Below are 51,882 nucleotides of genomic sequence, written 5' to 3'. Positions count from 1 at the left end.
TTATAAAAAATAAATAGTAAAAAAAAAATTAATCTACATAAAATTAAGAAACAAAAATCATGTCAAACCCAAGCACTTAAACCTACATGATATTTTACAATAAAACCATATGAAAATGACAAAAGCACCACCACATATAACCTTGTTTTTGTTGAAATTCAAGGGTAATTTCGTATTTGAACTGTTTCAATAAAAGAAAAGGAATGAAAGATACCCCTCAACACATGCATATTCCTCCCTTAGAGACATGGTTGTATCTTCACTGTTTTTTTTTTTTAAAAAAAGGCAAAAGAAGCCCCTAACCCAAAAGGTTAAAATTTTGTGCCATGAAGGGCAAATCAATATCTATATTGTAGCCTAAAAAACCTGAATGGATTATTTTGTCCCCAATCATTTTTTCAATGCCAAATGTATCTCATGAAAAAGACAATCTTACCCCTAACTACATGCTTAAAATATTTCTTTGGCAATGACAATTCCATCATTACATTGTTCTAATCCACAATAATATATGTTTAGATAAACAATGAAAGAGACACCGAGCTCTTTTAGTTTTTGTTATACTATAATGCTAAATAATTCATTATGGCTTGGATTTGATTTTGTTAGATCTAACTCCCAACATAATTTGGGCCATAAAACTATTATACTCTATACTAAAAAAGATGAGAATGACTCCTTTATTGTCCAAAGTGCCACCTTCCCCTCTTTTCTTCTTCTTTTTGTTTTTAATCTTTTATTCACTTTGCTTTTTATTTCTCTTTCTTTTATTTTTTTTTCTAATTTTATCATTCAATATTGCATTTGTATTTAATTTTTCTAGCAACTTGCCCTTCCCTGGCTGTTAGTCCCAATGCATCGCTCTTCGTAGGAGGACATTTTATTCAAGAACTTTCAATTTAACCCTTTAATATTTGGTTACTTTTGAATTAATATTCATAATTTACTTTATATGAAGTTATCACAATTTAAAATAAACGTTTTAATATTTGGTATGTGCTTGATTTTATAAGTATTTATTTTTGTTATTATAATTATGTAAATAATAATTTAATAAAAAAATTATTAAATCTAATAAAATCAATGACCTTAATTATGGGTTTGACTGGTCACGCCATGAACTAGGATACAATATATAATTATTTTAATATTGAAAAAAATATCTTCATGAAATTTTATTAAAATTTTTAACTATTTTTTTATTTGTTGTTTAGATTTTATTTAAACTTATCAAGTTGGCTCAATCCTGTCAAAATAATTTTATATAGTTTACTTTTAAATTTGTGCTAAATAAAAAAGATAGATAGATAGATTTCAAAGGTTGTCCCTCGCCCTAATCTAGTTTAATAAGAATACCATGTAATTTGTTATGAATTAATATTTTTTTTACGTACAAGCCGCATGTAGCCAGACAAATAGACTAGCTGTGCCACAACGTAAGTAAGTTAAGGGGCAAAACCGATATTAAACCAAATAACAAGGGGCAAATACAGTCATTTCATCTTCCACGCCGCTCGCTCAAGCAAAATCTCTTCGACGCCAACCAAAAATTGACGCAACCCAAAAGCCAACGCCACCTCCACGGGTCCACCAACACCAAACAATTTTTAAAATTTTTTTCATCTGAATATATGAAAATCTCCCTTCCAATAAAAATGAAACCACCAAATTCTTAGTTTTGGTGCCAGCTGAACTTAACTTCGAAATTTTGGGTTTTGAGTGAGGTTGTTTCTTACTTATGGTAATGGAGATTGCATTTGAGTCATCAATTCTGGGTCGACCCATATTCATTTCTGGCACCAAAACCTCTTCGTTCTTGCATTACAATCGGGTTTCGAAGATACCCTTTAAGGTTTCCCAAAAGAGTTATCAATACCCACCTCGTTTTTCGTCAAAACTTACCGATTTTAGACCTTACTGTAGTTCAATTTTGCCAAGAAATCGTTCAAAATCATCTCGCAATGTTAGCACTGATCTGGGTACTGATCAAAATGTGAACTTGGAGTTAATAAAAGTGTTGTTGAAAAGGGGTGTTGTTTTTGGAGCAATGGTTTGTGGGGTTTTGGTTTTTGGGTGCAGGAGGGTGCTTGCATCTGAGGGTGTGGTTAATGCGGGGTACGGAGTTATAGGGCAGAGTATATTGTTGTTGAGGACTGCTTGGCCTAAAGTCTCGCAGCTCCTTAGAGTTTTTAAAGAGCAAGGTTTGATATTGGCTGCGCTTTTGGGACTGTCTGCATTTTTTTCCATGGCTGAGACTTCCATAACCACGTTATGGCCATGGAAGGTATGCAACTATAGCTCAATAACTTGATTGGTTTTTTTGATGTTTAGAATTGTTATTGATGTTAACTGGATGATTTCGATGTTTAAACTGTGCGTTTGTGTTTTGTTATGAGAACAAGTCCTATCACGGTAAAGACACGGGAAATGAAATGATGGCCTTAAGAATGAATTTTACATAAACTACTTGCATGATAAATGTAACAATTGGTTTAAATAAGCATCAAGTGATTTGTTTGGCATAAGAAGAGTAGCTGCCACATCAGTTTCTCAGATTTTTTTGTGAGTAGCCTTGCTTGGAAAACATGTATGGTTTTGCTGAAGAGCTTATAAAAATTAGAAGAAATGATCAGGCTGATTCTTATGACCTCATTTCCTGAGTTAATTTATTTTGGTTTATGGAGGGCAGTTTTCGTATTGCCTCTATTGTGTGGCCAAAATAAGAAGGGATGTCACTAAGAAGTCTTAGAAAGTGATGCAGATGGCAAATATAGCCACTTTTATGATTAACTTATCATGCCTACCATCTGTTAGGACGTAGGGGTGTTTGACAACTTGTTGAAGTGAAGAGAGAATCAAGGTTTTCATAGATATAGTGGAAAATATAATATTCTGTCCATGTCTATCCTGACTCTAAATTTGAAAGTATTGTCACTTTGCATTGTTTATCGAACAATATTCTTGATGAAGATGATGATTATCAATAGATTGCAACACCCAAGATAGAGTTTACATTAATCAAATCTATCAGTAGCAATTGACATGTACTTCATATTCAAATTGTAATTCTAACCTGCACTTCTAATTCAAATCCTGTGCTACCATTTTCCATTTACTAGAGGTCTTAAATACTAATATCTTTTGTAGTTTCTTACATTAAGAAATTCTGCTGGCTTCTTATGACCAAGTACACCACCTTTCTGTCACTGTTACAGGTGTGAACAATAATTTTTTAATCTAATTTTTCCTCTGACATAAATCTATCAGGTGCGTGAGTTGGCTGAAAAAGAGCCTGATGACGGGGTCTTCAAAATGCTCCGCAGTGATGTTACTCGGTTTCTGACAACTATTCTTATCGGCACAACGTACTACCATTCTAACCATTATTATCATGGCTAGTTCCAGCTATTCTCTTCATGTTGAAAAAAAATAAATTCTTATTCAAGTCTATTTATGCTGTCAGTGTTGTTAATATTGGAGCAACTGCATTGGTAACGGAGGCAGCCACAGCTATATTTGGTGAAGCTGGTGTTAGTGCAGCCACTGGAGTAATGACTGTATGTATAAGTCCCTCCCATGACCCCCCCCCCCCCAACACACACACACTCATGTCAATTAGAGTATCTACTGGTCCACCATAATTTTACTTGGTAAGTGGAGTGATGGTGCATAAATTAAATGTACCTGCATTTGCTTGTGTATGAGGTTTCTCTGCCTTCTATGTGTAGTGTAAGGTGGTTGAGATGAATGAGGAGGAATTTGAAGGTCAATTAGTGAATAAGAAACTTTGCCATGTCTAAGGGTGCTTCTACACTGTTCTATGCTTGTTTATGCTCTCAGCACATGTTATTTAATCTTTATTATTAAAACTATAGTTTAAAAGAGTGAATGACTTGTTGAAAGGAAATTACAAGCTTTGGCCAATTTAGTGGAATGCTAATAAGATATTGAAGGTTTGATGAAGTGATTGGTATTTAGATTGTTCTTGTAGTTCAACAATATTTGAAGGCATATACACTTGTGCATTGCAAAAATTTCCATTAATCTGTTTTTTTTTCTCCTCCTCTTAATGTCCCTAGGTTGCCATATTGCTTCTTACTGAGATCACTCCAAAAAGTATAGCTGTACACAATGCCACTGAGGTTGCTAGGTTTGTGGTAAGTGAGCTTATACTATCTTGCTAGAACCTTTCCTACTCTCTTTTCAATTCCTTGCTTTGTGGAGCTATGCAACTGTTATTTTCTTCAGCTGATCTCACTGCTATTTTTTTCAAGTGTCTCTGGCTAATGTTGTTTGTAATGCCTATAGGTTAGGCCAGTGGCGTGGCTTTCTTTAGTATTATATCCTGTTGGAAGAGTTGTCACATATCTGTCAATGGGAATGCTGAAGATGCTTGGTTTAAAAGGAAGAAGGTGAAAATATAATAACCTTTTTTTTTCGTTTTTTGTAACTTCCAATTCTTGCAGGTTGCCATCATTGTATTTTTCATTGCTTTGTTTCATTTACCTTGCTTGATGCGATTTTTACAAGTTTAATGTTTTTCTTTTCAGTTTTTGACTTTTTAACATAACAACCTAAATGATGTTAACTTCCATTTTAAAGTGAACAGTATTGATAATTCTCATTGTTGGGCATTCTTCTACATTTACAATTGACATTTTATTATCATGTAGAAAGTCAACATATGTTTTTTTTTTTTTTTCATTTCATTCATTAGAATGTTTACAATTGCGATATTTTATCCCTCTTGTGATTCAAAATGTTATATAATGATATTTTCCTCTTTTTACCATGAAACAACATTCTAAGAATCTAATTGTTCCATTCATTTACCCTTTTTAGACTCTGTCACCTCCTCTTTATTTTCAGTTCAATGGTCAGTTTATAAATCCTAGACCATTACATGTTTATTTTCTCTTTCTATTTTCCTCTTATAATGTAATGGTTTTTCCTTCAGTTTTTTTTTAATGGATTTTTAGTTAGCATTTCCTCATTTCTTCTCACCTTTTTTGTTTTGTTTTCTTTTTTTAATCAGCGAACCATATGTTACTGAAGATGAGTTGAAGCTGATGTTGCGAGGGGCAGAATTGAGTGGGGCAATTGAGGAGGAGGAACAGGTAATGCAGTGGCTAACTGTGGTTTTTTTTCTATGGGTGATTTGAGGGAGCGATTACTATTTTGTTATGATGGAGATGTACATTAATAAAATTTTGAGATTTAGTGAGAAATAGTGAATCATAGATGACATTAACAGTTACAGGCTATTTGATGGTAAATTTTCATTAATAAAGCAGTACTAATTATTTTCGAATTAAATTTTAGGTATAGGACACTTTCTTTGCATGAAAGATACAATCAGACCTGAACAGAAAGATTTTTCTATTGTGTTGAAGTTCGTCAATGGATAGTACTTCCACTTCTGCCTGATAGCTGCTTGATTTTTTCCATTTTGCTGAAAACTGACTGAAATAAGAGTGTGTTATGACTATCATTTCAGAAAGTCTCCCTAGGAACCCATTAAAATGTTTGGATTCTGCAGTTAACAAGCTCATAGTTTTGTTTTAACACAGGATATGATTGAGAATGTGCTAGAGATTAAGGATACACATGTTAGAGAGGTCATGACACCTCTTGTTGATGTAGTTGCAATTGATGCCAGTGGGACTCTTGTGGATTTTCATGAGTTGTGGGTAACTCATCAATATTCAAGGTAAAAATCTGAATACTTGCAGTAAGTTATTTGTTTTTTCAGCATGCTAAAAGTGTTGTGGACATATTTTGTACTTTGTAGGGTGCCAGTTTTTGAGCAGCGCGTGGATAATATTGTGGGTATTGCCTATGCAATGGATCTGCTGGATTATGTTCAGAAGGTGATGCAATTTGCTCCCATTCCTCCCACTTTAAAAGCGTTGTCACTTTGTTTATTTATTATATCTAAAAATCTCATGGTGTTCAGAACTATAATCTGTTTGATTTTGAAGGGTGAGCTGCTAGAAAGGACAACTGTGGGAGACATGGCTCACAAACCTACATATTTTGTGCCTGGTAATTATTGAGTTGCATGTCTATTTATGGTTGATCGGTGAAATTCTTAATTATATGCTTTGTGCATGATTGCTTCTCTACTTTGCTATATTAGGATTGGGTGACGCAGCAAATAGCATGGATAAAAGCTAGGATTCTCAAGCCTTAAGGTTATAGCCCTAAATACTATAGAGGAACAGAGAAAATATTTGGTATTTTATAAAAAGTTTGAATGGTCTAAATGTTCAAAAAAATAAACTAGAGATTCCTATTTATACTATTTCTAGATCTAAAATCCTTTACAGGAAAGAATTTCTAAATAAAACTTACCTAACTAGTAGAATTCATCTAGCATTAGGATTTCTAACTAGTGAAATACTAATTAAATTAAAAGTCCTAATCTAAATAGGAAAAAAGAATCCAAATACAATAAGATAAATAAAGACAATTCTGCACAATAACTTTTAAGCCTTATTTGAAAACCTTTTTGATATCTAATCATCATGAAATTTTAACCCAATAGAAAATAGGACCTTTAAAATTTGCTGTCAAAATTTAGCTTGATCCAATAGTCGAATTTAAAAAATATGTTTTTTTACCAAACTGCATCTTGGACTCTTAACTATTAATGAAATAATGCAATAAACATTATTAGGTTTGCAATATTGAATAAATTTCCCCACGTCAATTTGAGTTATCTATCGAGTTATTTGTATACTTCTGAAAAACTCACTCGAGTTATCTATCAAGAATCGAACTCCTTCCAGAGGAACAAATATTTTGAATATAGCATTGTAGCCAACATGTTTATAAAGTAGCATGTCTTTGACTTGTGAACTTCTTAATTTAATTTATGGTGTGTACATGCTAAAGAAATTTTTTTATTTATTGTTATACTTTTCATTCCTATAAAATCCACTTGTAGTTCATTCACACGTTCTTTTTCTTCTAACTTGATCGACTTCTAATACTTCAACCTTTGAATATAAAGAAACTTCAAGATAATCTTTCATAATATCTTTAGGAGAATTGTCTTAAATTACAATGTCCTTGTTTGTAAGATCTTTATTCATGATTGAAGATCATTGTTTGCCATTGTCTTCTCCAATTTAAGGTCAAAAGTTTGAAATTGCCAGCATCCATTTTGGTCCTGTTATCTTCAACATGATTATATAACTTTGAAAGTTTGGTGATTTGAAATGTTTCTTTCACCAAACTCCTCCACATAGACAAGTGGTTGTTTAGGTGTAATTTCAGTAATAAGTTCAAGGTAAGGTTGGCCCTGAGGTATATCTCCAAGCACATTCTTCTCCTTTGGGATTTCTATTTGGGTCTTCCATTAGCCAAATTAGATCTATAATGGCTTGATCCAAGTGATCAAATCTTTGCTCCCAATGATCTAGTTTCTGCTTATAAGCCCGCACACCACCTTAGAGGGCCTCCACTCATACATTGCGGAATGAGTTGCTACCACTTCGTCCATCAAAGAGGCCAATCTATTTTGATATCAATAGATGTGGCAAATTACATGATAAAAGCTAAAGTTATCAAGCTCTAAGGTTACAACCTTAATCTCAAATATTTTATTAAAAGTTTGAATAGTCTTAATGTTATAAAAAATAAACTAGACATTCCTATTTATACTAGTTCTAGACAAAATCCTTTACAAGAAGTGATTTCTAATTAAAACTTACTTTAACTAATAGAATATATCCAACATTAAGATTCATAATTAGTAAAATACTAATTAAATTAAAAGTCCTAATCTAAATAGGAAAAACAAATTCAAATACAATAAGGTAAATAAAAACAATCTTGTATAGTAATTTTCGAGCCTTATATGAAAACCTTTCTGATTTCCTATCATTATGAAATTTTAACCCAATTGAAAATAAAGCATTCAAAATGTTCTGTCAAAACTTTAGCTTGATTCAACAGTTAAATTAAGTTATGCACGTTTTACTAAATTGCATTCTGATCACTTTTTAAACTTCTCAAAACCTTAACTATTAATGAAGTAGTGCAATTAACATTATTAGGCTAAGAATATTGAAAAAAGTTCACTGATAAATATTGAGGTTCTGACTTGCTAATTAATAAGCCCAATCACAAGTGATGTTTGGGCCTAAAAAAAAAGGACAAGTCTAGGTGATCAATTATACTTTTGCTCAATGTTTTTTTTTCCCACTCAGGTCTGGTTTTTAATTATTAATATGGCCCAACAATTCTTTTGATTTTTAAACCTAATTTATTTTTGGAATATTATTATTCTAAATTATTTGAAATACTAATGTTCCTTGTATCCTCTTATTTATTTGAGATGAAAAACCACTTTTGTGTTTGAAGTTTTCTTTCTTTATCCTATTTCATCATAATGTGTGCCCTCAAAGAATTGAAAAGATGTTCCAAGTGTACAATGATTTGAACTAATATGGTATATAAGCATACCCTCTAACATACTTTAAACTAATATGGTATATAAGCATACCCTCTAACATACTTTAAATTAATCCAATTGCGCATCCAATCCCCAAACCCTGTACCATAATCCAAATGTTCCATGTTTCTGGTAAATATGCAAATCGCTAGTTTTTTTTTTTTTTTGCTACAGGAAGACTGCCTTGATATTGCAATTTGCTGTGATGAGTCCATGATCAAGTTTTTGGTATCTTATTGCTTAGATATGCTGGCTTCTCCCATAGGTTCTTTATTTCTACATATCATATTTTTTATATTGGCTCGGACTTGCAACTTGATAGGCCTTATTAAAAGCAACTCTAGAGGTCTGGAAGTGACCTTGATGAGAAGAAAAGGATATTGAATGGCCAAGAGAAGAATGATCAATTTAACTTAAGTTGGTCACAAATTGGCTAATTTTATCCTTGATCTCTGCTGTCAATAGGTTCAACTAGTTATGAGATGATATAGCATTGGAATGTATAATTTCTTCCTAACTTTGGCGCACTCTGGTTAGTTTTATATGGCAATTTGGTTCCTTTACACTGGATAGAGACCCAAAAACCAAAAAGAAAAATGTGTTAGAAAACAGTCAAAGATGGAAATTTTTTTGCTAAGACGGTGACTTAGGCAAAGACAGTATTTGCACTTGCATCAAAAGAATCAGAAGCTGATAAATCTAAGTATTGAAGCGATATCAAATATATCCCCAGTGCATCATACAATCTGATTCTAATCAATAACTTTACTATGCATCTCTAGTTTTTATTGAAGATGTCAATATTCTTATATATTACCATCAAATTGCTCTAAATATTGCTTGGTAGGTCTAATTTCAATTCACAACCTCTATAGTTAACAGTTCTACTGATTTTGTCACCCTGTATTATCAGTATTTGCATATGACCGTTTAGCTTCTAAATCCTTGTTTTGCCTTGAAAAAAGTACTGCTGTTTTTTTTTTTTTTTTCCAGTGTATTGTTGTGATCTGAAGGATTATCAAATATTATAAAATACCACTGAAAGGTCACTCTGATGTCTTTTTTGACATATTGCTTACATCTGTTTTGTAGGTTTGACTTTTAAGCTTTACTGAATACAATTATGTTGACCTATACTGTACTTATAATTATGTTATTCATTTTGCAGATTCAATGTCAGTCTGGAATCTTCTTAGAGAGTTCCGCATCAGAAAGGTCCACATGGCTGTTGTTCTTAATGAATACGGTGGAACAGTAGGAGTATGTACAAAACCTCAAGTCTCTATTCTGTTTAATTTTACAAAGTCTCTTGCCTTTGGGTTTTTAAAAGGATTGCATGGTCACTAAATGTTTTAGAAAACACAATTTGTTCATTCAGGCTAGCTATTTATAGTAATCCTTTCTTCACATAATAAATGGCCACATGTTAGAAAACACATTTTAAAATATTCACAATTTATAATTATAATACAAATTAGAAATATATTTTTTTTCTTAGCTTGTATATGATATAAAATGGGGCATTTGTTTTGCATAAAATATTTTCTATTCATAAAATGTTCTACATGTAAAATGTTTTTCACTAACAAATTTTATGGTGTTTGGTAAGCAATGATGTGAAAAGTACGATGTGACAATAATAAAAGAGAATTTCTGAAATGTTTTCCCGAGCTCTTTCACTAAGAGAATTACAATATATATACATCAAGAATGATCAAATCTCTTAATTCTAGGGTCTAATATAGTAAATATAATCAGATCCCTTAATCCTAGGCCTATTAGAGGAAGGATTACATCAAGAACATATAGAACAATAATGAAAATGTTAGAGAGATAATCAAGGGATATACAACTATGAAAGAAACTAAATAAGGAAAGAAGAATATATTGACACCCCCCTTCAAATTGATGCCGGTAAGTCTATCAACATCAATTTGCTATTGAGAAACTTGTGTCATTGGCGTGTCAAAGCTTTCGCAAAGACATCAACTATTTGAAGATCAGTAATAAGATGAGGAAGAGTAATAACACCTCAAGTAAATGCCTCCCTAATGTAATAACAGTCAACCTCTATGTGCTTTATGCGTTCATGATATACCGGATTCACAGCTATTTGAATGACACTAGTATTATCACCATGAAGTGGAGTAGGATCAGTTGGAGGAAATCCAAGTTCAGAAATAAGACCACGTAACCACACAATTTCAGAATGAGCTGCAGACATGGCTCTATACTCGGCCTCCATTGAAGATTTAGAGACAGTCTTGCGTCTTACACTTCCAAGAAATCAAGGCATCTCCAAGAAAAATGCACCAGCCTGTGGTAGATTTCCTAGTATTTAGGCAGCCAGCCCAATCTACATCACTATATGTAGTCAAATGAAAAGTAGAATGTGTAGGAAAAAACAACCTACGAGTAGGTGATCCAATTAAGTATCTAATAATATGACAAACTGCAGCAAGATGAAGATGTCGAGGTGATTGCATAAATTTGCTAACTATATGGACAACATATGAGATATCGAGCCTTGTAATTGTTAGGTAGATAAGACTACCAACAAGTTGCCTATATAAAAAAGGATAGGCAAAAGCTCACTTTATCTCCTTAGTATTTCACGTTCACCTTCATTGGCATATCAACAACAGTAGCATCCTTTAAAACAACTAGCTCAATGAGATCTTGGATATATTTATGTTGATTTAAGAACAAACCATAATCTCTCGAGTGAACTTCCAGCCTAAAAATTATGTGAGATGCCCAAGATCTTTCATATGAAATGTACTATGCAACATAGACTAAGAGATAAGACCATAACAGTGGTTGTCTTGTAAAAGAATAGTGATGAATCATATTGACTTTGTATGAAGGAGAAGGTGAGGAGTGTTGCGAAACTTCTCAAATCAGGCTCTAGGTGCTTGCTTCAACCCATAGAAAGAGCGTCTTAGCTTGCAAACTTCATCAGAAGCCGTCGTGGGCATACCAAGTGGAAGTTTCATATAAATCTCTTCCTTAAGGTTCCCATTCAAGAAGGCATTTTTTACATCAATCTGATGTAAATGCCAAGCTTTAGAGGCTGCAATAGCAAGAATTGTTCTCATTGTGGTCATCTTAGCAACTGGTGCGAATGTTTCTTCATAGTCGAGGCCATATTCTTGTTTATTGCCAAGAGCAACCAAGCAAGCTTTGTATCTATCTAAAGAGCCATCAGACTTGAGTTTCACAGTATAGACCCACTTACTACCAATGGGCTTAATATGTGGAGGACAAGAAACAATGTCTTAAGTATGATTTGCCTCAAGTGCTTGAAGTTCCGCTTCCATTGCTTGTTGCCAACACTCATGTTCTATAGCCTATTTATAACAAGTGGGAATGGAAATAGAAGACAAAGTAGTAGACATAGCCATAGGAGTTGAAAGATGATCATGAGAAATATATGTAATGTTCATGAGAAATTACAGGTGCAATACTCCATACATCAGTATGTACGAGTTCAAAAGGTTTGGTTGTGCAGGTTTTATGCAATGGAAAAGGAATCGTTTTGCTTTTACCAAGTTTGCAAGGTGCACAATCAACAATATCATTATTAGAAGTCGAATTTTTATTTCCAAGTAAACCAGATTTAAGCAAGACTTGAAGTACATGAGAATTAGGGTGTCCTAAACATTTATGCCACACCATAGTTATTAAACCCGGACCAGCCCAGCGGGTTGACCCGGGACCTGGTGATTGGACTAGTTCGGGTTTGTTAAAAGACCGGCTGGTGCAACGACTCGACAAAACCTGGTCGACCTGGTAGGTTGACCCACAACCCGGACGAGACCTAGCGTTTTGAAGTTGGATCCGCTTGAGATGATTGCAATTTGCAAGTCGATTTGGGTTTGGAGATCTTGAGGCCTTTCCTTGCTTTGCTTCAAAACAAGGTCAAATACGTCCCTTTGTGGTGGATCAACGAGCCTGGCTAGGAGTGTGGTGGGTGTCACCTCCCTTGCGCTAGCTATGCTTTTGCCGGATGTTTATTCACCAACTCCTTCACAGAGCGATGACTAAGAGCGGGGAATCAGGTACTAAAGGCTTTCTTCTTCCTGTGGTAGTAGCCCTCCACCGTGATTCTCATCCTCTTCTTTCTTTTATCCAAATTGGAACTGGATTTGAATGTCTTTGGATCCTGAGCCAGCTCCACTTTCCGGAATCCATGTTTAACATCTAGCAGGCTTTATTAACACTGAGAGAGAGAGGCAACATGTAGCACTGTAGCAGTACCAGCACCAGCACCACAAGCTTTATTACCATCATCAAGTCTTTAACATCTCGCTCTCTCTCTCTCTCTAGCTAATGTTTTCAAGCATGTAGAAACCACACTAATGTTTGTAGGGGAGAGATGTAAAAGAGAGGGTTTGTGTGGTGTTTTTAAGCTTTAAAGCATATGGGAGTCAAGGAATACTGTAGTAGTGATTCTCATCCTCTCTAGTTAATGTTTGCAGGGGAAAGATGTAAAAGAGAGGTTTGTGTGATGTTTTTAAGCTTTAAAGCATGGGAAAGTCAAGGAGCAGAGAGGGTTCAGATGAACTTTGTGAGGAGATGGTGATGAGATTAAGAGTCCTTTCTCTACTCAAAACAATTGACAACATCATGTTCATTCCTCTCCCACACCTTGCCATATTGGGTCCCATTTCACACCTTCATTAGTACCTCCCCTTTTCATTTCTTATTTTTAACCTAACCTAACCCTAAATAATTCGGGTTTTATGAGGTTGACCCATTATACTTGGAACTTGGCCCTTTGACTAGGTCAACTTCCGGGCCGGGTTTAATAACTATGTGCCACACTTGATTATCACATTGAAAAACATTACAAGCAATATAATTTAACACAGGAGAGGGAGATAGAAGCAAAGGAAATAGACATTCCATGTTAGGTCCCTTCGCAATCATCTTCCCGGACACTTGATCCTGCACAAGATAACCAGAATTTGAAAAATGAACATCACAATTGTTGTCAACTAATTGGCCAACAGATATAAGATTAGTGGACAGCTTAGGAGACACAAAAACAGTATTCAAAAAGGCTGAAATATCACCAACAGCTATGATAGGCAAGGGATTACCATCAACAGTATGAATCTGAAGATCTCCTTTATATTTTTTAACATTATTTAAAGGTAAGGCAATGTTGGTCATGTGATTGGAAGTAGCATAATCAAAATACCAAGGCTTAGGAATAGAATTTCTGTTACCTGAAAGGCCTAAAGTAGAAAGGGCAAAAACTATCATTTGTTGGACCATTTCAGGAGTAATAGAAGACTGACCAAGACTAGGAGCATTCGAGGGACCAATCGAGACATTATAGGCAGTTTTAGATTTCTTTGGAGGTCGGATGGAACAATCTTTGATGATATGCCATGTTTTCTTACAATAATTGCAGAATTGTTTAGTACAATTAGTGGAAATGTGCCCAAATCCTTTGAAACTTTGAAACTATAGTACTGGACATTAATCATAGCTCTGCCTCCTTTAGACCTCCTTTGAGCAGCGTAGGGAACAGGAATTGGAGTAGAATTTTGAGATTTCTACTCCAAGACAGCCTGTGTAACCTTCCGTTGTTCTTCCGTGAGAAGCTCTCCTACACAAATATCCAATAAAGGAACCGGTTCTCTATACATTAGGTTGAACCTAATTGCTTCAAATTTCCCACTTAACTTCATTAAAAACTGGTCATGCTTGCTAGTTTTATGCACACTTTGTATAGCAATGGGTCCTATAGGAGGTACACTTGCATACACAATATCAGTGTACTTAGCCCAAAGATTTGCAAAGAAAGAATAAAACTCTTGTATTGACATATTTCCTTGACTGAGTTGAGCCAACTCGAGTTTTTGTGCTGTATTGCTTTGGTTGTAAATGTTCTTCATGTAATCCCACATTTCTCTAGAGGACTTATAAGGCTTGAGATTGAGAATTATGGAGGGTTCATACTTCCAAGGATCCAAAACATAATCTGAGCATCCTTCACCTCCCATTTCACATATTTCTCCTTTTTGTTGTTAGGTGCAGGATTTGTCCCGGCAATATGACCCCATAATTCCTTTCCCTTGACAAAAATTTGAAATTAGAATGCTTAGACAAGATAGTTCTTGCCATTAATTCAACAAGAAAATGTTCAGATCGTTTCAAAGACATGATTTAACCAGATTCAAGAACTAAGAGATCAGGTCCAAGAAAAATAGAATAGAAGAACATGAGAAAAAAAGGAACAAAACACTAAGATCTTGGAGCTAGACAAGGAACCAAATACAAGAAAAAATGATTTCAGAGTTTTGGCTTTGATACCATGACATAATAATAAAAGAGAATTTCTGAAATGTTTTCCTGAGCTCTTTCACCAAGAGAATTACAATATATATACATCAAGAATGATCAAATCTCTTAATTCTATGGTCTAATATAGTAAACATAATCAGATCCCCTAATCCTAGGCCTATTATAGGAAGGATTACAGCAAAAATATATAGAAAAATAATGAAAATGTTAGAGAAATAATCAAGGGATATACAACTATGAAAGAAACTAAATAATGAAAGAAGAATATATTGACACGATGGTGGTGATGATGGCGGGTTGATGGTGGTGGTGAAGGTTTTGGTGGTAGTGGCAGTAACAATGATGAATGTGGGATGGGGGTGGTAGATGATATCATTGAGTTAGATTACTATCTATAAAATATTCTTTCAAAACTTTATGAGTATTTTTTTAACAAATGAATGAAGTTATAGGTTGAACATAAAATATTTTGTGTTGACCAAATTTCTTGTAAATATTTTACGCAAAACAAACATAACAAAATTAGAAAAACTAGAAAAACATGTTCTTGTAAAAATATTTATGCAAAAGAAATGTCCCCCAAAAAATAATTTTTAATTTTTAAATTGTGTTTTTTAACATGTAATGACCACTTATTTGGCACTGAGGGAGTAATTATTAGGTTCTTTATGTGGTAATTGTTTTTTGGTAGAATACAGGGCTATAGGTCCAAAAACATTAAAGATTGCATAGATACTAGATTGTATGTGGTAATTTGAAAGTTATAATTTTGAGGGATTCTTTATGAAATACAAAAAGCTGCAATTTTGGTACAAATTCTTTTAGGAATTTGATTTTTGAGGGATATATATGTTAGGAGAAATATGCTTTCATGCTTATGGCCCCAAATAACTGAACAAGAAACAACTTGGAACTAGCAAGGTTATTCAAATAGCACATGCGCTCTCTCTCTCTCTCTCTCTCTCTCTCTCTTCTTTTTTGGGGTTGGGGTATATCCAAACTTACGACGGGCATTTGTTGACCCTTTTGAACATTGAAATACCATATCATAGTCAAATCAAAATGCACAATGCTAGAAAACCAAATGAATCTTGATCCATGAGAAGCATTGAAAGTCACTAATCTGGTTGTATTTTCAACCTGACAATTTTTTAAGACATGGTTTGTAATGTCTGTTAAACATGGCGAACTTTACACATTAGCTCTTCTTTAGTTGAACACCCAACTGAACTCTCATATCTTTTGTTTATTTCCTGTTTGTTGAAGTTTCAAATATATGTAATGCTCGATATGCTCATAATATATTCAATTTGATGTCCGTATAATACTAGTTTACTCTTTTTGTGTGAACAAAGCAGATAGTAACCCTGGAAGATGTTGTCGAAGAGATTGTAGGTGAAATCTTCGACGAAAATGATTCAAAAGTAAGCTGAATTTTTTTTAAAAAAAATGCATCTTTAATAATTTCCTATAACATGTTCATTTCTTTTTCTCAGTGGTTGTGTTCATGTTTTTTATAGATAGATTTCCTTTTGAGATCAGAAATTTATTGTAACATTATTGGAATGGCCACTGAAATTTGGTATAATTCTTTTCTGTGTAGTGTAATTTTACTTTGATGGCTGAAATAGACAAGAGTTAGTTCTGTTGATATATCTTCTGTCCTTGTTAGCTGTTTTCTGTGCTATCTATTTTAAGGCCCGGATCTCCTCTCACTGAGAGCTTCTAATAAGGCCTAAAATTAACATCTGCTAGATGTTTCCTGTCTAACTTTGTAGTTTGCTACATAGAGTTGTGCAGCAAGAGTAACATTCCCCCTTTTCAGCCTTTAATGGTTGAATTATGCCCAAAATTGTTCTTTTCCTGGGATGCTGATTAATGAATTGCACAGGGCATATAAATAAACAAGCAAGCAAATAAATAAAACGCAAGTTACCAGTGAGCAGATAAAACCAAACCATCTTTCTTTTATTTTGTGAAAATCATAATGGTCCTGGAAGAAATATTTCTTGTCTTGATTTGTTGATGATACATGGCAACCTGCATTCCTTGTAAATGAGTGCCTTCTGGATGTTTCATCAGATTCTATGCATATTCAAAACTTGAACTGCTTAGAAACGGGGAAAAGTTACCAATACAATTATGTGATGATGAAAAACTTAGGAAGTTTTGATATGAGCCCCAATGCAACAGTTTTTGTGGACTTTTTATGGATCTGTCTGTAAACTGAAGATGTCTTGTGAAGATTGTGATGTGTATTAAAGCTGTCTTTGGCTGTGATGATTTAGTTTACGTGTGCGCGCACGAAGTATCACAGTAATTCATAGGTTTAGGGCACTGTCATCACCTGCAATGTACCAGTACTAGGTTGAGCATTGCCCTGCCATGGACTGATTTATTCTGCATCCCAGGGTGTATCTACTGATAATCTGAACATCAGATTTACTGTTACCAGTTACTGAAACATAAATTTGATAATTAAAGTCAAAGGTAGATTTCTTGTATGGAAAATAAAGTATGAGACGTTATTATGATAAATAAATAAAATTCAATGCAGTTTTGATCTGAATACATCTCATTATAATGTAATTGCAGTTACCATCAATCTACTTAACTATGAGGTTGATATTATTCTCATGAACCAGCACAACAAGAAATGGTAGATAATTTTGGAAACTGAAGATACCAGTAGCACTTCTGTATGCATCTATGATTGGTGCCGGTGTGAAGGCAGATATTTGGCTCCTTATTTTACTGATGTACTTCCTCTTGTTTGGCAGGAAGAGATTGAGAAGAAAACCGGCTACATTGTGATGCGAGCAGAGGGAATATATGACGTTGATGCAAACACATCTATTGATCAACTCTCTGAGGATCTAAATGTCAAAATGCCAGAGGTACAATTTAATTGTTGGTTTGAGATTGAGCAGTACATTATTATGTTAATGTTTAAGTACCTAAATAAATGATGCCTGGTATGCTATGGAAGCACAAATACTTCATAATCTCTCCTTGATCATATGAGGCTTGTCCTTGTGCTTAAACTTACCTGCTAAAATTTGATGTGTCTGATATATATATATATAAGATTATTTTCCTTTGGTGTTTGGATAGCCAGATATACTTGGTGTGAATGCTTGGAGATATACTTAGGATATGCCCAATATATTTCAAACATTTCGCGTTGCATGTAATTTGCTTTTTTTTATCAGCTAACAGTTGGAAAGGGTAGGCATTTGTTAATTATTATTTTTGTTGATATCTATATTTTCTTTGTTGGAGATGCATATTATTTGAAGGTAATTTGAAAAGGCTTAGTAACTAGCATTGATTTTTTGCAACTATCATAGTGGTAGCAGAATGTTTTAGTTTTCTATTACCAACTTGAATTTTCCATGATAGAACTTCCAGAGAGATGAGAAGTGATATCCACATTCCACTCTAACTTCTTGCAATATAGTATATTTCCTTATCTTATTTGTGAAATATATTTTACTTGTCAATAATATTCATCTATGCATGATTTGTTATTTAGTTGTCAAATTAATGATGTTAGTGTATGCATAATTTTTTTGAACAAGAATGTATTCCCTTTGTATGATCCCATATTTAGAATTTCCATAATCATAACTGGTATGTAGATTGCTTAAGAGCTCATGTCATGAGAAAATACAGTACAGTATGAAAGCAGCATTGCTTGAATGATCTTCCAAATGGAAAATGAAATTGTTATCTGAAGGATGTATCCCATTGTATTATATATTTATATCGTATAATTTGTAGAATTAATACCGTATACAATTTCTAGGATTAATAACTGGTATACTGATCATTGCCTAATAGCTCATGTCATGGAAAGGCTAGTACTGTAAAAAATGTGTCATTGCTTGAATGATCTTTCAAATAGAAAATAAATAGTGTCTGTTTAACTCAGGAAAAAGAGCCCTAGCCTGCAACTTATACAGGGTGGAAATCTGTAGCTATTGCTGTTTTCTTGGCTTTTTACCTATGAATACCTGCTCTATATTTGTTTGGAAATGTAGTCTATTATATGAGATCTTGACTACTTATCAGACAAATACTTGGGACTCACTGTTTGAGGATGGGTTGTCTCATACTTAAATTAGGTATCGTGTTCATCAGCATACCATTAGTTGAGGAATCTATACATAATCCAATTTTGTCTACTGGTTACAATTTTTCTGCAGCATGATGCCCATGGTTTCTTCATGAGAGCTTGATATGTTTTAGGAGATCTCTTTTGCTCTATTGTTGAAATGATAATAGTACTAGATTGTATGTTCTAAACAAGCGTTCATTAATTCATAAATCTGGGTTTTCATTTATCTTCTCTTTCTTTTCTGCAGGGCCATCAGTATGAGACAGTTTCGGGTTTTATATGCGAGGCATTTGGATATATCCCAAGGACAGGTGAGACCATTAAAGTGGTGCTTGAAAAGGAAATTCAAGAAGATGTGGATGAGCATACTGAAGGCAAGTCTGACAGACAAGAACTGAAGGAAAAGCATCAAATATATAAACTTGAGGTCAGATTTGGATTCCATGCAACTTGTCTTTTCTGTGAAAGCTACAGTGCATAAACTAGTGTTTATAGATTTATTTGTTATATGCATCAAATAACGATGCAATTTCTTATTTTAATGTATAAAAAGTTGTGGGCAGCAACTACTGCTTTTGTAGCTTTTCAACTTAGGCTTATTCCACCTGATCAAGTTTGTTAGCTATCTTGCATTGTGAACCCCCACTCTAGCTTTAGCATAAAAGCTTGACATAATCTCTCTCACAACAGGCTTATCCCTTGTTGTCATTGAATATCATTTTCTGGTTTTACAAGTGTCACAGCGAGATTCAAAATTGATATCCAGAATTAAAAAAAGAAAACCTAACAATCTCTAGAGATGACATGTCCTCTTACTGCTGCAATTCGAGTTGCTTGCTATATGAAAGCTACTCGACAATGCTGGATGGGAGTTCATAATTGTTACAGAAAAATCCAACTTATTTAGATAGCAATTAAAGTGTCTGCTGATCATTTTAATGTTAACTTTTCTTGGATGAGAAATTCATGGTTTCCTTGCTGTTAGTTAAATTACTTTCTTGAATTTCACTTCAGTGTTTGGTATATCTGTTGGATTGATGAGGTACAGTTTTTGTTATAGTTGGACCAGAGATACACAAAATTTCCACAGTTGCAGCAGCCATAATTTGTTTTTCAGGAGCTACGAATGATAGCATTTGTTAATTTTATATGTTGATGCTTGTTTTCTCTAAATTTGACAACATTGATGCCAACGAAGGCTATACTTTGATTAGCTATTATATCATTTACTGAACAATACCCTTGACGTGTCCTTGTTGCAGATATTAGCTGGAAATGCCAGAAAGGTCAGTGCTGTTCGGTTTGAACGGATAAACAATGGTGAGGCACTATTGGAGGCCAACGAAGTAACTCGCTTGGTACCCAGGATCATGAAGAGAAAATGGAGCAGTGATGAAGAGTCTGATGGTAGTGATTATGATGAAGATTCATTCCAGAAGAGACCAGAGCATAGTATTTCGGATTCGAATGTAATTGCTGAACATGAAGAGGACGATGAGAGTCCCAGTGGACAGTAGTTTACATCTTCTTTTTTTTCCTCTCTGATTTTTACAGCTCCATGAAATGGTTTGAGAAACAGAACAAGGAAACAAGAGAGACTAACATTGTAAAATTTTTTCACAGATGAAGTGAGGTATCTACATCTGATTCATCAAAGTTATAAGTTAGATTCATGACACTGTCTGTGGAGCATAAATTGGCCACAATTGGAGTCGTGTTGACCAGGAGATCATTATGCTCGGTCTGCATGGTTGGCTGGAAGGAAAGAGACGCTTGGATTGGCTGCCTAGGTGGAAGGGTTAACTCAGAGTGTAACAACTTTGATGACTCATACGCCATGGCTGTCTGGACATGGTCTGCTTCGGAGAACAGCTTTAAGAGTTCCCTCTGCTGCCTCATTTCCTTTGCTCTCTCTAACTGTCTGAATCTCTCCTGCAATAGAGCAATTGAGGAATGAATGATGGCGGGATCAGAGCTTTGCCTGCCCATTGAAGGTTAACTAGTAATCTTTCGATGAGAAAGTGCTGTTGTCAGGTCGTGGGAATTTTCTAATCCTATTTATAGAGCATGTGTGTGTGTGTTTTAAGATTATGATGCATTTAACATGAGCCTATCAAAGAGATTCTTGCTGACGTAAAAGGAGTAGCAGCATCCGCAGTCGAGCTACAAAGTCCAACAAGACAGTGTTATGTGGCTAACCTAAGGAGTCTGGATTGGTAGAGTTGAAAGGTGGCAAAAGCACTTCTTGTGGAGAAAGTGCTGGGAAAAAAAATCCAAATGATGATGGATTCTAGTCTTTGGAAAGGCTTTTGTAGTGGGAATAAAAGGGCGGGTGATACGGTGTCGGCTTGCCTCGACGAGAGCTGCTATGGCTTTGGAGAAAATGCCGCCTCCTTTGGTGGGATCTTTGTAGCTTTGAAGTTTGAACATTCTGTTTTCAACTTTTTGAGGTGCAAAAGGAAAGTGAAAGCACAGAACAGTGTTTGCCACATGGAATAGCTTTTGACGTTGATGCTCTCTTGATTGAAGCCTTTTTTTGGAAGGTGCGAAAAGTAGACCCACCGAGAGCGGCATGCAAAACCTCAATTTCGAGTTTTATATATATATATATAAAAGATAATACATGTCAAAAAATAAAAAAGACTCGACCATAAAAAATAATTATTTTATATAATCAATTCTCTATAATTGGGTTTTTTTTAAAAAAAATTAGTTATCAAAACAACTTATTATAATATCTTAATTCTCGTTTTTTTATATAATTATTAATTAATGTAAAGAATCCTATTGAAATTTAAATTGATTATGATATTTAATTTGATGGCAGTTTAATTATCGTAATTATTAATTTGAATATGAAGAACCATTTTTATTAATAATTATTGAGAATCAAATGATATTAATAAATAAGATAATTTGATTTGTAGATAATAAATATTATTTAAAGTATTAAATTAAACTAAAAAATATATATATTTCAATGGGTTACAATGTTTCCAATAAAGCAACTTATTAAATTGTATTATTTATAATCTACGTGGTTGTATTGTTTTTAACCACGCAACTAATTAACCATGTTATTTCAATTAATTAATTTTTTAACTGTGTCAAAAAAATAAAAAATTAACCTGTGTTACTTTAAAAAAAATCTCCTCTGTTTCAATAATTCTCCTTATTTCTGTCTTGTCTTGCTGTTCTTGTTGGATCCTTTTGAATAATAAATCAAACCGACCCGTATTTCCAGTTTTTAAACTCATTATTGGATAAGTGGGCTCATTTTTTTAGGAATAGCCCGCTTTATAGTCTATAGCTAGGGAGACCACTTTCCTCTCATGTTTATTTTAATAATTTTTATTTAAAAATATATTACAATAATTTATTTTAATATCAATACATTAAAACGATAAAAATATATATTTTAAAAAATAATAATTTGAAACAGAAAAAAAAAATCAAAGTATAGTTTGATTAAATTGATTGTTTTAGATTGAAATTTAGGATTTCTCTCCAATGTTTCAAGGCCAAGTTTAGGAGTAACCTTTCGTATTACTTGCTCTGCCTTTAATTTTACAAAACTCTATTATAGTATTAATTATTATTTTTTCACTTTCCCTACTTATGCAGTGTTAAAATCACTGAATTGCTATGATTATAATATTGCAATTTTTGTACACTATGCTTTATTTCACCTGGCTTTATTTCACATTGACGAACTCCGGGATTTTATGGGAGTGTGGTTGCGGTTGTCTTTTAAAATATTTTTTTATATTGAAATGCATCAAAATAATATATTTTTTTATTTTTAAAAAAATATTTTTAACATCAGCACATCAAAGAAATCTAAAATATATAAAAAAATTAATTTTTAAAAAATATAAATACATAGTGTTCCATACGCTCTCTTATTTAACCTCCATCTCCAGGATCTACAAATGCTATTAATGAATATGTAAAACTAGGCATTGAAGCTCTATGTGATAGTAAAAAGTCTACAAGGAAGAGATACAATTAAAGGAGCAACCTTAAGAAATCTATTTTGAAAAATAAATAATAAGTCTCTTAATCGATTTCCTAGCATATATTCTTCAAGAAGAAAAAGTTATTGATACGTTAATTTTTAAAAGGAAAATGACTTTATCGAAATTTTAACTAACAAATAATTTCATCTTTTGAATTTTTTTTTTCCAAAAAAAATTCAATTTATTTTGTACTCTCTAAAATATCTTTTTAAATAAGAAATATAAATTTAATACTAATTACCCTACCTTCTATGAGAGAATTCACTAGATTGGGGGGCTATTGGTATTACTATGTTGAGTTGGTTTTTTTTTTTTTTCTAATTAATATAGATTTTCGAGTCAGCTTGCATGTATCTCGACTAATTTCACGAGTTTTGAAAGTTAATTAATCATATAAATCCTCTAATAATCCTGAAGTTTGTAAAATTTAAATCGATGATTTCGAGAGAGTAAATTCATGGTTACTAATGTTGTGTTATTATTATTATATTTTACACTTATATTGTTTAGATTATGTTTTGCATTACTCTAAGCCTTTTAGTGTTGTTTTGTGTGGTAAAAATAGTGTTGGTTGCTGCTTATTTAGGGGTGAGCAGAATATTATTTGGTTCGTGTTTGGTTTTTATCAAAAAAAAACTCAAACCAATTTTTTTTTAAAAAAAAAACCGAAACGGTTCAAACTTTTCGGTTCGGTTCGGTTTTTTAGGGAAAAACCGGTTCAAATCGGGTTGACTCGGTTTTTTTTTTTTTGAAGGTCAATTTCAAACCCGGTTTTTTTAGTTTTGGCTGGTGTCATTTTTCTTGTGCATGAAGGTGGTTTCTCAAATGGTTTTTAGTAATGATGTTCTTGTAAGTTTTTTTTACGCGTTCGAATTTATTATTAGATGTCATTCAATATTTTTTTAGATGTAATATAATAATTTAAGAGGGGTCAATAATCAAAGCTTATTGAGTAAGGGCGACGGCCTACTAACCAAATTAAATGGGCCGGACCAATCCAATAGTTATCATCGTCATGGGCCCAGCAGACCAACACAACATCACCACAGCGTCTCCAACAAACCACTGCCAAAACAGCTGCTCTCTCTCCCCTCTCCAGCACAACCCTTGCCACAGCGCCAACACGCCGAGAAAGCCAGTCCTTCACCACACCAAGACCCAACAGCGGCAACGAGCAACTGTCCAGTAACTCAGCAGCCTCCACAACCATTCACAACCCGGAAATACTCAACATAGTCCTCACGCGCCTCCAACCCGCCAGGTATCTCTTCCCCATGCGCATTTTACAGCTTATTTCGCATATTTTATATGTGTGTGTGTGTGTGTATTCATATTTGAAGTGTTGGGGCTAAATACCGGAGGTATGATGCCTCCGGAGAATATTTGAGGTGGAATAAGGATGATATTGTTTGAATGGTTTGTCCAAGACGTATCGGTGTGGTTTTGTTTTGTTGCGAATATGCATGCTCTAGGGTCTAGGCTACAAGAGCCCGATGCAGAACTTTTGAACCACACTATCAAGTTCCTTCCTTTTCATGCCTATACCACCCGCGAACCATAAAAGCTTCCACACTTGCTAAAACCCTCTCCCTCGTCATCTATTTTCGGAGCACACCAAACTACTCCTTTCTTTAATTACATTAGTTAATTGACTGACAGGAGATAGCAATGAGGGAATTACTGACGGTTCAAGTCGGAGGTTTTGCAAATTTTGTAGGCTCTCATTTCTGGAACTTCCAGGTAATCTTCCTTCCCCCCCCCCCCCCCTCAACTAAAGTTTAATTTTTAGTTTACGGTGCTTAATCGTTTTTTTTTTATGTTAAAAAGGATGAGTTGCTTGGATTAGCTGGGGATCCTGAGAGTGATCCAGTTTTCAAAAACCAAAGTCAGTACCTCAATATGGACACTCTCTACCGCACTGGCGAAACAAACCAAGTAATTTTTTTTTCCCATTTAATTTTTTTTTTTTTCTTTTTTGCAAATTTCTGCCATTTGAATTAATTAGAGAAATATATTGGTAATGGTATTATTTTGTAAAAATGTGCAGGGTGTTCAGACTTATACTCCTCGCTTACTCTCAATAGACTACCAAGGTACTTCTTAATTTTTTTTTCAATATTAACAAGTAGTGGTGGTAGTAATTTTTCCTTACCGACATTTTGCGAGTGCAGTGCAGATTTCAGTTCATTCTGATGAATATCTCTTTTATAAAAAATTGTAGGAGAATTCTTTAGTGTAGATAGTTTATACAGTTAGGATCTGAGTTTATAGATATCCTTTGCGTGTTTGGGCAAGTGTTTGTTTATTGTAACTCTAATTAACAGAGAAGCTTCTGTCATCAGGACTGATTAATTGGTATTGAGCAAAATTTATTTAGCTGGATTCTTTGACATTGCAGGGTCTCTTGGATCTATGAGTTCACGTGGTACGTTGTATAACGATAGCTCATCAGCACCTTCAAATGTCTGCACATGGTGAGACTTGTAATGTTTGATTTACAAATTAAGAATAAAATGCGTTGTCTTATAATTCCGCGTCTCTAATTAAAGACTAATTTTTTAAATAATAATATGTTTATGTTTTGGCTAGATGGCTTTGTTGGTGATTTCTGTCTTTATTTTCTTAGAAGTGGCACCTACGGCTTCAGTCTAAAACTTTATAATAAAAGCGACGTTATCAAATTTGCATTATTTTCAACTAGGATGTCTGTCACGGGAATTTTATTAACCACTGTTCCTTCTGTACTGTGAATTGTTTGTTAACAAGTTGAGTTGGTAATCAAATGAGATTGCATAACTTTATTTCCGTTATGATCTCTTTGTGCAGTGACCATCACTCAAATGCAAGTGAAGTGAACTTCAAAATTCTGATTGGTATTAATATGCTTATATTTTATGCACCGTTTACTCTCAGTCCTACTGAAATGAGAAATGCATTATTTGTCTTATCATCAGGTTTGTTTAAGATTAAGATTCAAAATGATTATTTCATCATAAAGATCCTTTCAAGTAGAATATACATCTACTGTCCCTCAATTAGAAGCTAGTTTGAAACGATGGATTAAGTACTTTTAAGAAATGTGTTGAAGCTAGTTTAGATGCTCCTTTGCTGTTTTTTATAATTGAAGTTGCATCACCTATAGGGTTTCTCCTTCTTTCTTTCTCCTTCTTTCTTTTTTCCCCTTAAGTTTATGGTTCTTAACACTTGTCAAAAGAGAAGGGCAAAAAATTTAGTTAGCTGTTGTTGGGAAACTTTTAAATTTTGGAAAAACTACATGAATTGCCAAGCCATTTATTGCCTGTGATTTCTACTGTGAGAGTTTTAGAACATTTGTTTATCTAAGGATATCATGCAGGACTAGTAATGTTTCAACTCATGCATCTGAGCCTTTAAAGAAGAATTTGTTCTTGCAAAGTTTGTACGAGGAAGAGCTGGAGACCTTGAGGCTCTCAAAAGGTATAAGCAATGGGAAGAATGATAATCCAAGAGAAATACAAAATCAGGACATAGTTGATTGTTTAGAAAGTGATGTCCAGTATTGGACAGATTTCTCAAAAGTACACTACCATCCCCAAAGTTTATATGAGTTAAATGGATTATGGATGAATAATGTGGAATTTGACAATTATGGAATTGGAAGGGATATTTTTTCTGGGGGTCTACGAGGAGAAGAAATAAGTGAGAGGCTTCGGTTTTTCATAGAAGAGTGCGACCACATTCAGGTAAATTTCCTTACAAGGAGTTTTGATCTTATTATGTTCTTCAATTCCATCTGAACTCAAAAGTATTCTTTGTTTTTCTTACATTATTTTTGAAAAAAATGATTTTAACGTAGTTTATTGTCCTGGCTCTTGAGAAGTTTGGGATGCTTGCTGAGTCTTCCAAAACCTCCGCTTAAACATTAACACTGCCATATGAGTTTTGATTTGATTTATGTCACTGTGCCTTGATGCTAAATCTTTGTTGATCTTAACAGGGATTTCAATTCATTGTTGATGACTCAGGAGGTTTCTCTGCTATAGCTGCAGACTTTTTGGAGAGTATTGCAGATGAATATACAAATACACCAGTTTTACTTTATACTGTGAGGGGTCCTGGTTCTCACATGAACCTGACTAGCCAAAAACAAAAACTTTCCAGGAGCATTCACGATGCACTTTCTTTTTCAAGACTGTCATCCTTCTGTAAATTGATTGTGCCAGTTGGTTTACCCTTGCTAAGTACAAGTAAGCATAATTGTATTTACATATTCTCTTGACATTATCTATATGTGATGCTCTGTTTTGGTTTCTTTTTTATGCTTTGTTTTATATCTTGAATCTGAAGCATTATCTTTTTGAGTTATTTACTTCTGTTTTTCTGTTTTTTGGGTAATCTACTCTTGATGTTGAAGGTAAAGCTTCCATGCACCTTTGCATTAAAGATGAGATGCCTTACCACAGCAGTGCAGTGTATGCCGCTGCTCTACACTCTATTAGTGTCCCTTTCCGAATTGAGCCACTTGGACCTGCAAATTCGCATAATTTTTCTGGCGCTGTGGATGTTAATGGAGTTATACAAATGTTAGCAGGGCAAGCTAGGCAAAATATGGTGACTATTCTTGATGTTGCAATGCCAGCACCTCCAATTTCTGGTATTTTTCAAGTATTTTTTTTTTTTTTTTTTTCATCTCATGTCCTTATTTCTGTCAATGAGTTTGGTTAATTGTTGAAGATTATAAAATCCAGGGGAACATGTTGAGCACTCTTTACTGAGGAATTTGCAGCCATTAACACCAGAGATTGCAGAAGATGTGGAGGATATGCAAGCAGTGGAGTTCATGACTGTGCACGGAGCTTTTCGATCAGGTACTGGTTGTAATTTGAACATGTATCAAAACTAATATAGTCTTAATTTGTTACTTAAATGGCTTTGTTTCCAAGCTTATGTCAGGTCTTGCAAAATTTTCCTTTTGCAATCTTTGGGCTTCATATCTGCGTTGTTAACTTCTACTTCATGGACATCATAAAGTCGAAGTGTACCTTCTAATCATTAAAGAGTTCTTGATAGTAATAGTTTTTTCTATGCATTTGCGAGCATCCATTGAGAAAAAAGAGACTAGAGAAAATCATAGCTTTCCTGTTCTTTCTTGTAATAGGTTCTCTTGCAATCTTCATGGAAAAGAGTTTTTATTAATCTTGGTTCTCTTTCCTATCTGCTTCTTAACAAGGATCCTGTATATATCCTCTTACTTCACTGTGTTTGTTCTGCAGGAGGTCACCATGCTTTCATTTCTGAAGTAACGGATTCAGTTAATGATGCTTGTGAAAATTCCTCATCAAGACCAAAATTCTGTCACTTATCAGTCTCCAGCTGCCCACTTCCAATACCATTGCCATTTCCGAAAATCTTTAGTAACCTTGTTGGCCAACGCGGTGAGCTCTTGAGCAGCCCAGTTCCAGGTTGTTCATCAAGGGGATCACTTGATGTCCATTCCATCCCCATGGCAGCTAGACTGCGCTCAAGCACAGCTGTCTTGCCATTTTTGGAGAGCAGGTTGGCAAATCTTCGTAGACTTGGAATTCAGCAAGGAGCCCCTGGGACTGAGTTGGTTAGAAGCTGGGGTTTTGGGAAGGAAGAATTGGAAGACATGGAAGAGACCCTATCTAAAATGGTCACAACACTCGATGACCGTGCTCAATTATCTGACTCGGATTAGGTTATTTTCTTCAGAGTGTAACCAGAACGTGTTTGTTTCTTCATTATCCTCTTCTTGTTCCCCCATCCCCATTGTAAAGTGATATTTTTATCAGTTTTTGTCTGGAAGAGATGAGTGACAATAGATGCAGAAAACTATCATACACGTGTTTCCATTATCTTGAGATAATTGATGCAAGTTCTAAGTTAAGAAAACCAGATTATCTAGATTGAAGAAAACCATCTCCTCGGAGGACAGATACCGCCTGCCCCCTCTGGATGCGTTTCATGTTCTTATTTTACAGTTGTGTTTCCTGGGTTTCTAATTCTTCGTTTTATGTTTAGATGTTTTGTATTATTACTATAGAGTAAGTAATGGGCCTGTATTTAGCTGCGAGTTGTACAAATTTTTTATGTATTTTTTATTTATATGTAAAGTCTTGGAAAGTATTTTTTTTTAAAAAAATATTGAGTGATGAGATTTTTACCGATATTAATTTTTTAATATATAATTTATTAATTTTAAAAATAAGTTAGGTGTGGTCGCATGAAGCCTAAGCTCCTACCTGGGTTTCTTTTATATTTCGTGGATGCCCGCTCTTATTTTCTTAATTAAGCAAGAGACAAGTTGCCTGAGGTCGGAGGTAACCTGTCACTCGCTATTCCTAGAATCCAGTCACTAGTGGTGGTGCGGCTGAAAAAACGAGAGGCAAGGATTGTTTGGTTTAAAGTTTTATTTTCAAGCTATTTTTATTTAAAAAATCTAACCCCCTTCCCCCAAATAAAATCAATATAAACTAATCACTAAAAAATAATTAATTAAATTTTAAAAATCAAAACTAAACTTGATTGACCAATCCTATCAATTTTAAAGAAAAAACAACGACCTTCGAACTTCTCTCGGTTCTTAAACACTGAAATTAGTTATTTTGGTTCCTAAAATCTTTACAACCAATTGTTTTCTTTTTCTTTACTTTTTAATGACTCGCTCTTCTCTCTAAAACTTATGGATTGGAAAATAAAGTTTTGAACCTCAATAAAAATTATTGATGATTTCAAGTGAGTCATGTATTTTCTTTGTATTTTACTTTTCATTTCTTTATCTTTTAATTTGATAATTTTCCATAATTTCAAGCCTAACTCTATATAATTAGACTATAAAAGAACTCAATTGCAAGTGTTTTTTTTTAAAAAAAAAAACAAAACGTAAAGTGTTTTATTTTTTCATATAAATAGGAAAGCATCCGGAAAAACCCTAGATCTTTTAACATATACTAGTTAATTGATTCCACACTTGGCCGCAGGCCAAATAATTTTTTTAACACAAATAAATTATTCATTTGTTTAATTTTAAATTTTTACTGTGTTTCTATTTAGTCTATGTCTTGTAATTTTGACTTTCTACAACAAATTACAAGCAATTGGACATGAATTCGCGGTGCTTAATCTCTAGGTGCAAGACGTAACACTACATATACACACACACACACACTAGACACATGACCCGTGCGATGCCGCGGGTCATTTTTTTTTTTTTTGTATAAAAATATTAAAAAAAAAACAAAAATTTAAAAATTTTGAGTTTTTTTGCAAGGCCATACCCAAGAATCTTTGGGTTTGGTTGCAACGTCTGATCCTAAAAATAATATTTATAATATTAATAATAAAATTAAACTTGCATGACCCAAGTTTAAGTGAGTCTGACTGTAATACCGAACTTAAAAATATTGGATATGGGTCTGGTTATAAGGTCGTGTCATAAAAGTGTGATAATTAAATAGACTAATTAAAAAAAAAAACAAAGAAAAAAAATCATCAGGAAGGAAAAAACTAATGAAGAAAAAGAAAAAAAAAATAAATTAATTGAGTTTACTCTTTAAACTAGGTTATCCTGTAAAACCTTAGATTCGCATCAGGAAAGTTTGATAACTAAATAGAAAAAAAATGACGGGTTTACCTAGAACTAACTGGGTTAACCCATTAAGCTAAGTTAACCCGTCAAGCCTATGATACGTGTCATGAAAGTATAAAAGTCTGATAATTAAATAGAAAGAAAATTAACTTTAACAAACTAAACTAAATGAAAAAAAATAACTTGTGAAATCAGGTCAACCCATCAAACCCGAGATCCATATCATGAAAATCTGATAACTAAATAAAAAAAAATTAACATTAATAAACTAAATCAAACAAAAAAAATTCATTAAAAAAAATTAAAAAGAAAAAAAAAGCTAATATTGTAGTAATCCATAGTGTTTTTTTTTTTTTTTTTGAAAAAAGCTACAAAGCTAAGTTTTCAACCAGATAAATATAAAAAAACGACAAAGACTTTTTTTTTTATATAAAAAAAGTCAATTTTGGGTAAAATAAATGAAAAAAACATGAAAAAAAAAGGAAACAAAAGTGAAAAAAAAAAAAAAACACGTGGGGAGAAGCTACATTGTTTTTAAAGAAATAAACAAAAAAACTAAATTTTCAACCAACTCAATAGTAAGAAAATAAAATCAACAAAAATAATTCTGAAAAAAAAAATGTAAAAATTGACAATTTTGAAAAAAAACAAAAAAAAAAAAAATCAAAAAAAAAATATGTGGGGAAAGTTAAAGCTAGATTATCATTCAGCTCAATATTGAAAAAAATAAATTCGATAAATATAAATTTTTTTAAAAATATGTGGGAAAACACTATAGTAAAAAACAAAAACTATATAGGGGAAATACTGTAGCAATCCATATTATTTTTTTTTAAAAAAAAACCTATAGCTAAATTCTCAACCAACTTAATATAAAAAAAAATAAAATCTACAAAGACCATTTTGAAAAAAAAAAATCATAAAAAGAAAAAAAAAACAATGTATGAGAATATTATAGCAATTCACAATCTCTTAAAGAAAAAAAACTACATAGTTAAATTTTCAACCAGCTCAATATTTAAAAAAATAGTAAAGATAATTTTGAAAAAAAAAAAAAAAACAAAGACAAAGAAGTCAATTTTGGGTAAAAAAAAAAGAATAAAAAAACATGTAACAAAAAAAAGAAATAAAAGCAAAAAAAAAAAACTACATTTAAAAAAACACTGATACAAAAAAAAAACAAAAAAAAAAAAAAACAAAGCTGCTACAATGAATTTCCTACACGTTTTAGAGTTCTATAATATATATATATATATATATATATATATATATATATATATATATATTCAAAAATTAACTTTTTTGAAACATTGTGCTTAGCTTTTATTTATATATATATATTTATTTAAATTTGCAACAACCATATACTTAGAATGTAACGAAATACCTGTGTTTGTATAGGAATATTGAGGAGGCTTTCTTTCCCTCCGCTGATAGAGGAATCACCGTCCATGGAAGTCTACATAAATGACGAGAAAATGAAATGCGTAAAAGTCAACTCCTTAATTTTCTTTAACGGGTCTAAGATGAACATCCAAAATGTCATGGATGATGGCTAGTTTTATTACTTGCTCATCCTAGGTCACTACAATATATTTTAGCTGTGATGCTCTCGAAGATGTTCTCTATTAAAAAATACTAGTTTTTACTCGTTTTTTCTACATGTGCCAATTTTAGAATATTTTTGTAAAAATAGTATTTTGGTATTAAACAAGTTGGTGGTACCCACGTATTAAGTTGCAGGTAGTATTTTAACTTTTTATTTTAATAAAAAAATTTTGAAGAAACTATTTTTATGTAAAAAAAATAAAAAATTTTATGATGTTCAAGGAATAACTAATAACATTTTATTAAATATATGGATACAAGTAGAAGAAATATTTTTATTATTTTTTTTAGGTTATGAATTTTATTTTCTCTCATTTTCTAATATCCATCGATTTTTTCAAAATAAACCTAGGAAATAACTAATATAATGCTACTAGTTAGTTACTTCATGTACCCTATAAAGTTTTCTTGAAAAATATTGTAAAGTAGATCATAAAAAATGCAAAATAGGTAATTATTTTTTTCATTTTTTTTCATATTCTTTATTTTAAAAATAAAAACTCATGTGTCGACTATGTAATAATACTAGTTGTTTAGGACTAAATAGGGAAAGAAAGGCTAAAATCAATTAATAACAATAAAATCAATTAGGTTCAAGAAAAGTTCAGATCAAATACAAAAAACAAGAAGGGATTGATGACAACAACACAAGTTCCCTAATCAACCAAAAGATCTAGACCTATTTAGAGTATGAGTCTTTAATGGAACAAATTGATATTTGTATAATAAGTTAGGATTGATGGAATTGCCATAAAAAAGGATGCGCAACAAGTTAGAATTTAGTTTATATTAGAATTTAGTTTATATTAGGATTCATAATGTAATTTTCTTATTTGATATGAAAATTCTATATAATATTAGATTTAGATGTTCATGTGAAGCTCTAATATTGTATCAATATAAATAAGTTATTTAGTTATGGGAAAGATGACTAATTTCATACATGCAATTTCTTTACATCCTTGTAATTTAACTTTCATTATTATTTTCCTTTGTTGTTTTATTTTCAAGCATCCCTTTACATTCCATTTTATACTCTTTCCATTTACCTTTTACTTCTTACTTACTGACATTACTATTAAAAATACATCTTCTACAATATACATTTATTAGAAATCAAAACGTTAGACACCAACATTCTATTTGATTTGTCTTATTAAAATGACCTATATTAAATAAGTCACAAGATGTTTGCTTCATCATCTAATTTTCCACAACAATAAAGAACTACATTGAGAGAAAACTAGGGTGTTCTCATATAGTATCTCACTTTCCCACTTCTCTCAATGTTATTATGTATATAAGCACCTGACATTAGCATGATTATGTCTCCGGCACAGCCAATATTTGTTTCTTTTTATGAGCCGAATGACATGATTAGATAATCATAACTAGTCGTGCCAAGTTTCATTAAGCTAGTAGTGGTAGCTCTTAAGAAGACATCCTATTATTGGACATTAAACTTGTCTAATACTAATATGAAGGCTATCTAGACAAAAATGAAAAATATAGTAAACTTGACTTATGAAAATATCATTATGATAGTTAATAAAATCATGCAGGTCTGATGCAACTATATTATTCAATAGTTTTATCTATATTTACTTAGCATTTTGCCTATGTTTTTTTTATTTTATGTTTTGAAGGCACTTTTAGATGTAAGACTAAAAAAAAAGTATATTAAAGATAATTGACAAATTTGACTTCTTATCAATGTTTTGTGTAGAGCTTGAGCTTTAGAGGTCAAAATGAAGTGATTCCAATTGTATTTGAAAGCTATATTCATACATTTCTATAAATATATGGCAAGAAAAATAAAAGAGAAAAAGCATGGAAATCACATCATTTAAAGACAAATTTCGCATTCTGCCAATATTGACCTTCGACTATTCCGACTTGAATATCTTGAGCTAGAGAAGTTCATTTTATGCAAACTCATTTTTTTTAGATTTCTAACTCGAAGACCTATCAGCTTACTAAATATCAGCAGAAAAAGAGCTTATATGATAGATATATATTTTTTTTAAAATGACATATGAAACCTACCAACAGACATGTTTTGTGAAGAAATAAATTCAATTTACTTCCCAAAGTATCCAAACCGGCATTCAAGTTTTTATTTCAAAAATTTAGTTCCTCTAAGTCCAAAGTCAAAGCTTAAGGATTTTATACAATGCTATTTCTTCTTTTTTAGAAAAAATGTTATTGAAATACTTAAATGTAAATTATATACTTAGAAAATGACTATTTTATAGGAAAAGGGGATTAGGGTTTCCTATCAAATAAAAAGAAAGAGAGAAAGGAAAGGAGAGGCGGCTAGAAAGAGAAGAAAAACACACCCTTTCCTCTAAAAACCCGAAGTCATGCATTCTTCTTTCCTTTTGATTAATTGTTCAATAGACATGCAATGCTAAACTTTTTTTTCTTGGTTGCAAGGATACAAAAACCTTCATATTTCAAGAACTGTGAGATTTATTTTACCTTTTTTTTTTAGTTTCTATGATGAATATGTTTTTTTTCCTATATTTATTTTCTATGATTGTATATTTTAATTGCTAGAACGAACTCTAAGTTATTATTGTAAATAATCTATTCCTAAATTTAGTATCAAAACCAGAGTTGTAGTAAATAAACTTGTGAAGCAACTAAATTTAATAATTGTGGCGGATCTATGTTATTAATCTTAGGAAAAACATTCGATCAAATCAAACATGTACTGTAGACAATTATGTGTCTAGATAATCAACTTATCTAGTTCTTAAGGTTGCCATTCAATTAAATTATTAGTGTGGACACTATGGTTGTTTGATGGTTAGGGTTAGTTACATTGTGGATTGGTTAACTAACTAATGCTAAGAAATGATAAATATTCAGAATATATAGATTGATGCGTCATTTCAATGATCGGTTCTAATTTCTGTAGGTGGATGTCTATTTAAAACCAATGGTTGTTCTCTTGATAGTTTATTTATTTATTTAACTTAGCTTGATTGTTTTATTGTGCTATAATCTAGATAATATCTAAACTCCCTCCAATTGCATATTATGTAGCACAAAAATATGGACTAAACCTTCCTTGTGAGATCGACTCTTTGTTTGCTCTATATTATCTTATTTATTTAATCCAGGGTAATTAATTTATGTGACTGTGACATGCAACAAAGTCACAATCGATCAAGAAATAGAAAAAAAGGCTTACTTGAACTTTTTTACTATAACCCTAGTGATTGGACCTACTAAAACTACTAATTTATTCTCACATGCCAAAAAGGTAAGTACCAGGGTACCATGTCAGTCATTAGAGCTCACATGAGTTGGAGTTACTCTTAAACATTTCTAAAGGCATTGCTAAAGTTTAGATCCATGATAAATGTACTCGAGGTGGACAATAGACAACCATTATTTAAATACATGCAATGGTAGCTTAGAAATATAGGTGAGATCACAAACATATTATGCAAGTAAAACTCAATACAAAAATTAAGCTAATACATATTTATTTATTTAGTATTATTTATTTTTAGATTAGTAAAAAACAACATACACCAGGAAAATTAGAAATATGCAATACTAGATTTTTAAATATAAATAGTTAATTAAGCAGTCATAAATTCTCACCAATTTTGGTAAGTTCTACAATTAGTAAAAGGACTAGTTGCTAAAAAGGATTGACAAAGTTGATTAGTGAGCAAAAATATAATGAGTATAGTGTGAGATTTTTTATTATTTTTTTTATATTTTCCGTTTTTTAGACATAAAAAATGCTAGATAAGTACAATGACAATTGTAATACCATAGAAATAAAATTCAACCAATTAAAAAGTTAAGAATTTTACTAACCAAGATTGTAAGTAATGGTGATGGTAAACTACTTGGATCATGTAAGCTATTGGGGATAGAGGAGCACCGTCGTGGTGTTGTACCATTGACTTATCCATTGTTAAAACTTTTCTTACTTTTTTTTCTTTTTTTCCTTTACTAGTTTTTTGAAGTGAAAGATACTTCTCGTTTTGAGACATTATGGCTTTGGAGTCGCGCACTCAAGCTAAACGCTATTTGGGAGTCACTTTAATGTGATGATTCTTGTGTTTTTTTTTTTAACAAAAAAAAAAAAACTAAGGATTAAGATATATGAAGTTTACTAGTGCTAGACATAAAATAAAATCCCAACAAAAAGAAGTGGTGTTGTCATTTTGACTTCAAACAGATTATGCCAAAAAAAAAAAAGAGCCAAAGTGTCTTTGAATGTTGCCCCATGAGTGGAAGAAGGGAGAGCCATGAAGGGAATTTCACTCTGATGAAGATATTGAGGCAGAAAGCACGGGTCAAGAGTACAAGTCCAAGGGTAAACTGTGTCCTTTTGATGTGAATTCTCTCTATGTATGATAGTTTTTTTTTTTTTTTTGGGGGGGGGGGGGGGTCTAGGCAGTGGGGTGAGGTAAAGGGGAGGGGCATTTGGATTTGTTGCAGATCTTGACATTGATTTGAATATGTGATGTTAATACTAAAATCATAATAGAAATTAGTGGCGAAAAAATAGAATTAAGAAAAAGGGATTTAAGAATGCTTTGACAAAGGGATTTAAAAAGGGTTATGGTATAGAATTTTTTTTTTATGATACACAAGCAGTATTTTACTCATTGAAATTTATTTTAAAGAAAGGAACAAACACAAATAAAAAAGAATAAAATCAATAACTCATAAAAAGTAACTCCTCAAAAGTGAAAAATAACTTCACTTAATATTTTTTTCTTGCTTGTATCTATTTTTTTTTTAAAATGAATTTAGATATTAACTAATAAAATATTATTCGTTGTTTTCTAAACGCAAAAAGACTTCTCGTCATATAGTAGGGTTTTCAATCTGTATTGAAAAAAAAAAAAAAAACAATAAAGAGGCTTGGAATTAACGTTGTTGTTGGTGTTTTTTTTTTTTTTTGGACATTGATTTTTTTGTTTGGGTTTGTCACAGGTGATATTGTCTAATCAAGTTTAAAATTCACTAAATAAAATTTTCAATAAAAATAATAAGTTAAAACTAATAATAGACTCAGATAAAAAGTCCAATACCATGAGCCTGAATAAAACAGGTTGGTCTGTCCCTTCATCGTCCAGGTCGCGTAGGTCCATACACGTGTAGTCAGCGACACGATTCTAGAGTGTGTTTGGTGTTGCTATAGCTATTGTAATTGTGGTTTGAAAAAAATTATTTTATAAAAAGTACTTTTAATTGAGGTTGATTTGAAAAAATAGGTGTTTGGTTAAAACTGTTGTTGAAATTAAAGTTAAATAAAAATTAGTTTAATGTGTTTGGTTAAAAATACTTTTAAAATTGAGGTTATAAAATAATTTAAAAATATATATTAATATTGATGATTTTTAATTTAAATATTATGAATTTAACTATTGCTATTATATTATGAAATAAATCATACTTTATATAAAATATTTTTTATTATTCCATAAAACTATCTATAATTCCATTACGTACGAAATACATCCGACAAGAACTACAATTTCTATAATTTTTTAATGTAATAAAATTAAATAAAATATTATCATGTATAAAATTCACTCCAAACTAGTTTTTTTTATAAAAAAAAATTAACAGTGCAAGAGAATTGCACTGTTCACTTTTTAAAGTTTTTTAAGTAAACAGTGCAATTTTCTTGCACTGTTCATGTTAATTGCACTGTTCATTGAACAATGCAATTAACGTGAATAGTAAAAAAGTAAGGAATTCTTGCTTTTCAAATGCTGCATTTCTAACGCAGAAAAAAGATGAGACCCAATAAACAGTATGCCTTTTTTTTTTTTACCACATGGCTGCAACTGCGTTTTTAATAAAATGCAGCCGCAGCCGCACAGCCAAACAGACTCAGTCCTGTCCCCACGACATCCTGTTCTCCGTCTCATTCAAGGGAGCATAATCAGAAATGAAACAAGCTTTAGCTGAGGTAAATTTCGGCAGTAACATGGCATGATAAAAACATGATGTGAAGCAACTTCAAATATGCACTTGCTACAAATAGATGCATAAAATGTCAAATCCAAATCATTGAGCAAATCAATTATAGTCTTTTTTATCTCTATTTTTTTATATGTTAGAAGCAGCAGCTACTCTCAGTACTGATTCTTGAAGCTGCACAGGCAACTCTAGAGTACATTATATAGGTGTAGGCGTGTAGGCATGATATGTCCAGGGGAAAAAAACAAAGAAAAACAAAAGGTATATGAATAACAAAAAATTCCGGTGAGTACACGCCCCATTCAAAATTTCCCCTCTTGATGTGTGACATTAGCATAGACCTGCATTGACCAGGAAATCCTTGGAGAAAATGAGATCATAATTGGCAACATAAGAATACAAACAAAAGATCTCAAGACACCTACCTTGCAAATACTATTTTCTGGAGGCATAAGATTCAGACACAATGTATCATCACGGCACGCTGAAAGAACAAAGCAACAATAATTGGAACAACATAAGAAAAATAAGTAAACTAGCTTATCAAAAAATAAACTTTTATCCTCAATAAATACATTCAGAAGGATGTCACTTAATGGCGTAAGAATATTTTATAACTAATGTAATGTAGACTGAAATGATCACCCATGAGAGTTGTTATAATTAGAATAATCATCCCAATTTTATCCTAGCTATAAATATGCAGTTTTTACAGTGAGGAATCTCATGCAGGATGACTGTCAAATGATGGACTAAACACCCCTGCATATAGCAACTATTTGTTTTCCACAAAATACCCTCATGGTGCATGCCAGATGCAATATGTATTCCATGTCCAGTTATTAAAAAAAAAATATATATATAGTGCTTTGATGACTTTCCTCGTTCTGCAAAAAGGAAAAAAAAAAGATTTAATTTCCTATTTGCAGACTGATTACTGACCTAACTTTATAGACATCTCCTTGATCTCTTTTTCCTTCACAATTACTAGCAGGTCTGATCGTACCCTCACGTGCCTTTTAGAGCTCTAACATCAAAAAGGGTGCTCTGAGTCTGATATTGGTCAAATTACCATGCCATCAAACCAAACCTACAGAATATATCAGCCATCAGTGACTTGCTTATTAGGGTCTAAAAGTAGTTTGAATGACGGACCTTCACCCCAAAATGTCCTCACTAGCCTTCAGAAACCAATCTTGCAGGTTGCTTTAATTCATAGACAGACCTCACTCCTTTACTTGTGTTAGAAACAACATTGAAGAAGCTTGACGACAAAACATTACCGTCGTTTTTCATATTTCTTAGCGAACTCTTTTAGTAGCAATTGTTGCCGAAAAGCCAAATATTTATCTACAGTAGTTCCAGCCCACTGCTGACAAAAGCTTTCATCAGTTGGAACAAATGAACTAAGAGGAAACGGCCCCTTTGGAGCTTTCTTTAAGGCAACCAAGAACCTATGGCGAGGGCGAATTCTCTGGTCTAAAGACAAGCTTAAGTACATAGGGTATTTGGTCAAGGATTGCACCTCATTACGAAGTTCATTGATCAAATACTTGTACTTTGGCTTTAGATTGTCTTCCAGTGACAGAGATAATACCTGATAAGACAAGCAGCAGAATCATTAAACATTTGCTAGAAATCATGAAAATGCATAAAATCAAATAACAAGCTTTTATAATGCACAATAATATATGATGAAAAACATTTGTATCTCTATATTTGTTTATCATCATCCCTCCTTGACATGTGAAACCTACTTATAGTAAAAGCAAAGACAGCATTGAGTTCTCTAAAAATATGAAGATAAACATGATCATATAGAGAAAGCAATCCATTTTCTGTAGCAAACAACCAAAGCGTATCCAGCATAAGAAGAGAGAATATTTTTAATGAGGATACAAAAGGAATCTAAAAATATAAAGAAAAACACAGCCATATCAAGAAACCAATTCATATTCTGTAGCAAACAGCCAAAGCATATCTAGCATAAGCAGAGAGAGAGTTTTTTTAATGAGGATACAAAAGGAAGCAAATTAACCTGTGTAAGGCTGGTCAAGACTTTCAAGATGTCACCATTATGCATTCCGATACTCCTCAGGAAATTGATCCTTGGGATAAATCCATCATCAATGCTGTAATGAAGGAGCTGAGGATGTTTTGTTACCATCTTTACTACGCTATCTCTGGATGCTCCCAGCTCCCTGGATAGAAAAAGATAGCGAGTATTCCATGATACATCAATCCGCTGAACCAGGATTTGAGGGCTCAGCTGCACAACTTTTCCTATATTTTTTTCATCAATTCCAACCTCCTCGACCAAATATCTAACTGTGGGTTTTAGAGAATTCTCAACACTATAAGAAAATAGAGATGGAGCAGCAGCAATTATCTGCCCTATTCTGGAATTTGGAATACCTAAACCAATCAAGAAAGCAGTATGAGACTTCAAATTACTCTCCACTGTATATTCTAGAATTTGCGGTTGCCTCAAAAGTATTCTTTTTATATCTCTGTGTTTGACGCCAATACTCTGCAGGTACTCCAACCTCTCCCGTGCAGAACATACATTTATTTGGAGTGATTGCATGTGCCTCTCATAGATTTGGATAAAGTGTGATTCCTTGAGCCCAAACGTGCTTAGGTAATCCAAAAGGGGGAGCCACTTTTCATCCAAATCTATTTCTTCAGATAGCTTTGGATATCTGTCCTCAGTAGATTTCCCTGTCATTAGCTGCAACCAAAGAGAACATCTAAGCTTTTTTTGCATCATTAGTACAGTATACATGAAAATCTAAAATCTAACCATACCTTTCCTTGTCCATTAATGTCAGAGGAATCAGCTTCTTTCGTTCTATTTTTAGTACCATAGAAGTTTCCAACCATACTCTTTTCCTGAGTGTTCTTGCTAGTTCTTGAATTGAATAATCTCTGGCCACCTGCAAGCACAAATTTTTCCTTCAGGCATTACCATCCCTTGAAAAATTCTCAAAGCCTTGACAGAACATTAGAGCATACCTTCTCTGGTAGTTGTTTTCTTCTGTGAATTAACTCTTTTCTTTCCATCGACTTCAAAATCCATAGGCTCTGCAAATTCATCCTGAATACACATTCAACAGAGAGATTAAAAGTAGCTAACAACTAATCTATGCAGTAGCCATTCAATAATATTTTCTTAATCATAACCAATTGTAAATAATATCACATCATCATTTGGTAAAAAAATTCTTACAGTGTGTCAAGGATGGGTGGAAGTGGAAGGAAATCAAAATGAGGTGAAATAGACGGTCGTCAGGATTTTGGCATTTACTTTTATATCTATGAACGATTTCCTAGAAAGCATGCTTGGAATTTTCTAACATTTTTTTCCTTGAGAGGAAAAAGAACTCACATCACATACTGACAAGTATAAAATAGTTAAGTAAAAAAACAAGAAATTATTAATTTCAATTTAATCTTGCCAGGTAATTCACTTACAGAAAACCATCAGATTTATGACATTCACTAATAAAATCCACTACATATCCATCTAATGGTTGATATTTTTTCGGTAAGCTTATTAATCCTTTTCTTTTCCTTACACCTACATATTTCTTCTTTCAAGATAAATACACAATTCAAATTGGAAAATTTAAGAAGAAAATGACCAAATAAATACAAGCTTCACCAATATTCAACAATTTAAGAGTCTAAATTAGTTTTAAAAAAAAATTTGAAGACAAAAAACCAGGCAAAGAGAGAGACATGGCAAATAAAAGTTGAAGGGTAGCGAATGAAGGGTAAAACAGAAACTCACATCCAGCAACCATTCATCAAGACCGGTATCAGTATCGTAGAGACTGAAGGTGTGGCCGTAGCGTGATTTTCGTTTAGGGTTGAGAATCTTAGCATTTGAATGGGTGGATAAAACCCTAACAGTCATACTGCCTTTTCTGCCTTTTCTTCTTATTCTGCTCACTGATTCTACACTCAAGTAAGCATGAGAATGATGGGAAAGAGAAAGAGCAAGAGAGTGAGAGAGGAGATTACGGTTTAATGGATAAACAGAACAAACTGCCATCTCTTTATGCTTAAGGTTTTTGATAGCCAGAGAATGATAAATTTTCGGATAGAATATGATTGTGAGGGAATATGCCCTTAAACCCCACCTCGCCTCTGATAATATAAATCCCATCTCTTTCACTTGTTAACTAAATTAACGGGTGGTCTAGAAATATGCTAGCTGATGCTTATATATTAAAATAATATTTTTAAAATTTTTAATTTTTAATATTAATATATTGAAAAATCTGAAAATATAAAAAATATCAATTTTTAAAAAAAAATTATTTTAATGAAATGTCGTTTAGAATGATGTGTCTAAATCTCATTTGAATTAATTCAATTTGACTCATTCATAAGATCTTATAGGTTAAAAACAATTCAAATGATACAAATAATAATAATAAAAAATAAAACATGGTTTCACCTCAAATAAATAATTAAGACAAGATTCATATAATAAACGTTAAAATAATATTATATTAAATTGATTCATATCAACTTGAATTAATTTGTCAATCCATATATTAAGTTATGAGATTATAATAACTTTATAGAAAATAAATCAAAATAAATTATAAAATTTAATTTCTAATAAATTCAATGTTGAATGATAAAATTAAAAAAAAAATTAAAAAATGATCTAAAAAATAACATGAGTCAACCCGGTTTAATTTGTCAAACTCACAACCCGGGTTATTAAATTAGGACAAGCCAATAAAAAACAATTTAAAACAAATTATTAAACTTAATTCTTAATCAACCTAATATTAAAAAATCAAATTAAAAAAACATGATTAAAAAAAATAATTCTAGTCAATCATGTTAACATGTTAACCTTGTTATCCGAGTCATGAGATGTAGATAATATCTAGAAAGCACAAATAAAAAAAAAATATGAAATTTAATTTTCAATAAATTCAATATTGAATGATGAGATTGAAAAAAAAATCAATTAAAAAAATTGACTAAAAAAATATATTCAAGTCAATCAAGGTTAACATGTCAAACTTATGGCCTATGCCATGAGATGTGGATAATTTCTAGAAAGCATACCAAAACAAATCACAAAACTTGGTTCTTAATCAACTCAGTATTGAAAGATGAAATCGTAAAAAAACTGATTAAAAAAAAATTTACTCAAGTCAATCAAGGTTAACATGCTAAACTTGTGACTTAAGTCATGAGATATGGATAATCTCTTTAAAGCATACCAAATTAATTCAATATTAAAGGATGAAATTGAAAAAAAAAAATCAATCTACAAAAAAAAAAAAAAAAAAAACTCAAGTCAACCAAATTAACCTATCATACTTGTTGTCCAAGTCATTAGTACAATATAACTTTATAAAAAGTAAATAGAAAAAAAATATAAAACTTAATCCCTAATAAACCTAATATTGAATAATAAAATTTAAATAAAAAAAAACATAGACTACAAAAAAAAAAAAAAAAAAAAAAAACAAGGGGTGTTGTAACCCCCATAGTTTTTTGTTTAGAGAAAATAGTCAATCAAGAAAAGAAAAAATACTCGAGTTAAGTAAGTTAATTTGTCAAACTCGTAGTTCACGTCATAAGTATGAATTAACCTTATAAAAAATAAATTAAAAAAAATTAAAAAATATAATTCTCAATAAATCTAATATTGAAGTATGTAATTAAATTTTTTTTAAAAAAAACATAAATTAAAAGTAGAAAAACCAAAAAAAAAACAAAAGAAAAACAAATATTCTAGTGAATAATATTATAAGAGTTATAATAAAATTCCTCCTCTTTTAGTTTTTTTGTTAATAATAACTAATACAAAGCTCTTTCTTTATCATCTATCATTAAATTATTAAATTAGATTAAAATAATTATTAAATTAATTTAAAAAAAACTAAAGAAGGACGATGTTTTATTTTTTCTCCTGGACACAAATCACTATTTATTAGGATAGTGATTTGACAAAATTATTCCTAACACAAAAACCTTTAAACTAGGCATTAGGGGAAAATTATCTTTTTACCATGATATAATTGTATTTAACAATTTATGTAGGATTAGGTTCGTAATTTTGTTTTTTAGATGCTTTATAATTACTAATTCAACCCTATAATAAAAAAAAAATGTCTTTCAATTTGGGGCGTTATAGTCTTTTCATTTTTTTGAAATAATAAAATTGTTGTGTTACCCTTCAAGACAAAAACAACATCACTCTCTCACAAGGGCTTTTTCATCATTTCACATTTATGTTTATTGTTAATATAAAGGTTATTCAAGGGCATTGTTGTGTTTTTCCATAAAATAAATATTATTAAAAGAGTATGTTGGTGCATATGTAGTATATGCCATCAAGTGAGCGATGTATGTTGATTTATCTAATCACCAAACATCACCTTTCACAACGGTGTTTAGAACATCTCAACAACTTCTTTACGATGGGGGTAGCGTGTTAGCCCAACATGCCTCTAGTTTAATGCTCCCAACCATTTCTTTTTTTTTTTTTCCCTTAATCTCCTCATTGAATCTCACGTTAGCCCCTTTAATTTTTCTCTTTTCATATTAGGTCCTTGTCCTTTTGATTGATATTTTATTTTATTTTGAGTAATCTATACAATTATAAATGTTTTTTAATTTTAACCCCTTATAGTTTTTTAATCTTTCAAATTCAATCCTCGTTATTTTGATTTTTTTTTATTTGGGATCATTTTTTAGATTTTCTTTACAATTTCATCCTCTGGTATTTTTTTCTATCAAATTTTATCCCTATTCTTTTTATCCCTATTCTTTTTTGCATTGACAACTTTTTTACATTGCTATTTTTTTTCATGATTTCATCCTTCAAAATTAAATTAGTTAGAAATTAAGCTTTTTTTTTTTTTTTTAACTCGGGTCTAAGATTTTACAAGTTGCAAGTTTTTAGAGATAAAACCAAGTTTAGAAGATGTGTCTAGGTTTACTTCTTTTCTTTTCTCAAGCTGATGTTTTTAATTTTTTTTTATCCTTTTTTTGGAGTTTGGCTTGGTTTTTTTTTATGGTTTGCCTTCTATGGGGTTAGTTTCAAGTTTATAACTAGAGTCACCAGTTTCAAAGGTTAACACTGGTTAAGTTATTTTTTTAGTCCTTTTTAAAATTGATTTATTTCTATTTTAGCCTTAAACATTTTGATTTATTGGAAATTAGTCTTCATGCTTGTTTTTTTTTTTATTATTATTATTCTTTTTATTAGGTTATTCTGATCTTGTGGCTATAGGCATGATGTTAGTGGGTTGAGTAAGATCTTTTTCATTGTTTTTTCTTATATTTTTTTTTGTTTTCATCCTTCAATGTTAGGTTGCTTGATGATTAAGTTTCATGATTTTATTGTGTTTTCTTTCAAATGCAATTACCCTAGTATCACGACTAGGTCAGAGATTTTTCATCTTGATTAAAATGGGTTCGAATCAAGTTTTTTAAATCTTTTTTAATTATTATTTTTTTCATAATTTTCATCCTTTACCATTTTATTTGCTAGAAATTGAGCTTCAAATTTTTTTTTCCTTTTCATTTTGCTTTTTATGGAGTTATCATGTTCTTATTTGATTTATTAGAAATTAATCTTCAAACTTATTTTCCCGCTTTCTTTTGTATAAGATTATCTCAATCTTCATCATATTAGTATAAGATGAATGGATCTATTGAGGCTGTAAATAAAAACTTTAAGAAGATTATATAAAAAATAGTGATTAAATATAAAGATTTACATAAGATATTGACATATGTATTGCACACTTAACGCATTGTATTTAGAACTTCAAATACTCTTTGGTGTATAGGATAAAGGTTGTGATGGCTCTAGAGGTTCAGATACCATTGTTGAAGGTATTGAAAAAAAGGAACTAGATGAATCAAAATGGAAAAAAAAAAAAAATCAATATGAGCATTTGACTTTGATTGGTGAGAAATGTCTAGTAACCTTTTATCATGTGTTATATCAAAAGAGATTGCAATAACATACGATAAGAAAGTTTGACTTAGAGTTTTTTAGGGAGGAGACTTGATGCTAAAAGAATCATGCCTATTCCAAGGGCTTGTCATAGAAAATGAGCACTTAATTATAAGTGTTTTATATGGTAAAAAAATACATTCATTGAAGGAGCCATTATTTTGTCAAGCATGGATGGAATTGAATTTTAATGTAATGAAGAGATATTATGTTTAAAAATCTACTTTATTTTATCCAGTGTAATTAAAAAATAATTTGAATTTGAGTCAAATATTCTTTAGTATTGTCATTTTGCTTTACTTCTATTATTATTCAACATCCAACATTAGTTAATAATTCACTGTAAACTTCTAAATTTAACATGTAAGACGATTCTATTTCAATTATAGTGTACATAAATATGATCAATCCATAAACAATCAATTTATTTAATCTTCTTCATGATTTATACAAATATGATGATATGTTACAATTTCAAGAGATAACATGGTAGAGATTTACTAAGGCTTGACAAGTGATATGACTCTTTTTGAAAAACCATTAAATGAAAAAGAACTTGTGGTGAGTTGTTGACAATCCCATAGAAAGATTATGAAATTTAATATTGGTTACAAGATTGTAAGTTTTATGATTCGAGCAAGCAAAGTATAGTTGTTAAAAGCCTACACGCTAAAGGCGACGAGGCATGAGGAGACATTAAAAATCCTTTGGATAACATGATAGATGAGCTGCAATCTTCTAAATAAAAATAAGCAATTTAAAGTATTTGAAAAAAAAAGAAGAATAAATATTATTTAAGTTAGTTTCAATTATACTGTGAAAACACAAACAATAAAGAAACCAAATCAAACCATCTTGAAATCACTTTAAAATTGATATATTGATTATTTAGGGGTGAAATAGCATTATATATTAAATTTAATCTCTTTTTTATATCATTTGATTGGTGTTTTGTTTCTAAGTTAAATCTTGCAACAAACTGATCATACAGGGGTTTTTGATACTTATGCATAAGAGAACAATCTATAAACTTAGATCTATATTTTATTGGGTATAATGGTACTACATATCAGATTTGAGGTTTTTCTGATATCATTTGGTTTGGGTTACCATTACTTAATTTTAAACACTTGAATTGAAAATGTGTTTGTTACTATTTGTTACAATCTATTCTATTTATTTCTATTCTATTTGGGTTATTTAGGAGTCAAATAAGTGCCTTCATTGATTTTTTATTCAATTTTATTTTGAGTCTTCGTAATGTCCATATTTCATACGAATTTACTTTGTTACTTTTGAAATTATAATCTTAGTTTTATTTTATTTATTTTCAGTATCTTATTGATTCTTGAGTTACTTTATATATATATATATATATATATATATATATATATATATATAATGGTACTACATATCAGATTTGAGGTTTTTCTGATATCATTTGGTTTGGGTTACCATTACTTAATTTTAAACACTTGAATTGAAAATGTGTTTGTTACTATTTGTTACAATCTATTCAATTTATTTCTATTCTATTTGGGTTATTTAGGAGTCAAATAAGTGCCTTCATTGATTTTTTTATTCAATTTTATTTTGAGTCTTCATAATGTCCATATTTCATACGAATTTACTTTGTTACTTTTGAAATCATAATCATAGTTTTATTTTATTTATTTTCAGTATCTTATTGATTCTTGAGTCACTTTATATATATATATATATATATATATATTTGATTGTGTTATGATAGCTAGTGACTTTGATTTGTTGATTTTTAGTTATGAAAGAATCGTAAAAAGGTGAGTTGAAAGGTAAAATGCGCAGTGAGAACAATCGAGTGAAAAGTCTTGAATAGTGTGAAACACAAGAGTTTTGTGGATATATTTTTCTTGCTAGTAATTAATTTTTGCAGATTTAAAAAATATCTTAAAATCACGAGTCTGTAACACCGAATCAAATAATATCTTTCAGATGCAAGTTCTTAGCTAACAACATGAGCTTTTAAATAAGGTGATAAAAGATCTAAAAGATAAGAAGGATTTGATGAGACAATGAAATAGTAGGACATATAGATTGAGGATAGGGGATGATCGAAGAGGAAACACTATATTGAATGTTAAAACTAACATTGTTGATTTTATAGATGAATACGTAGATATAGATAATGATGACTATGACTTTGCATCCATGAGAAATAAACATTTATTTGGGTAGAATCAAATCCAAAGGAATGTTAGTCTTGGCTAGGGTAGAACTTTTGGCCAGAAAGAGAACATCTCTCATATACATTGCCATGTACAAAACAAGGTGTTTAGTTCGATTATAGATCGTGAAAGTTGTGCTAATATATCTAGTACTACCGTTATTACTAAACTAAACTTGTATACGATTAAGCATAATAGACCTTATATGTTGCAATTATTAAATGATTATAGTGAGATGAAAATGACTAAACAGGTACTAGTTCTGTTTTTTTATTGAGAAGTATGTTGACGGGGTTCTGTGTGATGTGGTTCTAATGCATGCAAGTCACATCTTATTGAGGAGACCTTGATAATTTGATAAGAAAACCAAGTATGATGGATTTAAAAATATATATTTTCTTGAGAGGGAAGGGAGAACCTATGCACTTGTATCATTGTCACCTAAATAACTTTATGAAGACCAATTAAAATTGAAAAAGAAAAGTGAAGTTGAAATGCTAATACCAATATGTGAGGCCGTGGTTACAATACAAAAATAGTTAGTAAGGCGTGCAAATTTGGAATTATTATCAGCTACTATTTTCTATAGTGTTATTTGAGGTCAAAGTTAGCAAAAAGAGAGCTTCAAATTCTTAAAGAAGACCAATTAAAGTTGAAAGCAAAACCAAGAAGACAAATAAACTATATGAGGTTGCAAGTTTAAAGAGTGAAAATAAAGTTAACCTTAAAAAAGAATAAGAAATGAGAGAAAAGACCCAGAGATTCGGTTAAGGGAGAAAAAAGTCAATTAAAGCTGAGAGTGGAGAGAAGAAAATAAGGATGATAAAAGAAAAGAGTGTAGAAAATATAGATAAACACTTGAGTTTCTATACAAAAGAAGGCGAGAACAAGAGCGCTCGTTGTTTTGGCATACATATGATTTTACTTATGTATAAGGAGACATATTTTAACACTAACAATCTTGATTCTCTTATTTTCCTAGAAGAACTTAACAACAATGGATTATACAAATACTTGAAGATAAAAAGGATATAATCTGATTTAGAGTTGTGCTTCAATACTAACTGATGAAAACCTTATGGATATAAAAATATAAAAATCCAAAGTGAAATCAACTCTTCCTAAAAAAAGATCAGGTTTGGTATTAAGCTTGACACAATGATAATTTGTATCAAGATATAAAGACTAAATAATTGAACTTTCACCCAACACCTATAAATAGATGTAAATGAGGAGTATGAAGATGCCATGAAGCATGATTAATTCTTTGATAATTTATAGTAATTTAATGAAGAACCAAAAAGTATGATCAAAACCTCATACACATAATAATAATTGTTAAAATCAAAGTCCATAAAAAAACCCTAAATACAAGATAAAGAACCCTATTTATAATAAGTAAAAACATTTGAAACAATGCTAGAAAAATAATAAAGAGTTCTAAATAAAATAAGAAAAGAATCTTAAATAACCTAGAAAACTAATATAATTTTCACATAATAACTTTTGGACCTTATTACAAGGCCTTCCTGATGTTTGATTACTCTAGAATTCTAACCCAATATAGAACAAAACCTTCTGAAAGCTTCTGATAAAATTTCAGCCTGATTGGATAGTAAAATAAGAGATTATACTTGTTATAGAAAACTATGCACTAGAAAAATAAGCCCTTAGCTAGTGAAATTAATTAGCCCATAAAGTAGATAGATTAGGCACCTCTTGTACATGAAATAAATTAACTACGGTTTTATCTTCACTTGTTGATGTTGCCTCCTTGAAATCCGTCTTGACCCAAATATTTTGAATAAACTCATTCAATGTATCTTTGAGCTTCTTTGCCTTTGGTATTGTAATTGATCCAATTAGAACTTATAATGGATCTTTTGGTGTGGTCTTGATTGTATCACAAAGGATGGAGAATATATATATAGAGGGTGATGTATATACTTAAATGAGTTTATTTTTGTGATCATTCTTATCTTATGTGAAAGCTTTTTAGTAAAATATTATTGCTTATTCGTATATGGATGGATTTTTGGGCTAGGTTATTGTTTTTCTAGAAAGAAGTTTTTGTATTTAGTTTAAGTGATTGGATTAACCCCTAAACAAGATTATGCTACATGAGAAAGCTTTAATAATAAAAAATAAATTAAGGAATGGGTAACCATGTATTTCTTTCTTTCCTCTCTTTTATTTTATTTATTCTTTTCTTTTAATATTTTCTTTCTCTTATTTTTTTCCTAATTTTATAGCTTGATTTTCTCGAAGCTCATTTTAAAATTCTATCACAATAAAAGGGGTTAAAAATAAAATAAAATATTTCCTTTTCCATTATAGTTTTAATGCTGTATATCATTTTAAAATGGAGCAACAAGCATTTTTAGTGGTCGGCATGTAACGCGCTTGAGGTGTCAGACAGTTAGAAATATGTTATCTTTCCCACGTGGAGCATGAAAGGTTATTTAATATTTACGCCGAGAACCTCTTCCTTGCTTTCTTTCTTCCTCTTTTATTTTTTTTTTATTCGTATTTCATCTTCTACATGTATTTCAAGGACGACTCAAGTGACTTTCTCTTAACTTATGTTATCAGTTTTCATTGTCACTTCTTATGCAAATCCCCTAATCATCATTCATCGATTCGTAAAACCTGTCTTCGTCGCTTGTTGTTCACGTAGAAGTCTTATCAGTTTTTTCTTCCTCCGCATCATTATCTTGAAAATTTATAGCAAAATTTTCTCTTGACAAGGTTCGTAAAGACAATCTATGATCATGAGAGGATGTCTTCCATGGATTTCTCTAGACATTGCAGAAAGGTTTGGCTTGTGTTGTGTATGATGAATGTCTAAGAAAATTTGCTTCAAAAAGACGTGAATCTTAACTTTATAAAATACTTTTTTTTGTTTTAATATTAATGTAGATATTTGGACCAGTTTTGACGCACCTCAAATAATTTTACGAGCCCTAAAATTAAAAATAATATAAGTTTTTAGTGATCATCGTATTAATCACATAATTTAAATTTAAAATAAAAAAAAAAAAAATATTTTGATCTCAAACTTTTATTATAAAGGTTAGATATTCTTTTAATGGATATTGGTGGGGTTTTATTTGTTACCTAAAAGTCTTTGATTCGTGATAATATTTGCCGCTTTACTGCCTCTTGCTTTTGTTGACATCTATGGCCACATATATACTTTGTTATGCATAGTAGAGACTAGATAATTCAACAATTCACGTAACATTTTTTTCTATTTGTTGACTAATTTACGACTTCGCTGATCAAATTCCAACATGGGAAAAGTCAAAACCAAATATTACATCTGCATGATGCAATGCTTATTCTAATATCTTTTTTTCCCCGATAAGCAGAACCATAAATCTGTTGATACGAGAAAAATAAGAACAAAGTATAAAAAGCATAGCGGGAAAGGAAAATAAATAAATAGAGCAAATTGGCAATCCAAATTTCTCGAATTCTCAATCTAATGGAGTAAAATCTAGCCCGTTTCTGTTATGCGCGTTGTCGTGAGGAACTATAGAGTCATTATAATGACTTGTCAACTTGGTTACAAGTTTTAGAATTAATTCTT

The 51,882-nt window shown here is 31.6% G+C and overlaps 3 protein-coding genes across 13 annotated transcripts; 2 read left to right on the top strand and 1 right to left on the bottom strand.

Moving 5' to 3' along the window:
• Positions 1-1,530: 1,530 nt before the first annotated feature.
• LOC118056905 (putative DUF21 domain-containing protein At3g13070, chloroplastic) lies at positions 1,531-20,555 on the top strand. 3 transcript variants are annotated; one of them, XM_073412330.1, is made up of 15 exons: positions 1,533-2,284; positions 3,268-3,365; positions 3,464-3,557; positions 4,080-4,157; positions 4,309-4,412; positions 5,036-5,117; positions 5,571-5,710; positions 5,792-5,870; positions 5,982-6,045; positions 9,630-9,721; positions 16,138-16,203; positions 17,560-17,676; positions 19,147-19,326; positions 20,162-20,412; positions 20,523-20,555. In XM_073412330.1, exons 1-15 carry the CDS (start codon positions 1,739-1,741, stop codon positions 20,524-20,526), a joined length of 1,995 nt encoding a protein of 664 aa, XP_073268431.1. In that variant the 5' UTR covers positions 1,533-1,738; the 3' UTR covers positions 20,527-20,555. The 3 variants fall into 3 exon arrangements, with proteins under 3 accessions (XP_034925217.1, XP_073268431.1, XP_034925216.1); XM_035069325.2 differs by having other exon boundaries at positions 1,534-2,284; positions 20,162-20,555; XM_035069326.2 differs by lacking the exon at positions 16,138-16,203 and having other exon boundaries at positions 1,531-2,284; positions 20,162-20,555.
• A 3,399-nt stretch (positions 20,556-23,954) lies between these two features.
• On the top strand, positions 23,955-28,956 carry LOC118056908 (uncharacterized). Its single transcript, XM_035069329.2, has 10 exons — positions 23,955-24,179; positions 24,578-24,658; positions 24,746-24,853; positions 24,966-25,011; positions 25,317-25,392; positions 26,274-26,640; positions 26,895-27,144; positions 27,312-27,551; positions 27,646-27,765; positions 28,171-28,956. The coding sequence occupies exons 2-10, from the start codon at positions 24,587-24,589 to the stop codon at positions 28,614-28,616; spliced, it is 1,725 nt and encodes a 574-aa protein (XP_034925220.1). The 5' UTR covers positions 23,955-24,179; positions 24,578-24,586; the 3' UTR covers positions 28,617-28,956.
• Positions 28,957-38,146: 9,190 nt separating this feature from the next.
• LOC118056909 (transcription termination factor MTERF9, chloroplastic) lies at positions 38,147-42,233 on the bottom strand. 9 transcript variants are annotated; one of them, XR_004688865.2, is made up of 8 exons: positions 41,875-42,233; positions 41,097-41,178; positions 40,890-41,017; positions 40,120-40,812; positions 39,365-39,678; positions 39,024-39,171; positions 38,507-38,565; positions 38,147-38,422 (listed from the first exon to the last, which is right to left on the bottom strand). XR_004688865.2 is itself a non-coding variant. In XM_035069332.2 (7 exons), exons 1-6 carry the CDS (start codon positions 42,136-42,138, stop codon positions 38,556-38,558), a joined length of 1,491 nt encoding a protein of 496 aa, XP_034925223.1. In that variant the 5' UTR covers positions 42,139-42,233; the 3' UTR covers positions 38,147-38,422; positions 38,507-38,555. The 9 variants fall into 9 exon arrangements, 3 of the variants coding, with proteins under 3 accessions (XP_034925223.1, XP_034925225.1, XP_034925222.1); XR_004688866.2 differs by having other exon boundaries at positions 39,237-39,678; positions 41,875-42,232; XR_012168985.1 differs by having other exon boundaries at positions 39,024-39,134; positions 39,237-39,678; positions 41,875-42,232.
• Between the last annotated feature and the right edge of the window lie 9,649 nt (positions 42,234-51,882).

Source organism: Populus alba, chromosome 1 (assembly GCF_005239225.2).
Source record: "Populus alba chromosome 1, ASM523922v2, whole genome shotgun sequence".
NCBI classification, from domain to species: Eukaryota; Viridiplantae; Streptophyta; class Magnoliopsida; order Malpighiales; family Salicaceae; genus Populus; species Populus alba.
Note: the sequence above shows the minus strand (reverse complement) of the source record. Positions and strands in the feature narration are given on the sequence as shown.

Excerpts from the sequence above, each read along its gene's own strand:
- LOC118056905 (XM_073412330.1), top strand. The coding sequence starts at position 1,739 with ATGGTAATGGAGATTGCATTTGAGTCATCAATTCTGGGTCGACCCATA. Across the intron at positions 3,558-4,079 it reads CAGCCACTGGAGTAATGACT|GTTGCCATATTGCTTCTTAC; the intron begins GTATGTATAAGT and ends TAATGTCCCTAG. Across the intron at positions 17,677-19,146 it reads TAAATGTCAAAATGCCAGAG|GGCCATCAGTATGAGACAGT; the intron begins GTACAATTTAAT and ends TCTTTTCTGCAG.
- LOC118056908 (XM_035069329.2), top strand. The coding sequence starts at position 24,587 with ATGAGGGAATTACTGACGGTTCAAGTCGGAGGTTTTGCAAATTTTGTA. Across the intron at positions 27,552-27,645 it reads GCCAGCACCTCCAATTTCTG|GGGAACATGTTGAGCACTCT; the intron begins GTATTTTTCAAG and ends TATAAAATCCAG. Across the intron at positions 27,766-28,170 it reads GCACGGAGCTTTTCGATCAG|GAGGTCACCATGCTTTCATT; the intron begins GTACTGGTTGTA and ends TTTGTTCTGCAG.
- LOC118056909 (XM_035069331.2), bottom strand. The coding sequence starts at position 42,138 with ATGGCAGTTTGTTCTGTTTATCCATTAAACCGTAATCTCCTCTCTCAC. Across the intron at positions 40,813-40,889 it reads ACATTAATGGACAAGGAAAG|CTAATGACAGGGAAATCTAC; the intron begins GTATGGTTAGAT and ends CTTTGGTTGCAG. Across the intron at positions 39,679-40,119 it reads TCTTGACCAGCCTTACACAG|GTATTATCTCTGTCACTGGA; the intron begins GTTAATTTGCTT and ends TTGTCTTATCAG.